At 46.8% G+C, this 60,384-nt stretch overlaps 1 protein-coding gene across 1 annotated transcript; it reads left to right on the top strand.

Annotated features, from left to right (window-relative positions):
* The first annotated feature begins 1,069 nt into the window (after positions 1-1,069).
* On the top strand, positions 1,070-53,011 carry LOC139355308 (CD99 antigen-like). Its single transcript, XM_071088541.1, has 11 exons — positions 1,070-1,087; positions 5,257-5,542; positions 25,897-25,929; positions 29,093-29,140; positions 30,424-30,468; positions 31,117-31,176; positions 33,359-33,406; positions 34,116-34,166; positions 37,612-37,725; positions 49,879-49,935; positions 52,477-53,011. The coding sequence occupies exons 1-11, from the start codon at positions 1,070-1,072 to the stop codon at positions 52,500-52,502; spliced, it is 786 nt and encodes a 261-aa protein (XP_070944642.1). The 3' UTR covers positions 52,503-53,011.
* The last annotated feature ends 7,373 nt before the right edge of the window (positions 53,012-60,384 follow it).

Genomic DNA, 60,384 nt, shown 5'->3' with positions numbered 1-60,384 from the left:
GCCTCAACCTCCCAAGTAGCTGAGATTACAGGTGTGCACCACCACACCAGGCTAATTTTGTATTTTTAATAGGGACGGGGTTTCTCCATGTTGGTCAGGCTGGTCTCAAACTTCTGACCTCAGGTGATCCGCCCGCCTCAGCCTCCCGAAGTGCTGGGATTACAGGTGTGAGCCACCGTGCCCAGTCTAGACATATTTTCTTCAAGGATGCACTTATCATTGGAAATGGTTCCTTCTGACAACCCCCTGCCCCGATGCTTTCTTTTCTGTTCCATGGAGTTCCGTGTTCTGTGCAGCATAGTTTGATTCTCAGTCCTCCTTTGAATTCTGCAGCTGTGTATTTAGACCCATTTCCCAGACCAGTAAACAAAGCCCCGTGGGCAAGAAACCACAGATCCCCCCTAGAAAGTGGGAGAAAAAGCCAGTCTGCAATAGTGTGTGCATGTATGTGTGTGCGTGCATGCATGTGTGTGTGCATGCACGTGCATGTGTGTGCATGAGGATGGAATATAATTATAACCCACGTGTGTGTGCAGTATAAAACATATAAAACTGGTTTGGAGAGCAGGGTATGAAAAGTCCAAAGTCAGAAGAACTAATCTTTGGCCGGGGGTGGTGGCTCACACCTGTAATACCAGCACTTTGGGAGGCCGAGGCTGGTGGATCACTTGAGGTCAGGAGTTCGAGACCAGCCTGGCCAACATGGTGAAATCCCATCTCTACTAAAAATACAAAAATTAGCCAGGCATGGTGATGAGCACCTGTAGCCACAGCTACTCAGGAGACTGAGGCACAAGGAGTGCTTGAACCTGGGAAGCGGAGGTTGCAGTGAGCTGAGATCGCACCACTGCACTCCAGCCTGGACGACAGAGTGACACTTGGTCTCAATAAATAAATAAACAGAAGAAGAACTAATTCTTAAAAATTAAAGACACATGGAAGGTTTCCGCAGGAGGCCGGGAGCTACCAAGGGTTAGGTTGAAAGGTGCAGCGTGGCCACTTGGGTCCCTTGGAAATGGTCAGAACGTCGTTATTTCTTGGGGTTCCACTGGTGAAATAAATGGGAAACATGGAGACTGCCCCAGCGGTGAGTTCCCCATCCCTTCCTCAGCCTAGCTTGTGGCCTTCAAAAGATGCTTCCCATGGCACCTGGACACAATTCAGAAGACTTTTTCAATTAATTTAATTTTCGTTCTGGAGGTTACAGCCTCTTGGTGCCAGTTCCAGAGTGTCTGCAGAATATTATGGAAATTCGTATTTGGAGCCAAAGAATGGTAGCGTTAAAAAAAAAAGAAAGAAAAAAGGCAAAAGGCATCTAACTAAATGAATTAGAAACAGAAGTATTCCAAATGCTTATCTGTGTGAACGCAAAGAAAAAGCCTCAAAGCCTGGCCTTCAGAAGCTGATGTTGCGTCTTTATTATGGCTGGCAAGAGTGACCTGCGCCCTCCCTGAAAGGCAGCCAGAGTCTAGACTCTACTGGAACATAATGGACGGTCAGAGGAGGGAAGCTTCACCTGCACTGCAGTGCCGTCCAAATGTCAGAGGCTGGAGATTGTCCAGGGTGGGGCCTTTCTTTTGGAGGTAATGGGGGTGAAGCAGGAAGTTCACAGGGAGAGGGGTCTCTGGAGTATGAGACGGCAGAAAGACCCTGCTTTCTTTGCATCTCTGCTTCATCCCAAGTCGGACTTGCCTCAGGGTGCCAAAATGCCCAGGCAGCTCCAGCATCCCCTTTCTCCTCAAAAGGAGCCCCCAGGGTCCTCCTGCTTACCCTGACCTAGGGTCCACACCCTCCCTCGATCCCAGCCCAGGACTGTGGCCAGGGAAAAAGAAAGTGCTAATTGGTAGAGTCAATGCCACATGGGGAGGTCGGGGGAGAGGTGCAGGAGAAAATACCACGGAAGGAGCTCTGGTTGGGTAATTCATCGGGATTCACTCCAAGAGGTAACACTTTAAAGATGGTGTTCCCATGAAGAATGATTACATTTTCCTCATGCCTCTAAAGTGCAATTATGTTGCTGGGGTTTTGCTGGCTGAAAAGAAAACAAAAAAGAAAAGAAAAAACCTTCCGGTGTGCAAGCTCACCCTGTTACTTCTGAAGATATGCATCACTCACACCACCTGGGGCACAGGCCCAGCCCCTCTAGCCTTGCAGGTTTCTGACCTAGGGGTGCAGATGACCTAGGGAGGGGTGGGTATGGCCACAGGCAGGGGACAGCTCAAGACCATTTGACCCAGCAAGCCCATTACTGGGTATATACCCAAAGGATTATAAATCATTCTACTATAAAGACACATGCATACGTACGTTTATTGCAGCACTAGTCACAGCAGCAAAGACTTGGAACCAACCCAAGTGTCCATCAATAATAGACTGGATAAAGAAAATGTGGCACATAGACACCATGGAATACTACGCAGCCATAAAAAAGGATCAGTTAATGTCCTTTGCAGGGACATGGATGAAGCTGGAAACCATCCTTCTCAGCAAACTATCACAAGAACAGAAAACCAAACACCACATGTTCTCACTCAGAAGTGGGAAAGCACATGGACACAGGGAGGGGAGCATCACACACCGGTGCCTGTTGGTGGGGGGGGGGGCTAGGGGAGGGACAGCATTAGGAGAAATACCTAATGTAGATGATGGCTGATGGGTTCAGCAAACCACCATGGCACGTGTATACCTATGTAACAAACCTGCACGTTCTGCACATGTGCCTGCCCCAGAACTTAAAGTATAATAATAATAATAATAATAATAATAATAATAAAAAGACAGTTGTTATCTCAGAGCCCCTGACTCAGCTGGCCAGGCAGCAAGTCTGCCAGCCCAGGAATGGGCCAATAGATGAGGCAGGGTTTTGTAAACCAAAAATAAAATTCTTTGGGAGGCTGAGGTGGGCGGATCACTTGAGGTCAGGAGTTCCAGACTAGCCTAGCCAACATGGTGAAACCCCATCTCTACTAAAAATACAAAAATTAACCAGGTGTGGTAGCAGGTGCCTGTAGTCCCAGCTACTCAGGAGGCTGAGGCAGGAGAATCGCTTGAACCTGGGAGGTGGAGGTTGCAGTGAGTTGAGATGGCGCCACAGCACTCTAGCCTGGCCGACAGAGTTAGACTCCGTCTCAAAAACTCAATAAATTAATACGATAAAATAAAATCCTAAGCCCCCCACCTCCCCACCTTCAAAACATCTGAATGGACTTCCTCCTCGGCCAGAGCTTTTTAAAAATTTAACCTCAGAGACTGTTTCAGGCCGTGATGCGAAGCAGGGGTCGAACATGCCTCATAATGCCTCTCCGGGGTTAACATCCACACAGGCTTTAAGTCTGAGAAGAAACATTTTACAACCTCTTCTCTCTGACCCTAGTACCCAAAGGCTCCTGTTCAAATAAGAACTTGATTCTTCACAATTCTTTATCTTAACCCAGACATTCTTTTCTATTGATCCCAGGACTTTAAAGAAACTCAAGCAATTGCCAATCAGAAAATTCTAAAATCTACCTGTAAGCTGGAAGCCTCCTGCTTTAAGTTGTCCCGCCTTTCTGGACAAAACCAATGTGTCTTACATTTCATTGATGCCTCACGCCTCCCTAAAACGTATAAAACCAAGCTACACCCCGACCACGTTGGGCACACGTTCTCAGGACCTCCTGAGGGCTGTGTCACAGGCCATGGTCACTCATATTTGGCTCAGATTTAATCTCTTCAAGCATTTTAGAGTTGGACTCCTTTTTCTTTTCTTTTTTTTCTTTTTTTCTTTTTTCTTTTTTCTTTTTTTTTTTTGAGACGGAGTCTCGCTCTGTCACCCAGGCAGGAGTGACAGAGTGCAGTGGCCTGATCTTGGCTCACTACAACCTCCACCTCCCGGGTTCAAGCGATTCTCCTGCCTCAGCCTCCTGAGTAGCTGGGACTACAGGTGCCCGCCACCACATGCGTCTAATTTTGTATTGTAGAAGACAGGGTTTCACCTTGTTGGTCAGGCTGGTCTCCAACTCGACCTCAGGTGATCTGCCTGCCTCGGTCTACCAAAGTGCTGGGATTACAGGCGTGAGCCACTACGCCGGGCCTAGTTTGACTCTTTTCGTGGACAGTTGGAAACGTGGAATGCAAGAATATTCAGGGTTATTTGTCAGGCTGCAAAGTTGTTCCACCACCCTACAGGAAAATGGATACAATTTTAGGCTTGGGTGTTAACAAAAAACATATAGTTAGTGTGGGAAGGGGGACAACTGCACTGCAGCTGTGGCCGGTGGTGCGGGAGGGTCTCTAACCTCGAAGCCCACTTCGGAAGGCGAGTCGCCCGTGACCAGGACTAGGGCCTAGGCACCCCAGATAGGAGAAGGGACCTCGTTCCCTATTGTTCCCCACTAACCCCCATGACCAGGAGTCCCCACTCCCAGCCTCGTCCTGGGGATTCTGGGGAGAAACTGCCCCAGCGCAGAGGCTCCTCCAAGGGTCGTCCTTGGTCCCGCGCAAAGGGGGCGTCCGCCACCCTCCCGGCTGCGCACCCCCAGCTCCCCAGCTGGGACGCTTTAGAAAGGACATGAGGCGGGGGTTGCCCGTGGAGCGGGGGCCACGCTTCCTGAGCAGGGAGGGGATTGCCCTTTGCTCCCCTTGGGGAACTCCCTGAGGTGAGCATCTGGGAGGGGCCCCCATAATTTTCCCAGCAGGGGAGCCGGGAGAGTTTCCTTTGCTCCCATTGCAGAGCAGGGGAGGGTCCCTGTTAGGGGCAGAGAAGGGGCGCAGGGGCGAGTAGGGAGAGTGGGGCCACACATTTCCACTAAGGGCGGCAGTTTCGTGTCGCTACAGTTAGAGGCGTGCATTTAGGAGGCTGTAGACAGGGAGCGACCCGCACTTTCCCGAGCAGGGGAGCTGCTGGGAAAGTTTATTTTGCTCCCACTGGAGACCAGGGGGTGAGGGGGTCCTTGTTAAAGGGAAGGGGAAGTGGCTGCACGGGCGAGCGGGGAAGGGGGAGCTCTGTGTTTCCAAGAAGGGCGGCAGTTTTATGCCACTACAGTTAAGAGCTGCCCTGGGGCGTGCATTCAGGGGGCTGTAATCTGGGAGGGACCCGCACTTTCCCGAGAATGTTGTAGTCCACTTTGCTCCGGGTCGGCGCCGCCCTGGCTACGGCCTTGTGGGTGGGTGAGGGGGCGTGGGCAGCTTCTCGAAAAGGGAGGGGGGTGTCCCGTGCTCCCCTCGGTGCTGCCTGGGGCCATCCCCTCCCGCCTCCCCGTTCTGTCCCCTCCCCAGGCCCGGCGTTCCCGCCCCTTCTGTGCGCGCGTGGAGGGCAGGGCGGGGCGGGGCGGGGCGGGCGCAGCCGAGGCTGAGCTTGCAGGGCCGCTCCCCTCACCCGCCCCCTTCGAGTACTCCTCGGGCTTCGCACCACCCAGCCCGTGGGGGAGTATCCGTCCCGCCGCCTTCGCCCACGCGCTGCATTCGGGGACAATCCCTGCGCGCTCTGGGCGCACCATGGCCCGCGGGGCTGCGCTGGCGCTGCTGCTCTTCGGCCTGCTGGGTGCTCTGGTCGCCGCCCCGGGTGAGCGAGCGGAGGGATCCGGGTGGCGGGACGCAGAGGGCGCGGACCGGGCCTGGGGATCCGCTTGGGATGCGGGGTTGCGGGGACACCCGCACCCTCCTCCCTGCCTAGCGGGACGTGCTGTGCCCGCGGGGGCCCAGGCCCGGAGGAGGCCCCCACTTTCTCCCCAACGCTTTTCCTGGAGCCATTTCACAGAGAAAAGTCAGCGTTTGTTGTCGGAGTTGTAAACTCTTAAATTTGGGGGTGCCTTGGGAGAGGTGGCATACGATTCTTCCCAATCTAGGGGACTTTCTTACGGATCTCTGCCCCTTTGGATAAGCCCCTCACCCCACCCGTTATCTCCCCGCAGGGTTTGGGGACCTGCGTCTTTAGGCCGCGCGCGGAAGCCGCCCTGGAGTTGCCTGTCAGAGCCACGCCCTGCGTCCCGGGCCTAAATTTGGAATCGCTGGGAGCCGGAGACCCGGGTGGTGGGGGGAAGGGAAGGAAAAGTTAGAAAAACACTTTGAGCCCTGAATATGTTCCAGAATACTGTGGATGCAGGCTCTGGGCATTTCAGCGCGTGTGCGCCAGGCAACACGGGGCGCCGAAAGAAACGTGTGCTTACCAAATTGTCCATCTGTAGCGGTGGAGAATTCGGGAAACAAAAAGTATCCAGGGAAGAGCGAGCCACGGTCACCCTCCCACGCACGGCCTAAACCGGGCCTATTTCTAATTGTTACTCTAATCATGTTTTTCTGTTTCCCTCCCTTTGAAAGGGAAACGGGACCCTGCTGGATGTGGTGTGTTATCAATTCTTTTTTCCAGTGGCCAGTGCATTTTTGCTTTTAAGTAGACCGGCTTGCAGGTGGTGTAGACTTCAGGACCGGCCTTATCAGGGTTGGACATATTTAGGAAGGAGAGGCGGGAACGCCCAGCCCTGGGGAGGACAGAGGCGGCCCGGTTTGTGTTGAGGGGATCTAGCTCAGCCTGGAGCTGTGGTGACTAGACCGGGTCTGTATTTTTAGGGAGGAGTTGCTAATGGGTTTACACCCTGTTTAAAGGGGTCCCGGGTATCCTAGAAATTGTGGTTTCACTCGGTAGAGGTTAGAGATAACGAAGCCTGCTCTGTAGAGGAAAACTGGGAGGATTTTCCAGCCTGCAGGGGAGGTTCCAAGCAGAGCTTCCTGTTTCTCCCTTTTCTTCCTAAATGGCCTTCCTTCTTGGCGGCAAGCTGCCACCACGAACGGGATGGCTCTGTAGGGTTTTATCAGCTGCATTTATTCCCAAGGCACCCTTTAGATGAAAGGGTTTTTTCTTGTCTCTCTGCGAATGCATTTCTTCATCCTTCATGCGTTCCTTCCTTTTTTTGCATCTACTGTGTGCTTGGGGTCAGGGAAAAATATATCCAAGGGAGTTCTGGTGGCCTAAGAATTCAGTTTCCTGGAGAACAGAGGCATCTGAACAGGCAGATGGGAGACAGGGCGACAGGCAACATTATAGTTCCATCACAAAATAACTCCGGGGTTCCCAGTGGTCAGTCTTGGTGAGGGGCTGGGCTACGTTTTGAAGCCCTGGGGACAGTTTTGCCGGCTGGTCTGGCATTCCAGGTCATTGGAGGAGAGTGGGTGGAAAGCCTTATATTCTCTGAGCCCCAAACAAGTCGTTGCACAGTTTTTTGTTTGTTTTTGTTTTGTTTTTTGAGACGGAGTCTCTGTCGCCAGGCTGGAGTGCAGTGGCGCGATGTCGGCTCACTGCGTTGCACAGTTTTTAAACCCATGGCAGTGTTCATCTGGAACTCCTGATTTTGGAGGCATACTGGGCTTAGGAACTCCAAGCTGCTGATGTTTGAGTAAAGGGAAGCGTAGCTGTCTATGGGGTGGGTGGGTAGGGAAGGGCAGTGGGACAGGGGGATAACAGGGGCCAATCTGTCCTTCAATTGCAGAGGAAGGCCTTGCCGTCGGCACTGATGGATCTCCCTGAGGGACCCTTCTCACCTCGCCTTTCCAGTCTGACCCTGCTAGAGATGGAGACAGAAACAGCCTGTCCCAGTAATATTAATACACATGTTGTTTCATTAGGAAAGTTGACTTTTGAGTTGATGATGCTCAGAACACACTTTCCTATCGAGCGATATGCATCAGGTGCACAACCCCGTTGAGCCTGGAGTAGGTTCTCACACTGGTGCTGATAGCCCTGGCCTGATCTCAGAGGGTTGGGGACCCTGTGTTCCTTGGTGTCTTCATAAATTCTCAGGGGTACAGGTGGGATGTGACGAGGGGTGGATGGAAGTGTATAGAGGAAAAAAGGAGGCTTCAGCTTTGTAGAGAGCAGGACGTCCCCACAGGGCGACGCTGGCCCGGAGGAGACACTTTGTGATGGTTGCAGACATTTTTGGTTGCCACCCTGGGGTGGGACCTCCTACCATCCTGCAATGGGTGGGGCAGCTTAGGGAAGCTGCTCAGAATCTTTCAAGGGCCAGAACGGCCCCCAGCACAAAGAATTCATCTAGTCCCAAATGCCAATAGTGTTGAAGGTGGAAAACCTTGAGGCGGGCTTGGGAGTTGTATGTATGCGCTGATTCAGGGCTGCCCCGTCCCAGACAGTAGAGCAGCGCACATCCAATGCATCCGTGCTCTCCAGCAAAGGCTGATTTCCACCCCCCGGCAAAGGCACAGCGGCCTGTGCAGTTTGAAAAACTCCAAACACCCACGGAACTGCCATCTCTTGAACAATACCAGGCCTCTTCAGGATTCCTTCACCCCAGTGGAGCAAGCGTGGGCTTCGTTTTTTTACTCTCCAGAGCTCTTGTCTCCTGCCCGTGTGGGTGTGTGGGGAAGTTATTAGGAGAATGTTTCTGGGCAGAGGAAGTGGGTTTTATCATCCCGCGAGTTTGCCTTGATTTTCCACCAGCATGTTTGGCTCTGATAAAAGTTGATTGCTTTGCATTTAACTCCCTACTAAAGGCCGGGCATGGTGATTCAGGCCTGTAATCCCAGCACTGTGGGAGGCCAAGGCCTGTGGATCACATGAAGCTAAGAGTTCGAGACCAGCCTGACCAACATGGCAAAACCCCGACTCTATTAAAAATACAAAAATTACCTGGGTGTGGTGGTGAGCTCCTATAATCCCAGCTACTCAGGAGGCTGAGGCAGGAAAATCACTTCAGCCCAGGAAGCAGAGGTTGCCATGACGTGAGCTGAAATCTTGTCGCTGCACTACAGCCTCGGTGACAGAGACTCAGTCTTAAAGAAAAAAACAAAGAAAACTTCCTGCTTTAGCTCTTTCTCCTTTCTTCTGTGTATGAGACACTGTTCAAATACAAATACATGTCTTTACACTGTGGAGATGTTCAAGTAAATGATTGTGTGTCTGGAAATCACTTTTCTTCCGGAAGGTTGTGTGGTGGGTACATGCTGTCATTGAGAAAAAAATGCAGCTCATACAACACTTCTCCCAATTCAGCATTTAGGAATCATGGCGGGATTTCATGGATACTGTCTGTCTGGAATGTTTTCAGACTTAGATGTCTTCCCCCAGAGAGATAGACGTCTCAGTAGCCACATGGGCCTTGTGCTGGTTTTCAGTCCTGCTGAAAATTTTCTAATTACTCTTGTTACTTTAGGGGAAAAGAATTACATGTCCTTTGTGATTTATAGACACAGTAAGAAATAAGACCCATGTGTCTTTAGGGGTGTGAAGGAGGAAAGGTCTTTTTTTTTTTTTTTTTTTTGAGATGGAATTTTCCTCTGTTGCCCAGGCTGGAGTACAGTGGCACGATCTCAGCTCATGGCAACCTCTCCATCTCAGGTTCAAGTGATTCTCCTGTCTCAGCCTCCCAGTTAGCTGGGACTACAGGTATGCGCCACCATGTCTGGCTAATTTTTGTATATTTAGTAGAGATGGGGTTTTGCTATGTTGACCAGGCTGAAAAGTATTTTTTTGAGGTGGGGTCTCATTCTGTTGTCCAGACTGGAGTGCGGGGGTGCGATCAGGGCTCACTGCAGCCTCTACCTCCTGGGCTCAAGCAGTCTTTCCACCTCAGCCTCTGCAGTAGCTGGGACTGCAGGCACATACCACTGTGCCTGACCACTTTTAAATTTTTTTGTAGAGACAGGGTCTTGCTATGTTGCCCAGACTGAAGAAAATATATATATTTTTTTGGAGACAGAGTCTTGCTCTGTCACCCAGGCTGGAGTACAATGGCAGGATCTCGGCTCACTGCAGCCTCTGCCTCCCGTGCTCAGGCAATTCTCCTGTGTCAACCACCTGAATAGCTGGGAGTACAGGCACATGTCACCATACCTGGCTATTTTTTGTACTTTTCGTAGAGGCAGGGTTTCACCATGTTGGCCAGGCTGGCCTCGAACTCCTGGCCTCAAGTGATCTGCCCACCTTGGCCTCCCAAAGTGCTGGGATTACAGGCGTGAGCCACCTGAAAAATCATTTAAAAAATCAACTGTCCTGCGTTCTTACTTGGAAGGGACTCCTGTAACCAAAGACGGGAAGAACAAACCAAACTTTATTAACATGCATTTTTCATTGATACACCTAGAAATGGGTAGTTTTCAAGGAGGTGGCTTGGATTCTAGCTGCTCTAGCATCCTCAACAAAGAACAGTCCATTTTTAGAGAACTGGCAGAGAAAGACAAAAGACTTTGAGTCTTCAGGGGCAGCAACTAAATAGCAGAGAAAGGCTGGTTAGTGAAGCTTGTTCATTCCGAATCCTGTGGTTCCGAGTCCAGGCCCATGAGGATTTTCCGCTGTCTTCTGTGGTTCACCTTTGTCCTCCCAGTTGGGGAGGTGGGGTTCGGATTGCTTGTGAATGTGGTCTCATCATTGCTGGTATAGCTTCAGGCTGCAGGCTGTCCAGGGCTTGAGGATTTGCTGATACTCTTTTTTTTTTTTTTTTGAGATGAAGTCTCGCTCTTGTCCCCCAGGCTGGAGTGCAATGGTGCGATCTTGGCTCACTGCAACCTTCGCCTCCTGGGTTTGAGCAATTCTCCTGCCTCAGCCTCCTGAGTAGCTGGGATTACAGGTGCCCACCACCATGCCTGGCTAATTTTTGTATTTTTAGTAGAGACGGGGTTTCACCATCTTGGCCAGGCTGGTCTCGAACTCCTGACCTCAGGTGATCCACCCACCTCGGCCTGCCAGAGTGTGTTCTTTTTTGATTTATCCCAGTCTCTTGTCTGAAACATGGTAGCTCACCAAAATTTCTACTCCCGTTTGTCCAACTGATAGTATCTTTTCACATCTCTAGAGACCAGAACGACTTCCTCTTCTTGAATTTCCTGTTCAGTATTCTTTCTTGGCTTGGTTCCTTGGTGAGTTTTGAGGAGATGGTGCATGGGTGTGTTTTTCAGCTTTGTTTTAGTATGACTCAGGGTTGCCACCACGCCTTGTACGGTCTCCTAGTCATAGTATTAAAATTTCCCCTGAGCAGGAAACCAGAAACTTCCTTTCTTCTCCCCCAGAGTCAGATTCAAACCAGTGTTTCTCAAGTGGGCTATGAAAGTAGCATGCAGCCACCCGCCTGACAGAGAAGAAAATTCAACAGAGGAGAGGATAAAACGCCCACAGGGTGCATGGAAAGCCTTGCTAAAGAAGCCACATGGGCAAAGCTTTTGTTCTGCTCCCTCTGCCCTGGTGGACTGGGCTGGGCTGAGATATAATACATGTTCGTCATTGTGGACGGCAGTTGGATGGGTCTGAAAGCGATTGCAAACCCCTTTAATTCGCTTTGATTTCTCAGCTGAGTGGTGTCATGGGCTGGGGTGGGTCCCCTGTTTTTGAGAAGCACTCGAAGGACTCTGATTTTCTGCAGCTTTTCGGGGAGCAAAGCTGTTGCTCCAAGAGCGCTCTTTAAAAGCTGACAATAATGTATTTGGTTGAACTAACAGCCCTTCTTGAGGAGGCAGCAGACTGGCCAGAGCTGTTACATTCCAGGGGTTCTGCAGGCATTACTCATCAGAGGCACCTGAGCCTGGAGAGCCTGACTCTTGTTTGTTTCTGCTTTGCCTGACCCTGCAAAATTATTGTCCCAATGCACCCTGGCAAGCATTGATCCACGAGGGCATGCTGAGCAGAAGGAGCTTTCGTTTCTGCAGGAACACGATGGACTGGAATGATGACAAGAATAAACACACTGCATTGTCTTTTAGGGCCAATGGACTTACAATTAGGCGTACAGATGTTATAACTACCGCCAGAAGCCAAATATTGCCAGTCGGCGTCTTCCGCTGCTGTTGCTAGCTATCTTCTTCTGGGGGAAATGGGTTGGGTTCTAAATATGAATTCACATAGGGCTGTCTTCGATGAATTCAGCACAAAATAGTCTCAGCAATTGAAGGGACACACTCAGAGAGAAGTGTTAGGCATTTAATAGAATAGCAGGACAGGGAAGGGTTTGGATCTGGGCAAGCAGGAGATGGGTGTGAACACCTGACTTTCGAGACCCTGCCGAGGTGACCTTGAAGGTAGAGGCCCTCTATGTTGATATCTTTACTCAAGAGGCTGTGGTCCTTTGGTGCTAACATAGCATCCAATAGACAGACAAGATGGACAGCTATAGCCACCTATGGGAAGCGGTTTCTACTCTTAAACTACAAGCCCCTAGACACTCATCATATCATAAACATATCACTGGGCAGTGGCTTGCAATCTTTTTTCTTTTCTTTATTTTTTAGACTTGCCCAGGCCGGAGTGCAGTGGCACGATTGTAGCTCACTGTAGCCTTGACCTCCTGGGTGCAGGTGCATCTCTCACCTCAGCCTTCCGAGGAGCTGGACCACAGGCATGTGCCACCCTCAGCTCATTTTAAAAATCTTTTTGTAGAATCGGGGTCTCACTATGTTGCCCAGGCTGGTCTTGAACTCCTGGGCTCAAGCAAACCTCCTGCCTCAGCTTCCCAAAGTGCTGGGGTTACAGGTGTGAGCCACCATGCTCAGCCTGCAATCTTTTTTTTTTTTTTTTTTTTTTGAGGCAGGCTCTCACCCTGTCGCCCAGGCTGAAGTGGTGTGATCTCAGCTCACTGCAGCCTCGAACCCCCAGGCTCAGGTGATTTGCCCACCTTAGCCTTCTGTGTAGTTGGGACTACAGGCACGTGCCACCACACTCAATTAATTTTTATCTTTTTTGTAGATACAGAGTTTCGTTCTGTTGTCCAGGCTGGTGGACATATTTTAATCCTACAGAGTCCAGGCTAAAAACACACCAGTAACTGTGATGCCCATCCCTCCTGCATTCCTGATTTCTGAGTGACGGTTTGAGACACAGACCTGCTTGACCACCCTCCAGTGGCTCTTGCTGATCTAGACCCGAGGTTCTCAGCTTTGACTCCATTGCAGGAAGCTTGGAAACGTCACTCTTGCCCAGGGTTACCTGGGTAGTCTGGTTTATAGACATGTTAGGCGTTTTAATTTTTTTAAAAATATTTTTGAGAAAAGATTTTGCTCTGTCACCCAGGCTGGAGTACAGTGGTACAATCATAGCTCACTGCAGCCTCAACTTCCTAGGTTCAAGTAGTCCTCCCACCTCAGCCTCGAAAGTAGCTGGGACCACAGGCACGCCTCACCATACCTGGCTAATCTTTTCTTTTCCTTTCTCTTTTCTTTTCCTGTCCTGTTCCTTCCTTTTCCCTTCCTTATCCCTTCCTTTTCCTTCCCCTCCCCTCCCTTCCCCTCCCCTCCTCTTCTCTCCTCCTCCTCCTCCTCCTCGTCCTCCTCATCTTGACAGAGTCTTGACAGAGTCTTGCTCTGTTGCCCAGGCTGGAGTACACTGGTGCAATCATGGCTCACTGCAACCTCCGCCTCCCTGGTTCAAGCGATTCTCTTGCCTTAGCCTCCTGAGTAGCTGGGACTACAGGCACGCACCACCACGCCCGGCTAATTTTTGTATTTTTAGTAGAGACGGGGTTTCACCATGTTGGCCAGGATGGTCTCGAACTCCTGACCTCATAGTCTGCCCGCCTCGGCTTCCCAAAGTGCTGGGATCACAGGCGTGAGCCACCCTGCCCAGCCTATTTTTTTTTTTATTTTTTATTTTTGAGACAGAGTCTTGCTTTGTCATCAGGCTGGAGTGCAGTGGCGCAATTTTGGCTCACTGCAACCTTTGCTTCCCGGGTTCAAGTGACTCTCCTGCCTCAGCCTCCCTCAGGCGTGAGCCGGCATGCCCAGCCAAATTTTTCATTTTTTGTAGAGACAGGGTCTCCCTATGTTGCTAGTCCTGAACTCCTGGGTTCAAGCCATCCACCTGCCTTGGCCTGGCAAAGTCTTGGGTTTACAGGCAGGAGCCACTGCATCCCGCTATTAGGAATTTTTTAAAAGCCCCTCGGAGGGTCTTCATGTGTGACTGAGTTGTCAAGAATCATTGTTATTTTGCTGGATATTCTGTTTCTTCCCTCCTACACGAGATTTCCCACGACTGCTTCTCGGATGTGAACGTCTGTGCCATGGATTACATTTTTCAAAGAGCATTCAGTTTGTTATTTCATCTTCAGTGAGCCCTGAAGATATTTCTCATGGGTCTTTGGTAGATAAAGACACTGGGGTCAGAGAGTTCAGGAGCTTGCTGCTGACCACGTGGTCAGCATGGGGAAAAATGCATGTGGACATGAGCTCTGTCGGTGGCGAGATCTGGGCACAGGGGCTGCTGGGCCTGGGACTTGGTGGCTGCGTGTGTGGGCTGAACAGAGCTCCCCAGGCATGGCCTTGTGGACCTTGAGGGATGCCTGCCTTCACCGCTAGTGTGACTTGAAGGGGAGGAGAATGTCCAGTGATGGGCATTTTGATATGGAAGAGAACTCCCATGAATCCTGATGGTGAACTTGTCTCAGACCAGTCACTGAGGCCTCTCCAGCTCCTCGGGGTCTCCGTGTTCTAGGTATTCATGTGTCCTTTCATCCATTTACCCATCCATTTATGTATCTATGCATCCATCCATCCATGCATCCTCCATTTATCCATCCATCCATCAACCCATCCTCCCATTCATTTACCCATTCATCCATTCATCCATGCATGCATGCATCCATCCATCCATCCATCCTCCCAGTCATTTATCCATCCATCCATCCATCCACCCACCCATCCATCCATCCTCCCATTCATTTATCCATCCATCCATCCATCCATCCACCCACCCACCCACCCACCCACCCACCCATCCATCCACCCACCCACCCATCCATCCATCAACCCATCCATCCATCAACCCATCCTCCCATTCATTTACCCATCCATCCATCCACCCATCCTCCCATTCATTTATCCATCCATCCATCCATCCATCCATCCATCCATCCATCCATCCATCCATCGTCTCATTCCTTTACCCATCCATTCATGCACCTGTCCATCCATCCATCCATTCTCCATTCATCTTTCCATCCATGCATACATCCATTCATCCATCCTTTTAGTTCATCCAGCCACTCATCAATTGATACATCCACCTATCTACCATCCACTCATCTGTCCATCCATTCACCCATCCTTTCATCAATTTACCCATCCACCATCCATCCATTTATCCATTCACCCATTCACCCATCCATCCATCCATCCATCCATCCATCCATCCATCCATCCACCTATCTATTAACCCGTCCATCCATTCATCTATCCATCTATCCACCTACCCACCCACCCACCCAACCATCCATCTACCTGTCCACCCATACCTCCATCCATCCACCCACCCACTCATCCACTTAACTAGCCATCCATCCACTTATCCATCATTCATCCATCCGTCCACCCATCCACCTACCTAGTCACCCACCTAAACTCGTCCATCCACTCAACCATCCATCTGCCTATCCACCCGTACCTCCATCCATCCCCTTACTGCCCATCCTTCCACTCGTCTACCCAATTACCCATCCATCTGCCCAGCTATCCACCCAACCATCCACCCACTCATTAATTTATCCACTCACCCAGCCATGCATCCAACTATCCGTCCATCCATCCATCCATCCATCCATCCATCCATCCATCCATCCCATCCATCCATCCCATCCATCCATCCATCCATCCATCCATCCATCCATCCATCCATCCGTTCATCCACCCACCCACCCATCCATCCACTTACCTGCCCGTCCATCCACCCTCCCAGTCCATGGCTTTCTCATGCATTCCTTCAGCCAACATAGGTTGAAGTTAAATGTGCTCTTGGTGCTATTTGCTGTGGGCCCAGAGAAGACATACCTGGTCCCTGTTTTTTGTTCTCTGCCTGGGAGGTAACAACCAGAGCATCAATTTGGGCATAAAAGCGCCATTGTGGATGGAAGGCCTGGATGTGTGGAGGCACAGAGCAGGGACCATACTTGCTCAGGGGGTCAGAGAGAGTTCTCCCATGAGGGGCCCTCCCTGGACACTGAGCTTCCAAGAGTGAGCAGAGCAAGCCAGATGTAAGGAAGAGGAAGGGTGTCTCAGCCTGGTAGCGAAGCAGTAAGAGTGATGATGGGGCAGCTGCAGTTCATCTCAGGCTAGAGGAGCTGCAGGGGCCAGATGGTGGGCAGCCTCTGTTGCCATTGCTGAGGGGTGCAGATTTAGGCTCCCCTGAAGGGTTTGACGCAGAAAACTGTGCAGGGACACTTAACTTGCTGAAGGCCCCTCTTTGGATAACAGCATGGAGAACAGGTGGGAGGGGCTGGGGCTATTTTTGGCAGAGCCTGGATAAGTCAGCGGAGATAGAAGAAAAGAGACAAGCTATTTTAAGAGATATTAAGGAAGTTAAGATCTGTAACAGGTCCCTGCCTGCAGAGTTGACCACATGTTTGCATCACGTGGGTAGGCTTATAGACACCTGCATCTCACCTTGGAAAGTTTCTGATTTAATTAGCCTGGGCATGAGGACTTAGGAAAACCCCACAGATATGTGTAATTTGCTACTGGAGTTAAGAACTGGGGTCTGGAGCTGTGCTCCTTAAACTGTAATATGCTTACAAATCGCCTCTGGTAATGCTTGTGAGAAAGTGCTTCAGGTTGGCCAGGGAGAGGATCACGGAGGGCTTCCTGGAGAAGGTGACATTCTCCTAGGGCCTTGAGGGGTGAATAGAAGTTTTCCGGGTTCGGAAAGAAGGAATAGGCTTTCATGGCCAGGTAGAGGATCCAGTGAGGCAGATGAGGGGCCCAAATTCTGTGACCCCCTCCCCCCACCGCACCCCCAGGATACCCCTGTATCAGTCCCATGGTGTAACAGCCTAATTCACAAGATGCTGCAGAGGGGAAGGGATTTTAAATTTTCCGAGAAAGACAATGATATATTTTGGACTCCATGAGAAGTACTGTTACTAACTTGTTTTAACCTATGTACATGCAATCTTCATCATTCAAGGATTCTGTATTTGTGAACTTGCCTACTTGCTAAAATGTATTTGTCATCCCCACATCAACATTCCCGGCATTTAAATTTTTATTTTTATTTATTTATTTTTTTGAGACAGAGTCTCACTCTCTTGCCAGGCTGGAGTGCAGTGGCGTGATCTCGGCTCACTGCAACCTCCGCCTCCCGGGTTCAAGTGATTCCCCTGCCTCAGCCTCGCAAGTAGCTGGGATTACAGGCACGCGCCATCATGCCCGGCTAATTTTTTGTATTATAGTAGAGACGGGGTTTTACCATGTTGGCCAAGATGGGCTTTATCTCCTGACCTTGTCATCCACCCGCCCCAGCCTCCCAAAGTGCTGGGATTACAGGCCTGAGCCACTGCACCCGGCCTTTTCTAAATTTTTATTTATTTATTTTTTAACTTTCATTTTAGGTTCGGGGATACATGTGAAAGTTTGTAACTTAGGTAAACACATGTCATGAGGGTTTGTTGTACAGATTATTTCATCACTGTGGTATTTAGCCCAGGACCCAATAGTTACCTTTTATATTCCTCTCCTTATCCTTGGCGATTTTGTTCATGCACAGAACAGCAAAAAAATTGAACTTCTTTTTTCTTTCTTATTTTTTTTGAGATGGAGTCTCCCTCTGTAACCAAGGCTGGAGTGCAGTGGCATGATCTTGGTTCACTGCAACCTCTGCCTCCTGTGTTCAAGTGATTTTCCTGCCTCAGCCTCCCAAGTAGCTGGGATTACAGGCATGCACTACAATGCCTGGCTAATTTTTGTGTTTCTAGTAGAGACGGGGTTTCACCGTGTTGTCCAGGGTGGTCTTGAACTCCTGGCCTCAAGTGACCCACCCACCTTGGCTTCCTGAAGTGCTGGGATTACAGGCGTGAACCACCGCGCCCGGCCAGAATTGAGCTTCTCAGTAGCTCATGTTCTCAGTTGAGGTTCAGCAAAGCCAGACACTGCCTTCTCAGGCCAGCACATACTGTCAACAGGGTTCTTTTCAGGTCTGTTCGGTGTCCTGTGTTTTGTGTTTTCGTGCTTTTTGTCAGTGATTTTGCACTTTCAAATATCCCCAAATCAGTGCTGACATGCTACTTAGCGTCCCTAAGTACAGGAAAGTGGCACAGTCTCATGGGGAAAATACACATTTGATGAGCGTCATTTAGGCACGAGTTATAGTGAAGTTGGCTTCGAGATCAATATGAGTGACTCCACAATGTCTATTCACTACGTTGTCTTTAAACAGAAACCCACATAAAACGCACTTAGGTAGTGATTGGTTGATGACCTCTGGGAACGCAATCCTGTCTTTTCGTAGGAGCAATAGTTCACTATTCACTAATTCAGTGTTCACTGAGACTTTATAAAATGTAAACTACTTTGAATAACAAAGCTGTAGTCAACAAACTGAGCTGTTAAATGTGTGTGTGTGTGTGTGTGTTGGCCTTGCGTCATTTTACAGAGACACACAGGGCTCCGTGAACTGCTAATAGTTGGGACCGGTGGAGGGTTTATTTCGAGCAAGCCCCGAACTGCAGGGCAGAGACCACTTTGAAAGGAGACCAGCAGTCGGGGAGTGACTGGCATGAAGTTGGAAAAAGTGCTGAGGCTGCTAAGTCAGTTTCCGGTGTTTCCACGTTAGCGTTGGGGGGTAATGACTCAGTTTCCTGTAGGAATGGGATCTGGGCTAGCATCTGCCTGCGGAAGGGGTGACTGGGACAGAGAGCAGGGAACCCCGAGCAGCCCTGCCTTGCTGTCCTCTGAGCCCCAGAACTCCTGAAGGCAGGGTCCTTCAGCATCACCCTGGAGTTTGTTAAAGATGCAGGCTCATGAGCCTCACCCCACACCACAGAATGAAGATGTCTGGGGGTGAGACCTGGGGTTCCACATCTCCCCAGGTCCCTGGCAGGGTGATTCTGAGAACTGCCGGTGTGAGGTGTGCTCAGCCCAGCCCAAACATTCACACCATTCTTTGGCCTCTTGTGAAACTTGGCATAGCTCAGGGGACATTCCCAGAATTATGGCACAAGAACAAAAGAAAGTTTCCCACTTCTTACCAGACATATTGTAAAATTACAGAAAAGAGCTTGTTCCATCACGTCTACACCCTCGTGCTGTTGTCCCAGTTAGGATGAAGCCGAGATGATACCTTGTACGTTAGGCCACCCCAGACAAGGAAGCGTGTGCAGCTTAACCACCTGCATATAATGCATTTTAACCACCTGCATATCATTTTTTTTTCTTTTTTCTTTCTTTCTTTCTTTCTTTTTTTTTTTTGAGACACAGTCTCATTCTGTCACCCAGGCTAGAGCACAGTGGTGCAATCTCGGCTCACCGCAACCCCCACCTGCCGAGTTCAAGAGATTCTCTTGTGCCTCAGCCTCCCAAGTAGCTGGGACTACAGGTGCATGCTACCACGCCCAGCTAATTTAGTAGACATGGGTTTTGCCATGTTGGCCAGGCTGGTCTCGAACCCCTGACCCCAATGATCTGCCTGCCTCGACCTCCCAAAGTGTTGGGATTATGGGAGTGAGCCACCACGCCCTGCCTATTTTTTTGAGGCAGGGTGTGTCTCTGTTGCCCAGGCTGCAGTGCCATGGTGCAGTCTCAGCTCCCTGCAATCTCAACCTCCCCCCCAGGCACAGGCCATCCTCCCACCTCAGCCTCCCAAGTAGCTGGGACCACGGGTGTGTACCACTTCACCTGTCTAATTTTTGCATTTTTTGTAGAGACGGAGTTTCATCATGTTGCCCAGGCTGCTATTGAACTCCTGGGCTCAAGCGATCCTCCCACCTTGGCCTCCCAAAGTGTTGGGATTATAGGTGTGAGCCACTGCACCCGGCCACCTATATATAATTTTCAAGCTAAGAAGACAGACGAGTTTATTGCTAGAAACACAAATCCCTTTCCTTTCCATAGTTCACCAGCAGAGAATGTTTCCAGGCACAGTGGCCACTGTCACCCACTGCGTTCATAGCTTTCCATGAGGGGAACAGATTGTGCTGGACTCAGCGGTTCAGTCGAAAGTGTAGGGTGTTCGGTGAACTTGGAGTTCCTTGCACTTGTCCATAATTCCTTGCACTTGTGTTTTCTGTACTCAGATATTCAGTCGCTGGCACACATCCTGGACCCAGCACTGGAGTGTTTCTGAGACTATGACACTCCAGTGTATTCCTGAAGCAATTTATCACACTATTAAGCTCTTTTCTGTAATTTTACAATATGTTTGGTAAGACCTCGGAGCTAGATTTTTTTAAATGATGTGTTAATTTCTTTTAATTGTATCTATTTATGCGGTTGCACGTGGTGTCTTGATGTATGTATCCATGGTGAAATGGATTTAAATATGCATAACCTCACAGACTTCCCAGCACTTTTTTGTGTGGTGAGAACACTTAAGAATGGGCTCCTTTAGTCGTTTTCGAATATTCAAGCCATTGTTACTAATTGCAGTCGCCATGGTGTCTCTGAGCTTTCCTCAAGTTATTTCTCCTGTCTCATGGAGATTTTGTATCCTGTGACCAATCATCTCCCCTGTGTTAAATGATACATCTTGAAAAAGAGAACAATACTTCCAGAGCAATTTGGTTTTAAGCAACAGAAAAATAAGGGTGTTTGGACCATCTGAATAAAACGGTAAAATGAAATGTATCAGCTGCCTCCTGCTGTTCCCACACAGGAGGACTTCCGGTACTCGCTCCAATGTGGAGGCATTTTCTCTTGCACCGTTCTGAGCTTTCTTTGTACTGCAGTTATCTCTAGGTTGGGGACCCTTCCTGAGGCCCCTCAAACCTAGAATGAAAGTTTTTAGGGGCAGACCATGTGACTGGTTCCACCGACCTCCAAAAAAGTAAAAAAAAGAGCTGGGCACAGTGGCTTTCGCCTGTCATCCCAACACTTTGGGAGGCCGAGGCAGGCGGATCACGAGGTCAGGAGCCACCTTGGCTAACATGATGAACCCCGTCTCTACTAAAAATACAAAAAATTAGCCAGGCGCGGTAGCGGGCGCCTGTAGTCCCAGCTACTCGGGAGGCTGAGGCAGGAGAATGGCGTGAACCCAGGAGGTGGAGCTTGCAGTGAGTCGAGATCGCACCACTGCACTCCAGCCTGGGTGACAGAGAGAGACTCCGTTTCAAAAAAAAAAAAAAAGACTCAGCAATGAGTAAAGAGCACATATGTGCCCTCTGCACCTCCTCCCCCTCCTTTTCTACAATGTCCTGAAAGTTTGTGTTTAGAGGGCTTTGGAAAAGGGCGTGGAAAAGCAGCAGGAGCAGATGAGTACTGGAGTGGCCATCAGCAGGTGTGAGCACCCCGGGGTGATGGTGGGGCTGAGTGAATCAGACGTTTTCCAGCAGGCACACCCAGGCCAGTGGCGGGATCTTCATCCTCCCACCCTTAATGAAGATTAACAGTATTATTGAGAACGCTGCAGGCACACACACAGCACTGCATAAATGACATCCCTGGCTGCTGCTGTTACTATGTAGTGATTGTGTTATTCTTATGAAAATCTGAAAGTTATAAGAATCTTGGAACTGCCTAACTTTTATTTTTAACTAATTAATTTATTTATTTTGAGATGGAGTCTCACTCTGTCACTCAGGCTGGAGTGCAGTGGTGTGATCTCGGTTCACTGCACCCTCCACCTCCCGGGTTCAAGCATTTCTCCTCCCTCAGCCTCCCAAGTAACTGGGACTACGGGCGTGTGCCACCACGCCCAGATAACTTTTAATTTTATGTGAAACACCTGAATGGTGTGATGATGGGATTTATCCCAAGTGTCCGGGCGCAGTGGCTCACACCTGTAATCCCTGCACTTTGGGAGGCCAAGGCAAGCAGATCACTTGAGGCCAGGAGTTTGAGACCAGCCTGGCCTACATGGTGAAACCCCATCTCTATTAAAAACAGAAGAATTAGCTGGAAGTGGTGGCACATGCCCGTAATCCCAGCTACTTGGGAGGCTGAGGAAGGAGAATCACTTGAACCCAGGAGGTGGAAGTTGCAGTGAGTTGAGATCGTGCCACTGCACTCCAGCCTGGGCAACAGAGCAAGATTCTGCCTCAAAAAAAAAAAAAAAAGAAAGAAAAAGAAAAAAGAGAACCCAGGTACCGGCTCTCCTCCCGAGTTTGCCACGGTTGAGCGCATGCCTACATAGTGCAAGCCCTGGTCACATTTCAGAGGAACACACACCCCATGTGGCCTCAGGGACTTCACTCTAGGTTCATCCTGTTTTTCGAGTTGCCTGGCTGATGTGAAAAAGAAAACACGGTTTGAATCAGTAGAAAGTGTCTTGTCAGACTGACTCATGCCATCTGTGGTCCGTTCTGCCTTGTCCTGATGAGTCATTGCCCTGTCCCCAAAACATCTGGAGCTTTGAGAGGGCCGGGTGGAAACCGCAGTGGCAGTAGGGGGTTCTGCCGAGGGTGTGGTCTCTTTGCAATTTTGCAGAGAAGCTGAACACCGTGAACATTCAACATGGGCACCTGAGTTCTCCACCAGGCTCCTTCTCTAAGGGCATGGTTGCAGCTCCTGCTGGGTGGGTTTTGATGGTGTTTTCTTCACATTTGCAGCCCCGGAGGTCGTTTTCGGGAGCAAAAAAGAAAGTGGGGGTGTCTGCTGTGAGCCCACAATTTCCTGCCTACCACCTGAAAGCTCAGGGAATGTGATGAATTGGGAGATGAGTCCTAGGAAATAAAGAGACCAGTGGACTGAGTTAGGAGACGACAGCTTCATTTACAGAGGTTCCTTTACTGCCTCATGATCATTGATTGGGTTTGCTTCCCCATGAGACTTCAAGCCAGTAGCATGTGCATTTGTATACACCTGGGGGACTGCATCCCTCACACACCTGGGAGACTGCGTCCCTCACACACCTGGGGGACTGCCTCCCTCACACACCTGGGAGACTGCGTCCCTCACACACCTGGGGGACTGCATCCCTCACACACCTGGGGGACTGCGTCCCTCACACACCTGGGAGACTGCGTCCCTCACACACCTGGAAAATTAGCCTCAGAGGTGTCTGCAGTACCAGATTTTACCAGGGAGTGAACACTTGATCATGGGTGATTCAGAGGGCCCACCTTTGTATGAAATCAAGAGCTGGTCACCCCCCTTTCCTCCCTACTCTCTGTGGGGTGGTGTTTGGGAAGCTGTCTTAAGTGTTAGTCACCCGAGGAGAAAATGGTGAGGGTGGGACTCTGTGTCCCACACCTACACATGCACACACAAACCCACAAATGCACACACCTACACATGCGCACACACAAAGCCTGGCCAACATGGTGAAACCCTGTCTCTACAAAAAATACAAAAAATTAGCTGGGTGTGGTGGCGGGTACCTGTAATCCCAGCTACTCAGGAGGCTGAGGCAGGAGAATTGCTTGAACCCGGGAGGCAGAGGTTGCAGTGAGCCAAGATTGCACCATTGCACTCCAGCTTGGGCAACAGAGTGAGACTCTGTCTCAAAAAAAAAAAAAAAAAAAAAAAGGAAGTCCTGACATTTGCACCAACATGGATGGAACTGGAGGACATGATGTTAAGTGCAGTAAGCTGGGCACAGAAAGACAAATACCGTCTGACCCAAACACACTTACGTGGAATCTAAAAACATTGAACTCACAGAAGCAGAGTGGAATGGCGTGACCAAGGGCTTGGGAGTGAGGGGTGAGGGAAGCAGGGAAATGATGGGTAAAGGGTACAACATTTCCGTCAGATAGGAAGGGATAAGTTCAGGGGTCTTCTGTACTCAGGGTGACTGTGGTTAGCAAGAATGCATTGCACGCTTGAAAATGCCTAAGACAGTAGCTTTGAACTGTGTGCACCACAAATAAATACGTGAGGTAAGATGTAAATAAAGAAAAAGTAATACAACTTCAAAAAATACAGTTATAGATTTCTATGGAAACGTATGAACATGAATGCATATATATATGCGTGTGTGTGTACATGCCTTATGGTTTATTCCAGATCAGTAGGATCCTCCCTTGCTACTGTCTAAAGATCTGCCGCATGCTGCAGGAGGAGCTGTAATTGCATTTGTTATGTCTGGCAAACGTCCTGTTGTAGAAAAAGGCATTTCAGGACTCTGAGGTTGTGGAAACAACTCCACTCTGGTTGCTGGCATGGGGCCCACAGAGCTGTTCTGAGGATTTAGTCTACTTTCTACTTACTGTTGACACACACAGAAACACACCAGCAGCCATGAGTACACACACACAGACATACAAGCAGACATAGACACACCTACCTGTATGTACATACTCAATACACGCCTTCACACTATGCACACCTACCCATACGCACACGTGCACACAACTACATGTGTGCACACAGCACGTGCATACATGCACCTACGCATATGCACACATGGAAACACACCACACTACACACGCACACACAAACCCACAAATGCACACACCTACACATGCACGCACAAACCCACAAATGCACACACCTACACACGCACACACAAACCCACAAATGCACACACCTACACACGCACGCACAAACCCACAAATGCACACACCTACACACGCATGCACAAACCCACAAATGCACACACCTACACATGCACGCACAAACCCACAAATGCACACACCTACACACGCGCACACAAGCGCACCTACACATACACACATTGACACATGCACACACACATGCATGCAACTGCACACATGCACATGAAAAACATACACACTACATCTGCCTGCACATACACACACAAACCCACATATACATGCACCTACACATATGCATACATAACACCTACACATTTGCACACAGAACCCACACATACATGCAACTATCCATAGGCACACAGAAGCAGCTACACACTACGCACACCTGCATATGCACACACAAACCTACACGAACATGCACTGACACATATGCACACAGAAAACACTGACACACTGCGTACACACACACACAGGCACAAACCCACAAAATGCACCTCCACAGTTACACAAAACACGCCCACACATATGCACATATGCAAACCCACTCATACATGCACTTGTATATATGCACACACAACACATACATACACATATACACGCAGAGAACCCACCTACACACCCCATGCATGCACACAAAACCCACAAATACATACATTTGCACTGCAAATGCCCAAATATACATGCACACGCACACACACAGCCCTGTGACATATGCATGCACTCTTCATTTATACACACAGGAGCATGGCCCGGTCACTTGCACCTGCTGTGGAACTGGACACATTTCTGTTGTTCACAGGGCTCCCGCGGGTTGTTCTTGGACCCCTCAGCACCCACTGCAGGTGCTTCCTGACGGTTGAGAGGTGTTGCACCCCTTTGGTGCTGAGGAATGGAGACGCTGGATGTTGACGATTATCCTAACTCTTCCTCCAGTTAACCAAACAGTCCAAGTCGACTTTTCCAAATTTTCCTGAATTTGGCTTTTCTTCAGTGCGCCAGAGATGGCCACGTTGAACTAGCATTGAAATTCTTGTAATTAAAAACTGTAGAAACAGGATAGCCTATCAATAATTGAGCGTGACAGTTTCCTTATTCTGTGAGATTCCATGAGATTTTTTTTTTTTTTAATGCATAATGCATGTGTCTTTCTGGGTTGTTGAATGTTTCTGCTATATTTTGGTTTGTAATTACAGGACAGTTGCCAATAAAAAATGGAGAATTTTGTTCCCCATGTTCTTTTCAGTACATATTCAAAATTGTTACTCCTTTGTTTCAAAGGAACTGCCTTTTAAGAATAATACACAAAATGATCACGTTTTCCCACTATTTTAATTTCTACTAAGCTCGAAGGTCATTGTTTCTTTAAAACCTAGGCTAACATATTCTTACTTTTAGGAATGAAAGTGAATATTTAGAATGAAAAGAGAAATCACAGCACCTTGTAAATTTTTTTAAGTTGCCGTTTTAAATGTCACAAAAGTCAAAATCACCTACCATTTTTTATCTCTATAATTTTCAAATTTATTTTTATTTTTCTTGTTTGTAAGTTGACTCTTTTTTTCCCTCTTAGATGATGGTTTCGATTTATCTGATGCCCTTCCTGGTGAGTAACAACATCAATTTTTAAAATCCTGTCAATATTTTATGTTAACATAGTAAATACAGGCATATCCTAGACATTTCCGGCTCGGTTCTAGAACACCGCAGTACTGGGAGTCATAGCAATTTTTGGCTTCCCAGTACATATAAGTGTTATATTTACTCTTGACTGTAGTCTGTTAAGTATGCAATAGCATTACTTCTAAAAACAGTTTACTCTAATTGAAAATAACTTATTGCTAAACAATGCAGATACAGAGACAGGAAGTGGGGCATGTGCTGTTGGAAAAAATGATGCCGAGAGTCTGGCTTGGCGCAGAGTTGCTGCAGACCTTCTGTTTGTAAAACACATAGTATTTGCAAAGCACCTTAAGACAAAGTGCAGTGAAGGAGGTCTGCCTGTGTGTGGCCACCTGCCTTATTATAAAAACTAGATTCATAGATGACAAGGAAAAGCAAGATGCCCTCGTTAAGATAAACGAACCACCCTGGTGGAATAATTCACACTCCTGTGATGGTCGAAGGCCGAGCGAAAACTTGCCAGGTGCTTGGGGAAGGGGCTAGAGGAGGTGAGCAAATGGAGGTCCCCCTGGAGAGAGGGGCGTCCAGTCCTGGCATCCTCCCTCTCAAAATTGGCACCCACTCGCTCCATGGGGCCACTCCTTCCTTTTTCTGCAGCTCTTCCTGTCTCCTGCTCCTCACCCAGAGCCCTCGGTGAAGGGCATGGGAAAAGGAATTGAAGGAATCCGTCTTATCACTCTATCTGCTTCTGGGTCTTGTCATCCCTTTGTATTTGTTTTCTGGGGCTGCCATAAAAAGGTACCACCAACTGGGGGCTTAAACCACAGGGATTTACCATCTTCCAGACCTGGACAACGGAAGTCTGAGATCAAGGTGTAGACAGACCCATGCTCCCTCTAGGGAGCTCTAGGGGAGGGTCCTTCCTGCCTTTCCCAGCTCCTGGGGACTCCAGGTGTCCCTGGGCTTGTGGCCGCATCACTCCAGTCTCTGCCTCCTTCTCCATGGGGCCTCCTCCTCTGTGTCTCTGTCTCCTTTTCTTTCTTTTACAAGGACACTTGTGATTGGGTTTAGGGCCACCATACTCCAGGATAACCTCATCTCAAGATCCTTCTCAAGCACATCTGCAAAGACCCTATTTCCAAATAAAGTCTCAATACCAGGTTCTAGGCTTAGGATGTAGATATGTCTTTTGGGGGAACCACTGCTCAATCCACTGCAGTTATATCCAGTTCTTTTTGGTGGCTCTAGGGGAGGATCCTTCCTGCCTCTCCCAGCTTTTGAGGGCTCCAGGTGTCCCTGTGCTTGTGGCCGCATCACTCTAGGCTCTGCCTTTGTCTACACTGGTCTCTTCCCTGTGTCTCCATGTATCCAAATTTCCTTCTTATAAGGGCACCAGTCATTAGGATCTATCCTAATCTGTTCTAACTTCATCTTAAGTAATTACAACTGCAAAGACCCTGTTTCCAAATAAGAGCACCTATTGAGGTTTGGGGTGGATGTGGATTTTGGAGGAATGCTCTTCAACCCAGGACAGGCCTCTTCACTTTTTTTTGTTTGTTTGTTTTTGAGATGGAGTCTCTCTCTCTCGCCCAGGCTAGAGCGCAGTGGCGCGATCTTGGCTCACTGCAACCTCTACCTCCCAGGTTCAAGTGATTCTCCTACCTCCACCTCCTAAGTAGCTAGGATTATAGGCATGCACCACCATGCCTGGCTAGTTTTTGTATTTTCAGTAGAGATGGGGTTTCACCACGTTGGTCAGGCTGGTCTCGAACTCCTGACCTCGTAATCTGCCCACCTTTGCCTCCCAAAGTGCTGGGATTACAGGCATGAGCCACTGAGCCTGGCCACCCTCTTCACTTTTTTATGTTTTACTTTTTTTTTTTTTTTTTTTTTGAGACACTGTCTCACTGTGTTGCTCAGGTTGGAGTGCAGTGTTGGGATCTTGGCTCACGGCAGCCTTGACCGTCTGGGCTCAAGCAGTTCTCCCACCTCAGCCTCCTGAGTAGCTGGGACTACAGGCATGTGCCACCTCACCTGGTACAGTAAGCAATACGGGGTCTCACTGCGTTGCTCAGGTTGGAGTGCCGTGGTGGGATCTTGGCTCACTGCAGCCTTGACCACGTGAGCTCAAGCAGTCCTCGCACCTCAGCCTCCCAAAGTGCTGAGGTGTGAGAGGATTGCAGACGCGAGCCACTGCACGTGGCCAGCTTTTAATTTTATGTCCTGTGGTGCAATGCCGATGGTTTGAGAGAAACAGTGCTAATGGGGATCATCTCTTTCCTGATCACCTACCCCTTCTTAGCCCTTGGGAACAGGTGTTCACTGCAGTGGGAGGTGCCCTTAGTCTTAAAACCTCCACCTGATTTGCCTGAGACTTCCATTCCCAGAGGGGGCAGCCTAGGCAGAGGCCTGACGGAGCCAAAAGTGTGTTTCATATGAGAAATGTGAACAGCCTTTCAGCCATCAATCCGGTGTCTCCTTCTCATGCATAGATCTTGGGCTCTGAAAGGGCAGTTTTTCTCCTAACTTTGCCATTCTCCTGCCTTCCTGGCTTACATCTCGGTCACAGTCCCATTTAATGTCAAGAAGTGGAAAAGGGCTGGGCGCGCGGTGGCTCACGCCTGTCATCCCAGCACTTTGGGAGGCTGAGGTGGGTGGATCACCTGAGGTCAGGAGTTCGAGACCAGCCTGGCCAAAATGGTGAAACCCCATCTCTAGTAAAAATACAAAAAATTAGCCGAAAGTGATGGCATGCGCCTGTAAACCCAGCTACTCGGGAGGCTGAGGCGGGAGAATTGCTTGAACCCAGGAGGCAGAGGTTGCGGTGAGTGGAGACCATACCATTGCACTCCAGCCTGGGTGACAGAGCAAGACTTGGTATCAAAAAAAAAAAAAAAAAAAAAAAAAAAGTGGAGAAGGGGCCCCTGGTCTCTGTGGAGACCATGGCTGGTAGCAGCCTCTGTGCCTGTCTTCTGGGCTCAAGAGTCATCCTGTGAAGCTCAGCGCACTTGGGCTGGAGAGGAAAAACAATGCTAAAAACATTCTCCAGCTGTTTCCAAGAAAATGAAACAGCCTTCACCACAAAAGAGTTGACACTTGTTTTCCCAGCCGCAACTTTGACTGACTAAAATGTCTTCTCTCTTTAGACAAAGAAGGCAAGAAACCCACTGCAACCCCCAAGAAGCCCAGTGCTGGTGAGAAGGACTTGTTCCTAGTATGCAAAGAAAAAGAACAAATCATTTTCTGTCACAGCAGGACGGGACTTAGGCAACTAGAAAGAAGAGAGAAGTGATTGGAGTGCTCCGGGCGGAGTCTGGTTCATGCTGGAATTGTGTTAAGATGTGGACATTGCATCTGGTGATTCCAGGAGAGAATGGTTGCTGATGTGAAATGTTTTGGGGTCATTGGGACAATATCTCCGGGTGCTTTTATTCTAAGGATCTGAGTTACTCTGTCTTTAGATTTTCTTCTCCCTTTTTTTTTCCGGCTCATTTTTTGTATTTTTACAAAATACAAAAGGCAGAAACAAAAGTCAGAAACAAGGGCCACATGATGGAATTGCCCAAGGGTCAACCCCACTGGTGGATAAACAGAGTAAAAATGATGCCCAAACTTACGGCATCACTGTCTTGTCTTAGCACTTCTGAGTTTTCTAATATAAAACACGAATAGCTCCACTTCATTATTGGACTTCCTGTCTAGAGTGTCAGCTCATGAGCAAAGGGACCCGTGTCCCCAGATCCTTGAACTATGCAGTCGTGCAGACAGCACCCAATGAGTAGGTGTTGAACGTCTGGATTTGTACTATTACAGTCTCCTTGAGGAAGGGACTGGAAATTCCCATACGTGACTCAGGATGGCTCAGTACGTGCTGTTGGGTGGATGCCAGCAACCATTCCTCCATCTTAGTTGGGTATTCAAAATCATTCTTCCTACTAGAAGACAAGATCTGAGGCCATGGTGAATTGTCACGTCCATTGCAGAGCACATGTGGGTTGCCAGAGCCGCATTTTAGACACCCTCTAGCCTAAATCTAATCACAGTCATCTGTCCTCTTCTCTTGGGGTCTGCCTTTCAAAAGTTGTTAGGGACCTGGGAGGAGAGGGTGATGGGATGGGGAGTCAACAGGAGAAAATCATGTGCAGGCGGAATTGGAATTTCACCTTGGTCCAGGCAACACAATTCATTTATAAATTACTTTATTTCTGTCTCTCTCTCCCCTGCCCCTCCTCTGAGAGCTTCTCTCCTAGCTCTTTGTCTCTCTGTGTCTCTTTTTGTTTTTTACTCTTTTAGTCTGAGAGAATAGTGATGTAAAAATGGTCAGGAATTCACTTTTTCTAATGAGATCCTGGTCAAGCTGATATTCAGAAAAGTATTCAGGAATGTGGGGCTGTGGTGGTTTTTCGATCTGTTCATGATCATTCCTTCCTCGTTTCTCTCTGAAATTTGGTATTAACTGCTTTTTTCCCTCTTTTAGGGGATGACTTTGACTTAGGAGATGCTGTTGTTGATGGAGGAAATGGTGAGTATTATCCTTTAATCTCTTCTGCTGCTGGCCTGCTTATTATCACCCAATTATGATCATTTCAGAGAGAATTCTCCCATTTAAATTATAAAGGGAGCCAGCTTTCACAGTGGAAACCTAGGGAATAGGTATGTTGGTTTGTTCTTGCTGTTGTCGTTGGGTTTTTCTTTACAACCAGTACATGTGCTTTTATTTTAAAACTGTTACAGCCTTTGGAAGGACATGAGACACATGTGCCTACCCTGGCCAGGGCTGGCCTCACGAGCATGTGACCTGTGCAGTGGCACGGGACCCCATGGCATGTTGGTTTGACATGGGCACCATACTGGTTTACTGTTCTGGTGCCGCCGTCTTGGAATACTTAACAGAATTTGAAAAATGGGTCCCACCTTTTTATTTTGGCCCCAGAAATTCTGCAGCTGGTGTGGATACCCGCTTTAATTTTTATTGAACATACTTGAAATTAAGAACTGTGGCTCAAAGTTGATGGGAGGAAATTGGCAGGAGACTGTGTGTATGGGTATCCCCACCAGGACAAAGGCCAAGGTCCAGTTTCTGCTGAGGGAACCGTCTGTATGTAAACTGATGTTTCATTTTCTTTACTGCAAGGCACTTATCATTGCAACTCTCATCTTTCACAAACAGACGACCCACCACCAACCAAGCCGAAGCCAAATCCAAACCCCAACCAGGCTGGTTCCTCTGGTAAGAGTCTCTGACCCCGTGAGCTGTCTCCATGTGGTTCAGAATTCAGTGATATTTATGTCAGCTGAGACGAGGTGATTTCAGATGAGTGTGTGCTTACTGTTGACTGCCTGTGCAGTGTAATGCCCGTGTTCATGTAGTGGAAAATGTACCTTTCAAAAATAGATATTCAGCTTGGATTTTATTTTTAATTTGCTTTTTTTTTTTTTGAGACAGAGTCTCGCTCTGTCACCCAGGCTGGAGTGCAGTGGTGCCATCTTGGCTCACTGCAACCTCCACCTACTGGGTTCAAGTGATTCTCCTGCATCAGCCTCCTGAGTAGCTGGAATTACAGGCACACACTGCCATGCCCAGCTAATTTTTGTATGTTTAGTAGAGTCAGGGTTTTGCTGTGTTGGCCAGGCTGGTCTCGAACTCCTGACCTCAAGTGATCCGCCCACCTTGGCTTCCCGAAAGTGCTGGGATTACAGATATGAGCCACTGTGCCTGGCCTAGTTTGCTACTTTTACTTCCAAGTTCCATCTTATGGAACTTCTAAAAAATTGAATACAAGAATTTAAATATAGACTTAATAAAGAGAAAAGTATTGGCATACACATTCCTTATGGAGAAGCTAGTGTGTTTTAAATCTTTTTGCCCTTAAATATTTAAGAAAAAAGTATTTTCTGACATATTACAGCATTTTCAGTGTAATTTGAATAGCACCAGTTTTTTTTTTAGCTGAATGATTGTTGAAAGTTTATATGCTTAGAGTTTTTTTGTTTACATATTTAATTTTTAACACAGAAATATATTAATGATGTCCACATCTTGTTGACATTTTGATGGCAATTAGTGCTAGTATTTTATGTATCTTCTTTTTTTTTTTGAGACAGGGTCTCACTGTGTTGTCCAGGCTAGAGTACAGTGGTGTGATCATATTAAACATAGGAGCATACCACAGCCTCCAACTCCTGGGCTAGAGAGATCCCCCTGCCTCAGTCTTTCAAGAAGCTGGGGCTACAGGCACACAGCACCGTGACCAGTTAGTTTTGTCATTTTTTGTAGACATGGGGTCTCAGTATGTTGCCCAGGCTGGTCTGAAACTCCTGGCCTCAAGCAATCCTCTTGCCTCAGCGTCCCAAATCTCTTGAGATTATGGGCACGAGCCACCTCACCCAGCCTATATATTAATCTAAATGAAATAAATTTTAAGCAAAGTTCCAAGTCTTTTGTTTATACTGCATTGTAACATTACTTTTTGCTTACTGATATTCCATGAACATTTTTTCATGTCACATAATCATTTCTATCGTATGACTTTTACCGATAATCATGTACTATTACATACTACATACATAATTATATACTTCCTTGAATTCTGAAAATGTTGTGTTTCTTCTGGCATTTTAGAATTATGAATTAACAAAGCAAATCTGAGTCAACTCCATGCACTATTTTTATTCCTTCGAGGAAATTTCTAGCATTCAAGTTGTTTAGATCAATGTGTATGAGTACTTGTATAGCTTTTGACCTGGTTTTTAATTTGCTGCAGAATTTTAGCAATTTATTTTGATGCCAGGGGTGTGTGCAAATGTCCCTGTCTTCACACCATCTCCAATATTAGTTATCACCTGGGAAACCTTTGCAAATAGTGTGAAATATTCCGTCAACTTTCTCCTGGTTTCATGACTTTACTTCTAAAATTAAAAAAAAAAACAACCTGCATCCATTGGCCGTGGGTACTTCTTATTTTGTGTATTGTATGCTTTGCCTTTTATTCTTATATTCTGATATGACATTATTGATTTATAAACCTTCTTCATTTATTTACAGACATTAAGTATTGCCAGCATGCAATATTATGCTCACGTTTTTCCACTTTATTTATGATTTTTTGTTTTGTTTTGTTTTGAGACTGAGTTTAGCTCTTGTTGCCCAGGCTGGAGTGCAGTGGTGCCATCTTGGCTCACTGCAACCTCCACCTCCAGGGTTCAAGTGATTCTCCTGCCTCATCCTCCCAAGTAGCTGGGATTACATGTGCCTGTCACCACACCCAGCTAATTTTTATATTCTTAGTAGAGATGGGGTTTCACTATGTTGATGAACAGGCTGGTTTTCCTGAGTTTTTCCTTTATTCTAAGACATGAAGACCCTTGGAGGAGTTCCAGGTTGACAGATGATGCTGTATTTTCTTTCCTAGGTAGCTTCTCAGATGCTGACCTTGCGGATGGCGTTTCAGGTGGAGAAGGTACAGTTACCTTGTTTTCTGTCTCTTTTCTCTCTCCATCCCATGATGCCCACCTGCTCTGCAGAATCACTACAGGGTCTAAACTCTCAGCCGTCTGTGAACTCACAGTGAAATGTTCAGTCATTTCTGTGGGAACTGCCCGTTTGCTGAGGCTTCAAGGTTGTGGGAAGTAAAGGCTGCCCCATAGAGGATTGGTCCTGGGGGAAGAGTTCAGGGCCCAGGCAGCTGTCCCACTTTTCTGAGGGACAGGGCCTGTCGAATGGGCCCTTCTCACCACCTCCTCACCCATCCATTCACCTGTGTATTCTTTCGAATAGCTAGTGTTGTTTCAGCTTCGTTTTATTGGGCTGTTTTCTGTAATTTAAGGAACGTGAATATTAAAGCCCTAAGAATAAAGAGAGAATGCCTGGGAGTACAGGTTCTCAGAGTACCCCTGGAGTGTAACAGGCAGCACCCCAGCTCTGTAGCTGGGTAACATGCACCCCCACAGAGTGTAACAGGCAGCACCCCAGCTCTGTAGCTGTGTAACATGCACCCCCACAGTGTAATAGGCAGAGGCAGGACTCCAGCTCTGTAGCTGGGTAACATGTATCCCCGTAGAGTGTAAGAAACAGGACCCCAGCCTCTTCACGGTCCTGGCTGTGAATTTTTCCTTGATCCCGAATCTTCCAGATGCAGATTGTCAGCAGATGTTGCTTTTGTGTTGCAGGAAAAGGAGGCAGTGATGGTGGAGGAAGCCACAGGAAAGAAGGGGAGGAGGGTAGGTGCACCTGGCTTCTGCCATATTTCTTCTTGTCTCTCCCATGTGGTGGTGAGAAGGGGAAGCAGAATGTCTGAGAGCTGGCGGACTACACTGGCATCGGCCTCCTGAAGCTACTGGCAGGAGACACGGGTGTTCTGTGCCCAGTGCTCCCAAGTGGTATAGCCACAGAGGTCCCCCCAGCAAACCAGCCCTGCTCCAGGTGCCCACGTGACCCAGATTTTACATTTGGTCACCTGCCCATGATGTTCTGGCTGGCGATCTGATCCCTACATCATGCTTAGCCTTGTCCTTGTGTTTACTAAAGCTCCTACACTCACCCTAACGATCAGAAGCTTGTGACGCGGCATCCTCCATTGCGCTTGGCCCTTGAGAACGTCAGTGACCAGGTGGGAGGTGGGAATGTGGATTGCTCCCACCCTGGCTGTAACAGGCATTGTGTTCTCCATGAAAGTGCCGGTGATGTATCTCCTGTCTCCTTTTTCATAACCTTTTCCCTTAGATGGGACAAGAAAATAACAACAGAAAGAATTCCTTTTAAAACTGTAAAGAAAAAAAAAATGAGGTAAGAGAAAGAGAAAGTAGGGAGGAAGGAAGAAGGGAAGGAAAGAAGGAAGGAGGGATGGAGAGAGAGAAGGAAGGAAGGAGGAAAGAAGGGAAGAAGGAAGGAAGAGAGGGAAGGGAGGAAGGAAGGGAGGAGGAAGGGAGGGTGGGAGGAAGGAAGGAAGGAAAAGAGGAAGGGAGGGAGGGAGGGAGGAAGGAAGGACAAGAAAGACGGAGGGAGGGAAAAGAGGGAGGGAGGAGGAAGAAGGGAGGGAGGGAAGGAAGGGAAAGGGGAGGGAGGGAGGGAGGGAAAGAAGGAAGGAAAGCAGGAGAAGGGAGGAGGAAAGGAAGGAAGGAATGAAGGAGAAGGGAGGAAAGGAATGAAGAAGAAGGGAGGAAAGGAAGGAAGGAGAGAGGGAAACAGAAGAAAAGAAGGAAAAGAAGGAAAGAGGGAAGGAGAGAGGAGAGAGAAGAGAGGGAGGGGCGAGGACAATAGCTTCGTATTTTAGTATCTCACATCTCTAAAATTCTCAGGGACTTTGCTTCTAGCAAAATGCCTGGTTTTAAGCAGCTTCTTTGGCAGAAGAGGTACTAACTTGGCCAAAGATTTTAATACCTGTTTGCCATTTTAATCGCTGATAAAATGTGAATTCTTAAAATACGCAACGAATGTTTGTGGAAAAAGAAAAGTGGGTAGTCTACCCTTGTTTTAGGTAGTTATGATTTTTATGGATACAGTTCTTGAATTCTAGGCTTTCTTTGAAGAGGTAGTAATCTGTCTGTAGCCCTCACCTGGGACTACAAGGTCATTTAAAAAAAAATAGCTAAGAAAACCCATGTCTGGCATGTTTATGGCAGGCTGTCGCTCTTGGCCTTCTGGAGAGTTCATGTTTACTATGCCACTTCATCAGGGAGGGGTAGTTAAGCTCGAAAAATCTTTCCATGACATGACTGTGTCTTGCACATATTAAAGACTGGCCGAGTGAACACACCACCCACAGACCATGTTTGGAGCCAGTGTTTTTGCTGAAAGTCAGACAATTCTCCTTCCCCGTCATGGAGGGCAGAGAAGATTCTATCTGGAGAAGGGTCCTCTAAAGCTCACATCTGGCATTTGGAATTAAGAATCTCTTCATCGGCTGGGCGCCATGGCTCACACCTGTCATCCCAGCACTTTGGGAGGCTAAGGCGGGAGGATTGCTTGAGACCAACAGTTCGAAATCAGCCTGGCCAACATGGTGAAACCCCTTCTCTACAAAAAATACAAAAATTAGGCCAGGTGTGGTGGCTCACACCTGTAATCCCAGCACTTCGGGAGGCCAAGGTGGGTGGATCACTTGAGATCAGGAGTTTTGAGACCAGCCTGGTTAACATGATGAAACCCCATCTCTACAAAAAATACAAAAATTAGTAGGGCGTGTAGCATGCACCTATAGTCCCAGCTACTCGAGAGGCACAAGAATTGCTTGAACCCGGGAGGCAGAGGCTGCAGTGAACTGAAATCATGCCACTACACTCCAGCCTGGGTGACAAAGTAAGACTGCATTTCAAAAAAAAAAAAAAAAAATTAGCCAGTGGTGGTGGCACATATCTGTAATCCCAGCTACTTGGGAGGCTGAGGCAGGAGACTAGCTGGAACCCGGGACGCAGAGGTTGCAGTGAGCCGAGACTGCACCATTGCACTCCAGCCTGGGCAATACGGCAAGACTCTGTCTCCCAAAAACAAAAAAGAATTATTGCTGGAATGACATTTTTTAAAAAAATAGGCTGGGTGTGGTGGCTCATGCATGTAATCCCAGCATTTTGGGAGGCCTAGGCAGGCAGGTTACTTTAGGCTGGGAGTTCGAGATCAGACTGGGCAACATAGCAAGACCCCAATTCTATAAAACCACAATAATTAACCAGACATGGTGGTGCACACCTGTAGTCCCAGCTACTCAGAAGGCTGAAGTGGGAGGATCTCATGAGCCCAGGAAGATTGCGGTGAGCTATGATTGCATCATTGCACTGCAGCCTGTTTGACAGAGTAAGAACCCATCTCAAAATAATAAACAATAATAATAATTACATAGATATGGATTTAAAATATTTGCATTGAAACCCAAAGCTGTTTTCAGGGGGTGAAAAACGAACATTCTAACGATACAGAACGCTATGGCAAAGCACCAAGCATTGCAGGTCTTTGCTTCTTCATCTTCTGCCCCTACCTGGGCTCTTTCCTCCAGGTTTGATGTCCAGCTCTCTCTCTTTTTTGTTTTGTTTTGTTTTGAGATGGTGAATTGCTCTGTCACCCAGGCTGGAGTGCAGTGGCACGATCTCGGCTCACTGCAACCTCCGCCTCCCGGGTTCAAGCGATTCTCCAGACTCAGCCTCCCGAGTAGCTGGGGTTAAAGGCGCCCGCCCCTACTCCCAGCTAAGTTTTATATTTTTCATAGAGACAGGTTTTACCATGTTGACTAGGCTGGTCTCGAACTCCTGACCTCAGGCGATCCACCCGCCTTGGCCTCCTAAAGTGCTGGGATTACAGGTGTGAGCCATTGCGCCCAGACCCAGCTCTCTCTTTCCATAGGTCTTTGTCTGTCTTTGTCTCTGCCTTGGTTCTGCTGAGCTTCTTCCTGTACCTCGCTGGCCTCTCTTCATGTCTCTTTTCTCCCAGCTCCACTCCCTCCACGGTCTGACCAGGTCTGCCCAGCATGGCTGGCGATGGGAGACTGTGCCTTGCTTTGCCTTCCTGTGTACCATTCTCGGCGTGCTCCCTTTGCAAATCGGTCAGCTCGGGTGACTGAGATGTTCTGAGGATCTTGGTGCTCTCAGACTGACTGTCTCTGCCAGCCACTGCTCCCTGGGATCTTCTCTGCACTGTGCATGTCTCAGTCATGATGCTGTGTGCTTCCTCCTGCAGCGGACGCCCCAGGTGTGATCCCCGGGATTGTGGGGGCCGTCGTGGTCGCCGTGGCCGGAGCCATCTCTAGCTTCATTGCTTACCAGAAAAAGAAGCTGTGCTTCAAAGAAAACGGTAAGGCTCGCTCTGCCAGTGCCACTCCTTCATGCCTTGCTGATTGGAAAACTGTGCTTTCTTTAAAAGGCAGAGACCAAACTCGGGCTGGCACGAAACAGGTGCACGATGACTGGTGGTTCGTGAAACCACTAAAACTTTGGAATCAGACCTTCTGGCTTTGATTCCAGGGCTGTTCTGCCTTGTGTTTCATTGTGTGAAAGTTTACAAGTTCTCACTACTGCAGTGCTTGGGTTTTTTACGTCTACAAAGTGGGAAATGGTTGGTACATACGCCGAGGAATTGTTGCAGGGGCTAGAGACAGTCCTGCAGGAAAGCCTCCACAAGTTTCCCTGCAGAGAGCAAAGGTGGAAGACACTTAGCTCTGATGATTCCTGCCTTGTTATTTACAATCAATGTCATCATTAGGAGGAGAGCCGTGATGAGGGGGCTGTCACGGTCCTTTCTTCACCCAGGAGAGTTAAGTTAAAACCCAGCACAAGGCCGGACACAGTGGCTCACAGCTGTAATCCCAGCACTTTGGGAAGCCAAGACGGGTGGATCATGAAGTCAGGAGATCGAGACCATCCTGGCTAACATGGTGAAACCCCATCTCTATTAAAAATACAAAAAATTAGCCGGGCGTGGTGGCGGGCGCCTGTAGTCCCAGCTACTCAGGAGGCTGAGACAGGAGAATGGCATGAACCCAGGAGGCAGAGCTTGCAGTGAGCCGAGATTGCACCACTGCGCTCCAGCCTGGGCGACAGAGCGAGACTCCGTCTCAAAAAACAAAACAAAACAAAAACCAGCACTGCGGATTCCCTTTCTGTTAGTACTGAAAACCCACACGCACCCAGGACCTGGGAAGTTTCTTGGGTCGGGACTAAAATTTACAGGGGAATTAGGAGGAGCACGTACTCACCATTGCAGTCCTCCTAGGCCAGTCAGCAGGCTCTTTGGGATCTTGTATTCAAAAGTCCCTAAATCATTTAGGATCCGCCGTGAAGTTGGGAAGTAAACCCTGCTATTTGGAACACAGCTAACGTGCATGCATCACTGGGCAGTTATGTTTAGCTCTGGCCTCCCTCTTGCATGACCAAGCAGTGTGGTTTGCAGGGATCTCATCGACCGGGAACAGCTACTCTTATTTTTCATTTTTTTTCTTGAGGCAGAGTTTTGCTTTGTTGCCCAGGCCGGAGTGCAGTGGCGCAATCTCGGCTCACTGCGTCCTCCAGCCCCCCGGGTTCAAGCAATTCTCCTGCCTCAGCCTCCTGAGTAGCTGGGATTATAGGCGCCCGCCACCACGCCCGGCTAATTTTTGTATTTTTAGTAGAGAGCGGGTCTCACCATGTTGGCCGGGCTGGTCTCCAACTCCGGACCTCAAGTGATCCACCTGCCTCAGCCTTCCAAAGTGCTGGGATTACAGCTGTGAGGCACCACACCCGGCCAACAACCACTGTTTTATGGAGGAGCCCCTGGGGTCCTTCACGCCTCTGGGTGTCTGAACATCTCACCCTACTTAGATCTTAAGTCCTGACTCATTCTTGGTCACTGATGTCATCCACCCAAAGCACTGCTGCCTGAAGATTTTAGGGAGATTCCTAGAACATTTGAATAGATGCTGGTATGGACAAAGTTAGACCGTAGGGGTGGAGTTTCCCCGTAATCTCCCATCATTCCAGCATTTGACATCCACAGACGTTATTTAGAGTGTAAAATGGAGAGTCCTAAACAGCTTTCAGGTCTCAAGACTTTAAATGAGCTGCGGGTGTTTATATTGCCATTCTTGCTGTGGGGTTTTGGGCAGTGTGTGGAAGACAGTTGCCTCCTACCTGCTGGGTGGACTAGTGGGAATGGTGTTTGGTTGGTTGGTTGTTTATTGAGATGAAGTCTCAGTCTGTCACCCAGGCTGGAATGCAATGGCTCCATCTCAGCTCACTGCAACCTCCACCTCCTGGGTTCTCCCACCTCAGCCTCCCAAGTAGCTGGGATTACAGGTGCACACCACCACGCACGGCTAATTTTTGTTTTTTTAGTAGAGGTGGAGTTTCATTATGTTGGTCAGGCTGGTCTCGAACTCCTGACCTTGGGTGATCCGCCCGCCATGACCTCCCACAGTGCTGGGATTGCAGGCATAAGCCACCGTGCCCAGCTGGCATTTGGCTGATTGAATGGCAGTGTTGAGCGAGGCCCAAATGGACAGATTACCACCTTCAAGGAGATGCCTATAAGAGACCTACAGTTAGAACCACGTTGGAAAAAAGCAAACAGCAAAACATTCTTCTCCCCTCTTGCTGCTTCTAGAAGTAGCAGAGAGGTTAAAACAGTAGGGACACAATGAAAGGGAATTTGTGTTTGCTTTTCAATGACATTTCTTTTTCTTTTCTGAAACTGTTCAACTCACAGCGTAATATTCAACCAGGAGGTATGGAAGGCTTGTTTGCCAGGACAGGATGTGTAATATTCTAGATGTTTTATTTCAAACTCTCGTTTTTTTTTTTTTTTTTTTTTTTTTGAGACGGAGTGTCGCTCTGTCACTCCGAGTGGAGTGCAGTGGCGCAATCTCGGCTCACTGCAACCTCTGCCTCCTGGGTTTAAGCAATTCTCCTGCCTCAGCCTCCCAAGTAGCTGGAATTACAGGTGTGCATCACCACACCCGGCTAATTTTTATGTTTTTAGTAGAGACAGGGTTTCACCATGTTGAACACACTGGTCTCGAACTCCTGACCTCAGGTGATCCCCCCACCTTGGCCTCCCAAAGTGCTGGGATTATAGGCGTGAGTCAAAGCACCCGGCCTCTAGCTCTTTTTTAGAATCCCAGATAATTGTTGAACACTTTTGCATTAAACTACAAAATCTCTGATTGATGATTCTCTGAAAATCTTTGGGTCAACCCAAATTGGATTCATGAGTTGCAAAGGATGTTTATTACCTTGTGCATGCGGTCTTAGGAACTTTTGGGATCTTGTAATGCTATTTCATATTCACATCCTGTATTAGTCTGTTTTCACACTGCTATGAAGAACTGCCTAAGACTGGGTAATTCATGAAGGAAAGAGGTTTCATTGATTCACAGTTCAGCATGGGCGGGGAGGCCTCAGGAAATTTACAATCATGGCAGAAGGGAACGCAATGCACCATCCCATTATCATGAGAACAGCATGGGGGAACCTCCGCCATGATTCACTGACCCCCACCTGGTCTCTCTCTTGACACCTGGGGATTATGGGAATTACAATTCAAGATGAGATTTGGGTGGAGACACAGAGCCTCACCATACCACATCCCAAGACACACGAACTTGGGAAGGCACCCAGGAGGCTTAATAGGCTTGATTTTGTAAAAAATTTGGAAATAGAGTTGGGAAAAGGAAAAACAATATTTTCTCTGCCTTATCCGCGCCCCCACCCCTGAGTCTTGGTCTTGGGTGGGAGCATTATCTTCATTTATTGCAGGAGGTGGGGCAGGCATGAACAATGAAAGCTCTCACTGAGTAGAAACAATTTTCCTAGATTTTTCAAGAACAAAAGCAAATGTGTCCCGGCCTGGTGGCCCACACCTGTAATCCCAGCACTTTGGGAGTCCGAGGAAAGAGGATTGCGTGAGCCCAGGAGTTCAAGATCAGCTTGGGCAACATAGCAAAACCTCATCTCTGCAAAAAATGTAAAAAATTAGCTGGGCGTGCTTGCATATGCCTGTGGTCCCAACTACTCTGGAGGCTGAGGCATGAGGATTGCTTGAGCCCAGGAATTGGAGGCTGCAGTAAGCCATGATTGCACCACTGCACTCTAGCCTGGACGACAGACAGAGACCCTGTCTCTAGATATAAAAATAAAAATAACTTTTTTTTTTTTTTTTTGAGACGGAGTCTCTCTGTGTCACCCAGCCTGGAGTGCAATGGCGCGATCTCGGCTCACTGCAGCCTCTGCCTCCCGGGTTCAAGCGACTCTCCTGCCTCAGCCTCCCGAGCACCTGGGACTACAGGCGTGCGCCACCACGCCCAGCTAATTTTTCATATTTTTAGTAGAGACAGGGTTTCACCGTGTTAGCCAGGATGGTCTTGATCTCCTGACCTCATGATCTGCCCGCCTTGGCCTCCCAAAGTGCTGGGATTATAGGCGTGAGCCACTGCGCCCGGCCCCCAAAATAATTTTTTTTAAAAAAGCATCCTTTCTGAAGAATTGGCTCAGGGGAGTCCAAGATTCACTTTATACTACTGAGATGCTAGGGTAATTTTCTTCTAATATTTTCCGTAAGTCTTTTATTCTGATGCCAAATTAACAGAAGGTCCAACTTTCAATTCCTGGTTTGCTTTCTAGTTGTCCAGGGATTGATTTTCTTGGCCTTTTGTAAATGCACAAATCAAAGGACCAAAAAGAAAGTAAATAAAGCCTAATAAGAGAAGCAAGAGATGGTGAAACCCCATCTTTACTAAAAATACAAAAATTAGCTGTGCCTGGTTGTGGGTGCCTGTAATCCCAGCTACTTGGGAGGCTGAGGCAGTGAATTGCTTGAACCTGGGAGGCGAAGGTTGCCGTGACCCAAGATTGTACCACTGTACTCCAGCCTGGACAACAGAGCGAGACTCTGTCTCAAAAAAAAAGAAAAAGAAAAAAAGAAAACGAAAACAAGGCACTATTCTATAAATGCCAAGACACTGCCTCAAAAGAGGACTTTTCCAACTGCATCCACTCACATCTTGGTTTTTATACCTGAATTATAAAATGAGTTTAATGTTTATCTCAGTGACACAGTTTTATTAGTAGACATGGAATTGTGATGTTGGATCGAGGTATCCGGAAGACAAAAGATGTCAGAGCCCTCAGCCTCTGTGGCAGGATTTTGCTTTATGGGTTTGGTTTCTGGGATGGTGATTTTGAGATCTTGCAATCCCATGGGTTTGTGGGGAGCTTGGAGATTTCATAAGAAGGATGTGAGTATAGCATGCCCCGGTCCTTCAAGAAACCATGGGCCAGGCGCAGTGGCTCATGCCTGTAATCCCAGCACTTTGGGAGGCTGAGGCAGGCAGATCACCTGAGGTCAGGAGTTCGAGGCCATCCTGACCAACATGGTGAAACCCTGGCTTTACTAAAAATACAAAAATTAGCCAGGCATGGTGGTGCACACATGTAATCCCAGGTACTTGGGAGACTGAGGCAGGAGAATCGCTTGAACCCGGGAGGCAGAGGTTGCAGTGGGCCAAGATCAAGCCACTGCACTCCAGCCTGGGGACAAGAGCGAGACTTTATCTCCGAAAAAGAAAAGAAAAGAAACCATGCCCAGTTTTGGGGATACCGTTACAGACTCATTTTCCAGGACTGTGTCATTGCATTGAAATTTTCGGTGTTTGTTAAATTTGCATTAAAATTAGTCCCAGGCAAGTGGGTAGACATAGGTGAGTCTTCCGCATCTTTTCAACAAGGAGATGCCGTCATCAAATCCTGTAGCTTGATACAGATTTATCAAGAAGCTTTGCAGTGTTATGTTTTGGGGCTCACGGATTAGAAACTCCTTGTGGGATCAGACAGCTCTGTCGTATGTTGGTGCAAAACTAACTGCAGTTTATGCCATTAAAAGTAATAGCAACATAGCAAGACCTCGCGTCTACAAAAAATGTACAAAAAAAAAATTAGCTGAGTGTGGTGGCTCTCAGCCAATCTTTTACCTTTTTTTTTTTTTTTTTGTAGAGACACAGTCTTGCTATGTTGCCATTACTTTTAATGGCAAAAACCACAATTACTTTTGCACCAGCCTCCCTTCTTCCCTTCCTACAGATTTGAGTTTGTGGTGCTTGGGCTTCTCCTGGTTTTTGTCCACATGATATGAAGGGGCCTGTTTAAGCTGCTTCTCTCATGCACTCGGGTCTGTGACTTTGCATCTGGGTGTGTTGGCTTCATGGAGGACCTGGCTGAGACCACTAACCGCACGGAGCCTGACCGCTTCTCACAGAGCCCAGCTTCCGTGGTTGGCACGGGGTGTTAAGGACGCTGTCCTTTGGGTGTGGTGGCTGGTCCTAACGCTGTGTTTACTAGGGTCCTGGGCTCACAGTGGGTTTCTTGAGGCTTTGGCAAGATGGGCTATTGGCTCTCCCTGCCTCCTCCTTTCTCTTCTTCTCTGCCTTTCTTCCTTCCCTCCTCCTTTCTTTCCCCCTCCCTCCTTCTTTCCTCTCTTCCTTCCTTGCTTTTCTCTTTCTTCCTTTGCCCTCAATTCTCTTTCTTTTCATTCTTTCTTGAACTCTCCCTCTTTCTTCCTCCCTCCCTCCCTTCCATCCCTCCTTCCCTTCCATCCCTCCTTCTTTTCCTCCTTTTTTCCTTTTTCTCTCTTCCTTTTCTCTATCTCTTCCTTTCTTCCTTCGCTTTTCTTCTTATGTACCTCTTTCTTTTTTTCTCTCTCCCTTCTTTCTTTCCTTCCATCCCTCCCTCCTTCTTTCCTTTTTCTCCCTCCATCCTTCCTTTTTTCTCCCTCCATCCCTTCCTCCTTTCCTTCCTTCCTTTCTTTTTTCTTCTCTCTATTCTTCCTCTCTTCATCCATCTCTCCTTTTCTTACATGCCTCTTTCCTCCTCTCTCCTTCCTTTCCTTCCTTCCCCCCTCCTTTTCTTCCTTCCTTCCCTTCCTCCCTCCCTCATTTCCCTCCTCCCTGCTTCACTTCTTCCTCCCTCCTTTCCTCCCTCTCTCCATACCTCCCCCTTTCCTTTTTTCCAACCTCCTTCCCTCCTTGTTCCTTCCCTCTCTTTCTGCCTTCCTCCCTTCCTTTCCCCCATCCCTCCTTCCTTCCTCCCTCCTGCCCTCCCTGTTCCCTGCCTCCCTCCCTGCCTTCCTCTGTCTCTCCCTTCCTCCACTCCTTAATTTTGGTTTCCGCTTCCCACTCTCACACTTTCAGCTTCTTACCCCGTTACCTCCTTGCTCAGAGCAGCTCTTTCTAACACCTCCCTGCCGCTGGGGGCCCAGCGCACAGCAAAAGCAGACCTAGCACCAGTTTACCTTTTTTATTATTATTTTTTTGTCTCTTTCAACCTTCCATTTCAGATGAGCTGAAGACCTAGGGGTGAGCAGAGAACCCAGCCCAGGCCTGCGGAGCATCCTGACCGTAATCGTTTTATCTGCTAAGAGGCAGTCTTAAAGCAAACCCTTCCATCTGCCACTCCCCTCGCCCCGCTGGCAAATTCCCACCACAATGGGATTCTCACTCACGTGACAGATTCTCTGCCTTCAATTCCATATGCTTTTGCCTTTCTTGATGCACAGAAGCTCATTATAGCAAACCATATTTCTGCACAAGAGCTTCAGAAAATGAAGTACAGATATGTTCTTTTAAACGTAAATGTAACAGGGCAGTGACTTCCATGTTTTAATGAGTTTTGTCCCCAAGTCTATCCCTGCCAAGGGAACAAACTGGGACCCGGGGTGGCCACCCGCTTCCCTGCAGTATCCTAGGTTAAGCTCACTCACGTCCTAAGGATTTGACTTTCCAGGTCATGCATGGATTTTTAAATCTTCAACCTTTTCAGCCCTTGACTTGCATTTCTCACTGCACTTCCTATGAGGCGGTTCTTAACTCTTTCTGTGATCAGTGTTCCAAACAGGTGCACATCTTGGTTCCTAGAAACACAAAATTCATATGTTGAGGAATCACCCAAACATCTCCTGATCTTCACATTCTAAGGCCTGTTGGGAATTGGTGGGTGGTCAGGTCCCTATTCACATGTCTGAGCGCAGAGCCTCCCCGGGCGTCTTCTTCAGATTCTCCCATATGCCTGAAACACACAGATTGTACCTGGATTTTCCTTCCGTTTCCGAAGTCCACCAACTTGTTCTTCAGCGCAATTGATTCTAACTTTTTCTTTCTTTTACTTATTTCTTTTTTTCTTTCTTTCCATTTTTTCTTACTTCTTTTCCTTCTATTTATTTTACTTTTCTTCTTTGTTATATGTTATTTCTTTTTCTTTTTTTACTTTTTTCTTTTTTCATTTTTCTTTTATTTATTGTTTGAGATGAAGTCTCACTCTGTTGCCCAGGCTGCAGTGCAGTGGTACAGTCTCGGCTCACTGCAACCTCCACCTCCTGGGTTCAAGCGATTCTCCTGCCTCAGCCTCCTGAGTAGCTGGGACTATAGGCACACACCACCACACCCAGCTAATTTTTGTATTTTTAGTAGAGACAGGGTTTCTCCATGTTGGCCAAGCTGGTCTCAAACTTCTGACCTCAGGTGATCTGCCTGCCTCAGCCTTCCAAAGTGCTGGGATTACAGGCGTGAGCCACTGTGCCTGGCCCTTTTTCTTTTTTCTTATTCCTTTTACTTTTCTTGTTTCTTGTTTCTTATTTCTTTTTCTTTTTCTCTTATTTCTTTTTCTTATTTGTTTCCCTTTTTGCTTTTTCTTTTTTAATCTTACTTATTTTACTTATTTTTCTTTTACTTTTATTCTCCATTTTTCTTCATTCTTTTCCTCTTATTTCTTTGACTTTTCTGATTTTTTTTTTCATATTTTCCTCTTTTTTCATATTCCTTTTGCTTTTTTCTTATTTTACTTTTCTTATTTGCCCTCTTGTGGAAATGAGGCACAGCCTCCCTTATGGTTTAGCGGTAGTTCTAGCTGAGCACAGATGGTTTGATCCTCCTGTGTTGGGGCACTGTATGGTGTGAGGGCACAAAACCCTGACCCACATGGGTCTGGTCACCTCACAGAGGTCACCTTTACAGCCCCCCACTCTTTGAAGGATGTGTCCCAAGGTGTCTCAAGTCTGATGCAATGAAAGCTGCCCCCCAGTGACCACAAGACTGAGTCCAGAATGTCCTGTGTGTTTCCCAAAATGTCTGTCCTAACACCATTTAAAGATTAGCCACTGCTAGACAGTGATCTGCAGGTATATGGTCTCAGGATTGGCCCCAAGTGCATGGTGTGTGTGTGTATAAATATATATTCACAAAGCATAGGGACCCATTAAAGGCATATTACTTTGCTTAATGGTTCTAATAGCTAAAAATGATTTCTAACCTGAAAGAAAAGCACCACGAATTGTTTGAAGTTGACTTGTCAGATGTGGCGTGCTTGGTCTAAGTTTTGACAGGAAGGGTACGTGGGTGGGGGTGTACGGAGCATCTCATGAGACCAGTTCTCCTGAGAGGTCCGTGATATTGGAACTGTTGCCCCAGATGGACTTTGCCCTTGTGAGACTTTATTCTTTTCAATTGACTTTTTCCCTCTTTAAAACTTGCCAGCTTTTATGTAGTGTTTTATAAAATTACAGGAATAAAAAGAATATCTTTTATGCTTTTTAACCAATGAGGGGGGAAGGAGAAATTATTTGTCCTCTGAAATGAATGCACGTTTTCAGTTTCTAGCCAGGACAGTTGGCTGCAAAATGCACCCGTGTTGACAACTTGCCACCAGCAGAGAACAAATCACATTTGTGCTGAACATTTTCAGATCGTTTCGAATGTTCTCCTCTTTGGGGGTTTTTCCTCTCTTTCTTTTTCTTAAATCATAGAACTTTGGCCTCTTTATGTGGGAGTCATTTAGTGGTTAGGGAAGAATGGATGAAACCATGAGTTCGTGTAGTATAAACTGGCGAGGCTGCCTCTGCTGCTGTTGTTAAAAGTTATGCTGCTAGCTCGGCACGGTGGTTCACACCTGTAATCCCAGCACTTTGGGAGGCTGAGGCGGGCAGATCACGAGGTCAGGAGATTGAGACTATCCTGGCCAACACGGTGAAACCCCGTCTCTACTAAAAATACAAAAAATTAGCTGGGCGTGGTGGCGGGCGCCTGTAGTCCCAGCTACTCGGGAGGCTGAGGCAGGAGAATGGCGTGAACCCTGGAGGCGGAGGTTGCAGTGAGCTGAGATCACGCCACTGCATTCCAACCTGAGTGGCAGAGCGAGACTCTGTCTCAAAAAAAAAAAAAAAAAAAAAAGTTACATTGCTGCACCATACAAACGTGTCCCTTTATGAAGGCATTCGAACCACAGATGGGGCCGTTTTACAAATAGTACGGTCTTTGTGAGTGGGAAACGCATGGCCACAGATTCAATGAGCTGCTTCTGCTGCTTCTCTTTGTGTTGAAAACGTAGGTGTTTCTTCACACCAACACTGGAAAGAAATAAATATATATAGATCTGTGCATCTCTTTCGCGTTTCCAATTCTGTTGGCTTATGCTGTGCGTCGGAAAAGAAGCGACACCGACAACATTTGGGGAGATGACCCTGTTTGCATTGTGGCATGTTTGAAACATTTTTTAATAGAAATTTGGGAATAGAGGGCCGGGCGCCATGGCTTAGGCCTGTAGTCCCAGCACTTTGGGAGGCTGAGGCGGGTGGATCACGAGGTCAGGAGATTGAGACCATCCTGGCTAAAACGGTGAAACCCCATCTCTATTAAAAATACAAAAAATTAGCTGGGCATGGTGATGCGTGCCTGTAATCCCAGCTACTCTGGAGGCTGAGGCAGGAGAATCGCTTGAACCCAGGAGGCGGAGGTTGCAATGAGCTGAGATCGCGCCACAGCACTCCAGCCTGGGCGACAGAGCGAAACTCTGTCTCAAAAAAATACTAATAATAATTAAAAAAAAAAAGAAATTTGGGAATAGAAACAAGACTGGGAAAAATGCTGGAGGAGGAAGAAAACTGGGTACACAAGACCCCTTGGCTCTCTTGTCCTTTGATGGCTGGGGCGGTTCTTAGTGGTCTGAGTCCTCACTTATCTCACTCTGCATTCTCGGGGAGGTAGAAGGCGGGGTAGGAGAGCCGATTCAACCTGAGAAGGATGATCAGTGGGGGGTAGATAAAGGAAGAAAGTCCCCTTTCCCCAGGTACTGAAAAGATGCTAATCTGCTGAGATTCTCTGCATTTATTTTTATTTATTTTAATTTTTATTTTGGGACAGTCTCGCTCTGTCACCCACGCTGGAGTGCAGTGCCATGATCTTGGCTCACTGCACCCTCTGCCTCTTGGGTTCAAGTGATTCTCCTGCCTCAGCCTCCCAAATAGCTGGGACTACAGGTGCACGCCACCACGCCCAGCTAATTTTTGTATTTTTAATAGAGACAGGGTTTCACCATGTTGGCCAGGATGGTTTTGATCTCTTGACCTTGTGATCTGCCCACCTGGGCCTCCCAAAGTGCTGGGATTACAGGTGTGAGCCACTGTGCCCAGCCTCTGCATTTGTTTTTATTTATTTTTATTTTGAGACAGTCTCGCCCTGTCACCCAGGCTGGAGTGCAGTAGTGCGATCTCAGCTCACTGCAACCTCCACCTCCTGGGTTCAAACGATCCTCCTGCCTAAGCCTCCCGAGTAGCTGGGCGTACAGGTGCACGCCACCACACCCAGCTAAATTTTGTATTTTTTAGTAGAGACGGGGTTTCACCATGTTGGCCAGGCTGGTCTCGAACTCCTGACCTCAAGTGATCCACCTGCCTCAGCTTCCCAAAGTGCTGGGATTACAGGCGTGAGCCACCGTGCCCAGCCATCTGCATTTGTTTGATGAGTTTGGGGGCAGTTATTAAGAATCTTATTTTCATAGATGCATGTACTTTTTTTTATATATGTATAGAAAGGGCTTCCATGTGCGTGTTCCTCAGTGTTTAGGGAGAAGAAAGCAACCCTTAAAATAGAGGAAAATAAAGCTGCTTGGATTACCCTGTTGAAGTTTATCTCTGCCTGTGCCATGCATGAAAAAATACTGGCAGCCGGGCGCGATGGCTCATACCTGTAATCCCAGCACTTTGGGAGGCCGAGGCGGATGGATCACAAGGTCAGGAGATTGAGACCATCCTGGCTAACATGGTGAAACCCCATCTCTACTAAAAATACAAAAAATTAGCCGGGTGTGGTGGCGGGTGCCTGTAGTCCCAGCTATTGGGGAGGCTGAGGCAGGAGAATAACGTGAACCCGGGAGGTGGAGCTTGCAGTGAGCGGAGATCGCACCACTGCGCTCCAACCTGGGTGACAGAGCAAGCTCCGTCTCATACAAAAAGAAAAAGAAAAAATACTGGCAAAGTCTTCACTTAGTTGAGTGTTAGACTCCATATTCCCAGTGGGTCTTGGGGTTCAGAACTGAGTGCTCTCATCCAAGCAATAGGAGCATCAACTTCAGGAAAGCCCAAGTATTTTGTGTGTATTTTGAGGAGAGGGTTCTCTGTCGCACTGAGCCTCTCTGTGTGTTTTCTTCTTGTTTTCAGCAGAACAAGGGGAGGTGGACATGGAGAGCCACCGGAACGCCAACGCAGAGCCAGCTGGTAAGAAGGACGGGGAACAGCGGTCCGCACATGTGGCCAGTGTTCCCATTTTATCTTCTCCATGCTCTCCCATCTTGCTATCTTGCTCACATTCTCAAATTTGGTTGCATGGCTTTGAAGGTCTTCCTTTATGTCTCGTTGCTTTTGAGGGATACTTTCAAGAGACAATGAATGTATAAACTTCCTAGGGCCTGGGCCTTCAGAGAAGACCTGTATGTGCCTAAGTCTCTGTTTAACAAAATATTAAGGAAGTTTTCCCAGGAGTTCGAGACCAGCCTGGTCAACATGGTGAAACCCCGTCTCTACTAAAAATACAAAATTAGCTGGGTGTGGTGGTGGGCGCCTGTAATCCTACCTACTTGGGAGACTAAGGCAGAAGAATCACTTGAACCCCAGAGGTAGAGGTTGCAGTGAACCGAGATCGTGCCACTGCACTCCAGCCTGGATGACACAGTGAGACTGTTTCAAAAAAAAAAGTTCCGAGTGGCACACGATTGTTGCATCATCGGGAAGTCCACAGCTGGCTGGCATGCACTGGGAATTAAAAGTCCTCCTCAAATGTATCTCCTGAAATACAACTTGTCAAGTTTTGCTGTCAACTTTTTTTTGTTGTTAGAGATTGGGTCTCACTTTGTCGCCCAAGTTGGAGTGCAGCGGCACGATCATAGCTTACTGCAGCCTCGACCTCCTGGGCTCAAGGGATCCTCCCACCTCAGCCTCCTGATTGTCTGGAACCACAGGCGTACACCACCATGCCCGACTGATTTGGTTTTTTATTTTGTGGAGACAAGGTCTCACTAGGTTGCGCAGACAGGGTGTCACTATGTTGCCCATCCTGACCTCAAGCAGCCCTCCCACCTTAGCTTCCCAAAGTGCTGGGATTCCAGGCGTGAACGACCACACCCAGCCTGCTATCACTTTCTACAACTCCTCTCAACCAGGTGGAAAATGTGGTTAAGAAGACACTATTTAATTCGTGAGAGGCTTCTCAGGGTAAAAGGCATTTTGCCATTAGAAGCACTTTTGAAAATGGCAAGAAAGATTTCTGTGTGTATATATGTGCGTGTGTTTTGTCTTTCATTTGTACATAATTGGAACCTTCTCATTTGCCTGAGAGATGCAACGTTTATTTTTAATAGGAGCTGTCAAATTGAGATGTATTTTTAGTGAAATGATTTAAAGTATTTTAATTTTTTTTCTTTTTGAGATGGAGTCTCTCTCTGTCGCCAGAGTGCAGTGGTGCGACCTCTGTTCACTGCCGCCCCCGCCTCCCGGGTTGAAGTGAGTCTCCTTCCTCAGCCTCCTGAGTAGCTGGAACCACAGGCACCTACCGTCATGCCCCACTAATTTTCTTTCTATTTTCAGTAGAGACCGGGCTTTCACCATGTTTTCCAGACTGGTGTCGAACTCCTGACCTCAAGTGATCTGCCCACCTTGGCCTCCCAAAGTGCTGGGATTACAGGCATGGGCCACCATGCCTGGCATTCAGTTTTAAAGATAGAGACTTCTAGAAAGTTAGTGTCTCGCCAGATGCGGTGGCTCATGCCTGTAATCCCAACACTTTGGGAGGCTGAGGCGGGCGGATCACCTGAGGTTGGGAGTTCGAGACCGAGGTTGGGAGTTCGAGACCAGCCTGACCAATATGGAGAAACTCCGTCTCTACTTTAAAAAAAAAAAATACAAAATTAGCCACGCGTGGTGGCACATGCCTGTAATTCCAGCTACTTGGAAGCCTGAGGCAGGAGAATCGCTTGAACCCGGGAGGCGGAGGTTGTGGTGAGCCAAGATCGTGCCATTGCACTCCAGCCTGGGCAACAAGAGCACAACTCTGTCTCAAAAATAATAATAATAATAATAAAAGAAAGTTAGTGTCTTGTTGAGTGCTCTTTCGAGTCAGGGAAAGATGTTTAGAACAAGCTATATCTTGAAGAGAAAAGGAAGATTTCTTCTGCCCACTAATGAAGTTGTCTGGCTTCAGTAGCCAGTACATTGGTATATATGTGTGGGGCCCTCATTACCTGAAGGGCTTGGCATTCCAGTGTTTTCTGCCAGCCTGTTTGGAAGAAAAATACCATTGTTCTTAATTCCTTCTTCCAAATCCCAGCTTCTCCCTCCAAAATAATTTTAAGACTGACATGCAGAATAAAGTTTCCAAAACTTAAATGAACGGACCAGAAAATCTCATGGCATAATTGCAAATCAATAAAAACTGCACACTCTCATTTAGAAGATTTATTCTTCCATTTGGTAAGTTATAGGCATTTGTTACTGTCTCTGTGACGTCGTTAGTGGAAATTGCCTTCTGCCGTTTTCCTTCTGCTTTTTCTGCAGTACCCCTTTTTTTTTTTTGTATGAATGGCATCATTCAATGAAATTGATTGAGTTGATTGAGAGTTAGGGTTTTGCTTTTTCGTGATGAGTTTTGGGCCCATTTTTCTTATGCAGAAATAAAACCACCGGCTCCTGAAAGTTTTAGGAACTATGTCCACGTGAGTGCTCAGGGAACTGGGAATGACTTTCTCTTCTCTCTGTCTCTCACAGTTCAGCGTACTCTTTTAGAGAAATAGAAGACTGTCGGCAGAAACAGCCCAGGCTTGGCGGCAGGGTTAGAACAGCTGCCTGAGGCTCCTCCCCGAAGGACACTTGCGTGAGAGCAGAGACGGAGGCCTTCTGTTCACGGCGGATTCTTTGTTTTAATCTTGCGATGTGCTTTGCTTGTTGTTGCTGGGCGGATGATGTTTACTAATGATGAAACATCCAAAGGGGGATAGGCACTTGGACCCCCATTCTCCAAGGCCCGTGGGAGAGGGGTTTCCCATGGGATGTGAAAGGCTGGCCATTATGAAGTCCCCGTAACTCAAATGTCAACCCCACCGAGGCACCCCCTGTCCCCCAGAATCTCGGCTGTTTACAAATCACGTGTCCATTGAGCACGTCTGAAACTTCCCTGGTAGCCCTGACTTTTTTTTTTTAATTAAAATAAGGTAAGCCCTTCAATTTGTTTCTTCAATATTTCTTTCATTTGTAGGGATATTTCTTTTTCATGTCAGACTAATAAAAAGAAATTAGAAACCAAGTACTTTTTTTTTTTTTTTTTACTTAAGTGTTTTGCCATGGGTGCATGTTAAAGAAGGCTGTGGTAATTTACAGGATGGGTTCCAAGTTCTTTTTCTGGGGCTTTAAGGCAAATTTTCAGCCTAAGTGTTAGCTCTTTATTTCCAAAATGTCCTTGTTGGGCTCTTTTCCTTTCCCGCGTCCTGCCACATTGGGACGGGTGCTCTTCTGTACCCAGATACTCCCAGCCAGATACTCTTCTCCATCCAGATACTTTGTTTCCAGATACTCTCCCCGCAGCTAGGTACCCTGCCCCGAGTCCAGATACTCCCTGCTTCCAGATACTCCTGTATATTCAGATACTCGTCTGAATCCAGCTACTCCCTACATCCAGATACTCTCCTCCATCCAGATTTTGGTTTATAGCCAGGTGCTTCCTGCATCCAGATACTCCCTGCATTTTGGTACCCCCACTGAGTTCACATACTCCCTGCGTCCAGTTGTTCCCCTGAATCCAGATACTCTATGAATCTAGGTACTTACTGCATCCAGATACTCCTCACATCCAGGTACTCTCCTCCATTGAGATACTCCCTATATCTGGATACTCCCTGCATCCAGATGTTCCCTTTCATCCAAATACTGTCTTCCATCCAGATACTCCCTTTCATCCAATTACTCCCTTCCATCTAGATACTCTCCTTCATCCAAATACTCCCATCCACTCTTCTCTATCCACATACTCCCTTCCAGATACTCTCCTTCATCCAGATACTCCCTTGTATCCAGGTACTCCCTGCATCCAGATGCCCCCTGCATCCAGATACTCCATCCAGGTACTCCCTTCCATTCAGTTACTCTCCTGTACCCACATACTCCCTTCCTTCTAGATACTCTCCTCCATCCAGATATTCCCTTTCATCTAGATACTTTCTTCCATCCAGTTACTCTCTTCTATTCATGTATGCTTTTCCTTCCACACACCCCCTTCCAGATATTTTCCTCCATCTGGATACTCCCTTCTATCCAGATACTCCCTCCCATCCAGTTACTCTCCTCCATCCAGATACTCCCTTGTATCCAGGAACTCCCTGCATCCAGATGTTCCATGCATCCAGATATTCTCTGTATCCAGCTACCCCCTGTATCCAGGTACCCTCTGAGTCCAGATACTCCCTGCTTCCAGATACTTCCCTGCATCCAGGTACTTCCTGCATCCTGATACTCACCTGCACCTAGATACTTCCCCGTGTTCTCTTGAGTTTCATATGGGTTGAATATCACAAATTTACGAACAGTCTGTCCAGTGTTTACACAGTGTGGAACTACTTCGATGTGAAAGCTGGGTTTAATGTGGGGGTAACATAGCCTTGTGGCTGAGAAAACCCTCGTACCCTTTCTAACAAGTTGGGATTAACCGAAAGCCTGTTCTCTTCTCTACAATACATGACAACTTTTCCACATTAAGAATTGTTTCCCCATTAAGGCTTTCAAAATACATGTCTCTATGAAAGCTTGGAGAGGGCTCCACTTGCATTTTGTGCTAATCTCATAGAGATCTAAAGTCCTGATATTCGGAATGGGATTGACTTCATAAACTTTCCTCCACCGGAAAATGAGGATATCATCAGTATGTCCTCTGTCGCACAGGCAGGCTAACGTGAAGTTGTTAAAATAGTCATGCAGAGAAAGGCAATTGCAAGGGAATGTTCATTTTGCCACTGATGATGGTGTTAAAAACTGCTGCACGTCACAAAAGCTAGGTTTCCCATGAATCTGTCTACGCAAAGGTATGGTGTTACCATACCCGTGTCAAAAATCGTCTGATTTGGGGGAAGAGGTTGGATGAAGGAGTCAGTCATAAATGCTGGGTCTTTCCCATTTCTAAGCTCAGAAACTCTGCCTTCAATTTCAGTTTTGGTTGGGGGTCATCCAAGCAGTCTCCCTGCTGTTGAGGATTCAGCACCTTTTCACCTCCCATCATTCTCAGGATATTGATGGGCACAGCCAGCTGGCTTTTTCTGGCATTGGAGTTATTTCTTCTGATTTTGATACTAGTGGTAACTTGGAGTGTGTGAAATCGGGTGAATACAGTGGCAGGAACCCCTTGGTTATTTATCTTACCCTTTCATTGCTTCCTTGAGCAAATACCTATAGGATGCCACCTGTGGTGCAGGTGTGTGGAGATGACCTTCTAGATTCTCCAGGATGTATTGACACATCACAAATGCCTCATCCTGTCCACCCTTGAGGGGGCCGACCACGGATGTGAATGTTTAATTTTTTAAAGATACTGTCAGTCCATTCCCCATAGAAGTTTCGCAAGTGCCTGGGACTTGAATGATGTCTCAGATCTGTTTCCTAAGAGCCCTACAAACTCTCTGATTATTGCCAATCTCTTAGTTGAAAAATGATATCAAATGGACTATCTTCATAAAATCATCTGCGTTCCATTTCTGGAAAACGTTTAAATTGCCCTTTGTTTTTATACAGGTGTTGGGTCCTTTTCTTATTGATCTATAGGGGACTGTTTACATATGAAAGGTAGTGCCCTTAGTGAAGTAGGTGGTACATATTACTTTTCACTTAATCCTTAGTCTGGTGAATCTTCAAGGGCTGAAAGCTGGATTAACGAGCATGCCTGGCCGCTTTGCAGAGTGACCATCACTTGTTATAAAGTTAGAGGGTGGTGTTTCTAGTCTTCCCCAATGAATCATCAAGAATTGTCTTCGAAGTCAGATTCTTCACACCAACTAACTTTAGAATAATAAAAAGAAAAAATACATTAAATCTGTTGTCATTCTATGAATAACATTGACATTTTTGTAAGTATTATAATCATACTATCCACATAAATGGCTCATTAAACAAGAAGCAGAATAATAATAATAGTAAAAAAAAAAAAAGTTTTTTTTTTTTAAGATATGTCAAATTAGGGCTTATTTACAAATAAATCTATACTTCCAAGAAATGTGTCAACAAGACTTATTTTTTTGTGGAGGGTGGATGTCCATCTTTGTAGATGATTCATTTTAATTTCTCATGGACATAAAAATAAACATGATTTTATTGAGAGTGGGTTATTTGAAAACTAAAGTTTAAATTATATGGCTTGTTGGATCATTAAATACCTGGGTAAAACAACTCTTTGTTTCATTATTTTGGAACTTCTATGTAAAGAAAGTCCAATGATTTTGGGAATGATGATTAAAAAGTTATTTAAGGGCTAGACATGGCAGCTCACATCTGTAATCCCAGCACTTTTGGAGGCCTTGGCAGGCAGATCACTTGAGGTCAGGAGTTTGAGACCAGCCTGGCCAACATGGTGAAATCCCGACTCTACTAAAAATAGAAAAATTAGCCAGGTGTGGTGATGCACACCTGTAGTCCCAGCTACTTGGGAGGCTGAGGCAGGAGAATCACTTGAACCCAGGAGGCGGAGGTTGCAGTGAGCCAAGATCGCCCCACTGTACTCCAGCCTGGGTGAAAGAGCAAGACTCTGTCTCAAAAAAAAAAAAGAAAAAAGAAAAAAAAAGAAATGATATTTAAGGACTAATAGAACATAGAATAAAATACTTTATAAATTTTTGAAATAATAGTGTTTGGAATAGTATGGTAGTTGTTGGTATGAGAGCCAATCTCTAACTTCTTAAGGAGAGAGGCTTTTCTGTGATTTATTCTGCAACTGTTTACTGAGCTTCAGTACATGCTGGGCAGTGTCAGTAAACAAAAAGACCCTTGACACATTCATTCTTTTTAACAAGGCAGAAGATCCATTGCAACCTGGGCCATAATGTATTCAACCAAACCACTTAAGCTGTGGTCAAGTCTTCAGTGTCGGGAAAATGTGGTCCATCTTGTACATCTTAGGAAGTACATGATTGTGAACTCATGTAAGTGAATTTGTTGTAATGTCAAAGGTAGCTTTCTTAGGTTAAAAAAAAAAATGCATGTTTAATTGTTTATGGACACTGTCAAATCACTCCCCCAGACATTGTGCAAATTCACAGGACTCAAAGGATGCTTCAGATCTGTTTCCTAGGAGCCCTGCAAACTTTCTGGTCACTGCCAATCTCTCAGTTGAAAAATGATATCAAATCAACTCTGTTAACATTGCATTTCTCTTACCTTGACTGAGGTTGAGGGTCTGTGTGTTGAGAAGCCATTTCCAGAAACCACTTGAACTGCACTTTGTTCATTTTTATGTGTTATCAGTCCATTTCTTATTGATCTATAGGAACTCTTTACATATGAAAGATAGTGCCCTTAGTGAAGTAGACAGCAAGTATGCCTTTTCACTTTATCCTTAGCCTTTTGAATCTTTAAGTGGCATTTTATTTTTCATTCTAGTATTTACTATTTTTCTGTGGTTAAATGAATGGTTTCTGGTCTTCCTGTAATATTTAGAACAGCTTTGCCCATACTCAACATTACTGAAAAAAAAAAAAAAAAAAGAACACTCATATTCTTCTAAAACTTTTGTGGGAATTTTTTTCTCTGTTACATTAAAATATTTGGGCTCCCAGGGATGCACTTTTTGTATAGGAAAGAGGAAGAGATTCATCTCTATCTAGTATTTCCCCCACCATGGGGTAATCTCATTATTCTCAAACCATTTACTGAATAATCCATGTTTTTCCCACTGATTTGAAATGCAGTTTACATCACGCACTAACTCCCTGTATGTCCCAGGGGTTGGTGGGGAGACTTTCTGTCCTCTCCTGTCTCTCACTGATCACTCTGCAAATGAGGTAATGCCACATGATTTTAATGACAGTAGCTTGAGAATGATAGTTTTTCATGTATGACAAGGCTCACTGCCTTTCCCATTCATCTTTTCAGGATGTTCTTGGCCGTCTTTTGCTGTTTAATTTTTCATTTGTATTTTAGGATCAGCTTGCCCATTTTCTAAGAAAAACCCTGTTAATATTTTTATAAGAATTACATTAAATTTAGATTAATTTAGGAATGTTTGTAGTCTAGAGTATAAGAATAAAATACATCTTTCTCTCTCTTTTTCTTTTTTTTTTTTTGAAATGGAGTCTCACTCAGTCGCCAGGCTGGAGTGTAGTGGTGTGATCTCAGCTCACTTGCAACCTCCACCTCCCGGGTTCAAGCGATTCTCCTGCCTCAGCCTCCCAAGTAGCTGGACTACAGGTGCACCACCATGCCCAGCAAATTGGTGTATTTTTAGTAGAAACGGGGTTTCACCATGTTGGCCAGGATGGTCTCAATCTGTTGACCTCATGATCTCCCTGCCTCAACCTCCCAAAGTGCTGGGATTACAGGCATGAGCCACTGTGCCCGGCCCGATACAGCTCTTTTTTTAGTTGACTTCTTTTGTATCTCTTCACAGCGTTTTCACATTTTTATATTGATTTGTACCTTTCATATTTTATATATTTAAACTACCTACTTATGTTAATTCTGTGCCATGCTAACTTCCTTCATTCATGATTCATACGGGCATACATACAGTCATGGATACAACAGGCTTTCATCTATAAAATTATGAAAAAATGTGTCTATTCTCTTAACATTTTGTGGGGATACAACAGATTTTCATATATAAATCATGAAAAAAATGCATCTACTAACACTTTGTGGAGGTACAACAAGTTTTCATACATAAAGTCATGAAAAAATGTATTTATTCTTCTAACGCTTTGTGGGGATACAACAGGTTTTCATATATAAAATTATGAAAAAAATTCTTCTAACAATTTTGTGGGGATACAAAAGGCTTTCATATATAAAATCATGAAAAAGGCCGGGTGCGGTGGCTCACACTTGTAATCCCAGCACTTTGGGAGGCCGAGGTGGGTGGATGAAGAGGTCAGGAGATTGAGACCATCCTGGCCAACATGATGAAACCCCGTCTCTACTAAAAATACAAAAATTAGCTGGGCATGGTGGCATGCACCTGTAATCCCAGCTACTCGGGAGGCTGAGGCAGGAGAATTGCTTGAACTCGGGAGGCGGAGGTTGCAGTGAGCCGAGATCGCGCCACTGCACTCCAGCCTGGCGACAGAGCAAGACTCCATCTTAAAAAAAAAAAAATCATGAAAAAAAAATTCTTCTAACACTTTTGTGAAGGTTACAACAGGTTTTCATCTATAAAATAATGAAAAAATGTATCTATTCCTTTCTTAAGAACGTTGTCAGGAATGGGTATGAAATTCAGTCAAGTGCTTTTTTGGGGTGCAACACGATGACTGCATGGTTTTCTACTTTGACCTATTAATCTGGTGAATTAAATATAATGACATAAAATCCATCATCCTTCAATCCAATCTTATTTGCTGTTACACTTTAGTTTTGTTATTTTCTTTAGGATTATTGTGTCAACATTCAAAAGTCAAATTCATGTGTGTTATATGTTTGCACGTAATATATTTCAATATTGTGCTTTCTTCATACATAGATTTTGGTGGATTTTCTTCTTTCTGTTGTGGAAAATCTGATTGGCTAAAGTTTTCTGGGCATGGGGTGTGTGTGTGTGTGTGTGTGTGTGTGTGTGTGTGTGTGTGTCTGTGTGTGTTTTAGAGGGGGCAAAGGGTTTTTGTTTCTGTCTAATGGAGAGACATTTGTATTTATTTATTTAGAGATGGAGTCTCACTGTGTCGCCCAGGCTGGAGTGCAGTGGCACGATCTTGGCTCACTGCAACCTCCACCTCCCAAGTTCAAGCGATTCTCCTGCCTCAGCCTCCCAAGTAGCTGGAATTACAGGCATACACCACCATGCCTGGCTAATTTTTGTATATTTAGTAGAGGTGGGGTTTCACCATGTTGATCAGGCAGGTCTTGAACTCTTGACTTCAAGTGATCTGCCTGCCTTGGCCTCCCAAAGTGCTGGGATTACAGGCATAAGTCTCTGTACCTGGCCAGGAAATGAATTAAAAAAAAAAAAAAAACTGTCTGTATTTCTACTTCTTCATTGGAAAGTCATTCATACTTACTTAAGTTTTCAAATATCACAGTGCAGATTAGAGCAAAGTAATTGTTTATAATCCTTCCACATCCTCCAAGTGTATGAAGAAGCTCGCATTCTTCTTGTTTTGTGCTGTCATTATTTTAGTTGGTTATCTTCGTCAATTTTAGTTTTCTCAAATAATGTTTAAATTATGTGACAAATCATTTCTCAAGTTTTAGTGCATTAATTTCCTCCACCTGCTTTTCTGGGGTTTCATGTGATATCCACTCTCCCCACAGGATGACTTCTTGAGTTGAATGTTCATTCCATGTATTTTCATTCTTTCTTGCTTAATGTTGTGAGCACGTGAGATTCTAACTTTTCACCTGCGCGCTGCAAGCTCTCAGGTTCTTTCATGGAGAGCTTGTATCACGGTCATTTTCTAGTATTTAGCATTTTGGGCTTTTGTTTCCTGTCAACCC

This window comes from Macaca nemestrina, chromosome X (genome assembly GCF_043159975.1).
Source record: "Macaca nemestrina isolate mMacNem1 chromosome X, mMacNem.hap1, whole genome shotgun sequence".
NCBI lineage: Eukaryota > Metazoa > Chordata > Mammalia > Primates > Cercopithecidae > Macaca > Macaca nemestrina.
Note: the sequence above shows the minus strand (reverse complement) of the source record. Positions and strands in the feature narration are given on the sequence as shown.

What these genes read in the sequence shown, in the direction of transcription:
- LOC139355308 (XM_071088541.1), top strand. An exon ending in CAACCAGGCTGGTTCCTCTG is followed by an intron (nt 31,177 to 33,358) that starts GTAAGAGTCTCT and finishes TTTCTTTCCTAG; the next exon opens with GTAGCTTCTCAGATGCTGAC. An exon ending in CGCCAACGCAGAGCCAGCTG is followed by an intron (nt 49,936 to 52,476) that starts GTAAGAAGGACG and finishes TGTCTCTCACAG; the next exon opens with TTCAGCGTACTCTTTTAGAG.